This window comes from Triturus cristatus, chromosome 2_2, assembly GCF_964204655.1.
Source record: "Triturus cristatus chromosome 2_2, aTriCri1.1, whole genome shotgun sequence".
Lineage (NCBI taxonomy): Eukaryota > Metazoa > Chordata > Amphibia > Caudata > Salamandridae > Triturus > Triturus cristatus.
In genome coordinates, this window is record NC_140582.1 from 161,896,087 (window position 1) to 161,968,175 (window position 72,089).

A 72,089-nucleotide genomic window follows, 5' to 3' on the forward strand; every position below is an offset into this window, starting at 1 on the left:
TGAGGACATATTTTTTGAGTTTTCAAATAGCGACAAAGAACTTTTAAATTATTTGTCATTTTTATGTTTTTTTATCCAGTTGACCACTTCATTAAATGTTGAACCTAGGGGAGAGGATGTGGTGTTACTTGCAGAGCTGCAGACTTTGCATGCAACTGGGGAACCAGGTTGGAGTTTCTGCTTCAGCTCAACATTCTGTGATTCTGGTCAAATCACTTAATCTCCCCATGTCTAAAACCAAAGTGAATTTGATCTTGTGTGATGTAACCAATGCTCATGTAAAGCACTCCAATACCTGACAAGTCTGCACTATATAAAACTGCAAATACACAAAAAATACGTGTTTTGCACACTTTTGTCATTGGGCAACATGTGGGCTACATCTGGGTGATATTTGTGCTGCATTTGGGCTCTTTTGTCTCTGGTGGTCATCTTGGGAGATTTATTTGTTATGAAGTTTCCTAATTTCCTCATTTACTGCAGTCTCCTCAGTAGGAAATGCTTTCAGTTTTTTACTTTGATTCCATCAAGAAGGTATTCAGATATGTCACACATTTGCCATAAATTCTGAATGTTAGCACTCTAGTTGCTCAGGGGTGGGCAGAATTTGTGAAATCCACTTTCGCAAATTATCGCGAAAATGTTCAAAATTATCGCAAACACGCGGAAATATCGCGAAGATGCGGAAGTTTTTTTCCCGCATGTTCACGAGATTTTCTGCATGGTTGCTGCTCGCCAACTTACCCATGTGGTTGCTCGTGGGCGCGGCCATCTTGTTTTCAGTTGTCTCGCGGTGCATGATCGCAAGAAGAAAGACATGATCGCGCAATGCATGACGTCACTGCGGACGCGAACTGTCTCTGGTGGCCATCTTGGGTGATTTATTTGTTTTGAAGTTTCCTAATTTCCTCATTTACTGCAGTCTCCTCAGAAGGAAATACTTTGAGTTTTTTACTTTGGTTCCATCTAGAAGGCATTCAGATGTGACACACATTTGCCACAAATTCTGAATGTTAGCACTCTAGTTGCTCATTAGATCACTGTAGTAAAGCTACTGCTCACCAGGGAAGTCTGCTGCTGGTATTGAAAGTGCATGTTTCAGTCTGCATGTCAGAATTTTTTTATGAAATAGAAGAGGATTTGAGAAGTCACTCAAAATGTGCCCTAATTTTTCTTTCTGCAGCACTAATCATACTTTCTATGGCAAAAGTAACCCCCTAATTTGTTTCCTTTTTAAATTAAATGTTTTAAGAGTTACCGTTTTATTCCAATCAAGATGGCTTCAGGTGTGCAATACGTTTGTCATAAGTAGGACTGTTAGCGCTCTAGTTGTTCGTTAGAACACTCTGGGAAGCTGCAGTAGAACACAAAGGAATAAACTGACAGTCTCTGCCCTTGTTGGATGTACATGTTTTACTGAGAATGTCAGAATTCATTCTCACATGACTGAGAAGATAATGTGAATTTACAGAAAATATGCTCTCAGTTTAGCTTATAGATCACCTTCCAAACCTCTGTGGGAAAAGCATGAGAAAATAGTTTTCTCTCAAACATGATTCATGATATCACAGCAGAAGGCTTTTTCACGTGGTAAAATCACCTTAGAAGACACCAAAATTCTTAAAATGAGTATGGTACCATCAACAAATGATTTATAATGTAACTAAAGTCTTAAAACCTTCTATTAACTGCAATGATTTTTTAATGAGGTGCTATCATGTATATTGGTCCCAAGATGGCCGCCAACACTTCTTGGATGAAGTACTGACAGCCAATCAGATCTCACGATGAGATGTGTGGTTAGGCTCCGCCCAGATATATCTATCTTTTTAACTCTAATTTTCTCAGGAACTACTGAACGGATTTACACCATTTAAGCAAAAGGCACGAGTCTGAACTGAGGACTACCTCTTTGCCAAATTTGGTGTAATTCCATTCAGCAGTTCGGGCTGTAGCTGCGTCAACAGGTCCTATGGGAAAATGCATGAGGAAAACACATTTTGGGACCCCCCTTTTTTCTCGGCCCCCGCTTGACGAATCACTGTGAAATTTTGAGGATAGGAGCGGACTGGAGCTGGCCAAAAGTTTGGAAAATTTCGCGAAGATTCATCAATCGGGGCCAAAGATATTCCAAATAGAATGTTGCGGATTTCCTATGAAAAATAGGTCCTAACTATAACTACTTACTGTAAAATATAAAACGCACCACCATACAACCACAAATGGAGCTGTCGGGGCACAGAATTGCTCAAAGCCCGAGACGGCGACAGAAGGTTTGGGAGCAGGCACTGGGTGTCCGGAGGCCCACCGGAGGGCTTGTAAATAAATTACTTTAATTTCGGAATGAATCTTGCATACCCAATAGAGGGTTTAAATGAAATGTTTTTCGTTTGCTTCCAAGACACTACATGTCCCAGCATGCCAATAGAAACGGACTCACCTGGGAGGCCTCACCGCGGGGTTTGAAAATTAGAGCTCATGCAGTCATGGAGGAGACTTGAAAGCGGATGCAAGGTTCCTTTCGTAGCCTGTGAACAAGGGCTGATGCGGCCCGAAACGCGTCAGGCATTATGAAATATACCGGACAACATGCCAGCTTCACGCGCAATAAAACTCTGGATTGAGATATCTTCTGTAGTGATCGGCCTCGTTCCTTTTGGACAATTTTTGATGCATATATATATATATATATATATATATATATATATATATATATATTGCGCGCATTCTATCGCGTTGGATGCACGGATTCTCTTGCGGTGGGTGCGGCGATCCACGGCAACGTTTTTTGAAAAACAACAAGAAATCATTGGTTGTATAACAACTTTCTACACTGAAAGGTAGGGTGTATATTTTTGTTTTTTAAAGGTATGATTGTTATTGGTTAACAAAAACAGATTGTAAGGAACATTATATATGATAAGCTGATATGTTGAAAAGTCAAGCACACTTCCTGCCTTGTGTAGAAACATTGTGTGCTTAACTTGTGACCTGTGAGCTTAGTGCAGTGTTCCATGAGCTGTTTCTATGGTAACAGGCAGAAGGCAGATTGGGGGAAGGGTTGAAATGTATTTCAGTTGGAAAGGTTTGAAATGTTTAACCAATATAAAAGTGTGTTTGCTTTTGAGTTTATGTGCGAAGGATTGTGATTTGATGTTTACATGTATATGTGTGGAAAATGAAAGGGAAACTTTTTCATTCTTTGCATTTGCTGAGAGGTGCACAGTGCAGAGATTCTGTAAAAGAAAATATGGTGAGTGACTGATATACTTCTTAATCTACAAAACAACTTGAAAGATGAGTTATTTAATTGTGAGGGGATGTATGTAGACTATTTTGATTTTAATCAGACTAATGTATTTTTCCTGCTAAAGTGTAGGGAGTACTTTTTTTTCTCTACAATCTTATTGACAGTGTGTGTGCATGTGGAAACCATTTTGTGATAAGGATTTGTTTTTTTCATGTGTTTGTAGACAGATAACTATGCAGTTTTTATATTTTGGTAGAATTACAAACCAGTCATTGTTTATGAATTTGTGAAATGAGTTATGTTTCTGCAGTAAAATGTAGTACTCCTTGTAGATGAAGAAATGTGTGTTGGTATAGTGCAAGGGATAGTGGTGCTTGTCTAGAATCACGCTGTGAGTGTGTGTGCATTTGGGAACCACTGTGAGAGAAGGATTAGGTAACATCGTGTATTTTCTGACAGAGAGCTCTTTTAAAACCCGTCATGTTGTCAAGTTTTAGTAGCATTAGAAGCCAGTCTTTGCTTATGTGTTGATTAAATGAGTCAGGCATTGACACTAAAGTGCAGTCGTGAAATATGTAGATTGTGTGCAGTTCCCTTATCACTTCCAGTGTAGTGAATGAGTTTTGGTAAACTCCTAGGAATACTGGTGCTTGTCTAGAATCACACTGTGAGTCGTTGTACATTTGGGAACCACTGTGAGAGAAGTGTTTGGTAACTTTGTGCATTTGCTGGCAGATAACTGTTTTGAAACCAGTCATGTTGTCAAGTTTTAGTACCATTAGAATTCAGTGTTTGCTTATGTGTTGATTAAATTAGTCAGGCGTTGACATTAAAGAGCAGTCGTGAAATATGTAGATTGTGTGCAGTTCCTTATCACTTCCAGTGTAGTCAATGAGTTTTTGTAAACTCCTAGGAATACTGGTGCTTGTCTAGAATCACACTGTGAGTCTGTGTGCATTTGGGAACCACTGTGAGAGAAGTGTTTGGTAACATTGTGTATTTGCTGAGAGAAAACTGTTTTGAAACCTGTCATGTTCGTCAAGTTTTAGTACCATTAGAATCCAGTGTTTGCTTATGTGTTGATTAAATTAGTCAGGCGTTGACATTAAAGAGCAGTCGTGAAATATGTAGATTGTGTGCAGTTCCCTTACCTCTTCCACTGTAGTGAATGAGTTTTGGTAAACTCCTAGGGATAGTGGTGCTTGTCTAGAATCACACTATGAATCTGTGTGCATTTAGGAACCACTGTGAGAGAAGTGTTTGGTAACATCGTGTATTTGCTGAGAGAAAACTGTTTTGAAACCTGTCATGTTGTCAAGTTTTAGTACCATTAGAATCCAGTGTTTGCTTATATGTTGATTAAATTAGTCAGGCGTTGACATTAAAGTGCAGTCGTGAAATATGTAGATTGTGTGCAGTTCCCTTACCTTTTCCACTGTAGTGAAAGAGTTTTGGTAAACTCATAGGGATAGTGGTGCTTGTCTAGAATCACACTGTGAGTTAGTGTGTAATTGGGATCAGTGTGAGAGAATCATTTGGTAACAAAATGTATTTGTTGACAGATAACTGTTTTAAAATCTGTCATGTTGTGAAGTTTTAGTAGCATTAGAATCCAGTCTTTGCTTATATGTTGATTAAATGAGTCATGCCTTGACACTGATGTGCTGTACTTAAATATGTAGATTGTGTGCAGTCCCCTTACCCCTTCCACAGTAGTGAATGTGTATTGGTAAAGTCCTAGGATAGTGTTGATTGTCTAAAATCACACTGTGAGTCTGTGTGCATTTGGGTAAGGATTGTGAGAGAAGCCTTTGGTAACATCGTGTATTTACTGACAGATAACTGTTTTTTTTTTTTTAGTTTAAAAGAAAGTTTATTGGATATAAGTATAGATACAACAGTAATACAATTCCATATATAGTAATGATAAAAAATGGAAAATATGCTGTATACAATAAGGAAAAAAGAAATAGGAAAGAAAGAAAGAAAAGAGGGGAGGGAAGGAAAGCAAAAAAGATATACATATCCAATAGTAATACAAGTGAAAAATATTGATCAAAAATATAACATGTATATCATATGTATCTCATTACTACAAACGTAATTATACATTTGAGAATAAGCACAGAATATATTAATAGTCAATTAACCTTTATTTAGGGAGGCTTAGAAACTTCTTCTATGGCTTAATATGCGATGGTAAGGATTGAGCAGACACATCTAGAAAGTTAGTAACAGGAAGCCATAATAAGTCACGTTTAATGGCTAATGTAATCGGGTGAACATAATCCCTATCCAGTCTGTGGTTATAACAAACACCATACCACCAGGCCTGAAAAGAAACATTTGAAGCATTTTTCCACGATTTAGTGATTTGCTGAAAAGCAACAGCTATAAGCAAATCAAAGATGAGGGTATTAAGGGAGGTGGAAGAGGACCAAATTTCCGCAACACCACCTAGAAAAATATGAGAAAAAGAAAAAGGGATATGTGTGTGAAATATTTTGTTAATTTGCTGCCAAACTCTAGTCCAAAAATAGTGAATACTTGGACAAGTAAATAACATATGTTTAAGATCTGCAACAGGGGCTGGACATGACCAACAGGTAGAAGGAGAAAGAGGATTAATCTGATGTAATTTGGCTGGGGTAATTAAAAGCCTGTTATATATGAAAAATAGTGTTTGTGTAGTATTTGCCGCCCTAGAAGATTTCCTTAATTTAGTCCAAATTTTATCCCATCCTGAAATGGAAAAGGAAGTGTTTAAATCAGATTCCCAACTGGATTCAACTGCAGAGTTATCTCGAGTCTGACCAATGTGTCTCAATTTGTTATAAATTTGAGAAGCTGAAGTACTCAATTTTAAAAACGAAATAGGAACTGGAGAAGGGCTGATCTACGTGGAAGAAGTCTTGAGTTTATCATAAGAACTTTGAGCAGCTAGGGTCAATAATATATATTTAGAAAAATATGAAGAGGGAAGGGAATGACGAGTTTGCAATACAGAAAAGGGTAAGCAGGTATCACCAAGAAAAAGCTGATAAGTCCATTTAAGACCAAGATTGAACCAATCCTTCCAAAAAAGAGTCCGATTTTTAATCTTAATAAGAATGTTATACCAAATCGGAGATTGCAAGAAACGGTTTCGATCAGTTAAACCATCGAGCATAAGAGGATGAAGAATTTTACGAATATGTTTAAGAATGGGAAGAGAACATTTTTGGGGGGTATGAGATATGAGCAAAAATTCATCAAATGAGAGAGGAGAAATGAAGGAAGATTCAATGTCCACCCACAAAGGCAAAGAACACAGATCAGTCGCATTCTGAGATAATAAAGAAGAAGAAATCTTAAGAAAGAAGGAAGTATGGTATGATGCAAAATCAGGGAAGTTAACTCCACCTAAGTGTTTAGGTTGTTTAAGTTTGGAAAAAGACATCCTAGGTTTTTTGTTCTGCCACAGAAATTGTGATAAAATAGTATATATTTTTTTGTACCAGGATTTAGGAATGTTAACAGGAAGATTAGATAAGAAAAATAAAATTATAGGGACCAACATCATTTTTACAGAATCTAGTCGACCCCACCAAGATAAAAACAAGGGGTGCCAACGCGTTGTGGATGTGGTTAAAGTGGACTGGAGATTCTTAAGATTGAGTGATACAGTATCTTTAATAGAGGGAGTGAACCATAGACCTAAATATTTAATCTTAGTAGGGCTCCAATGAAAAGAGGAAGATACAAAATCAGCATGGAAACAATATTTATTTAATGGAAGAATTTCACATTTATCTACATTAACTTTGTATCCTGAAACTGAAGAAAAAGTAGAGACTTCTGCAAGAAAAGCCGGTAAAGAGGTCTGAGGATTAGATATAAATAAAAGAATATCATCAGCATATGCTGAGAGTTTTAAATGTTTATCGACATAGGGAAAGCCAGTAATATTTTTGTTCATCCGAATTTTAGATAAGAAGGGTTCTAAAGACAAAATAAATAAAAGGGGAGAAAGAGGACAGCCTTGCCTGACACCTCTGAGAAGCGGTAAAAAAGAAGAAACAAGACCATTAGCTAAAATAAATGATCTCGGAAAAGAGTAAAGCAACGAAATATAGGAAAGAAATTTAGGGCCAAAACGAAACCAAGTAAGAGTTGAAAAGATAAACTGCCAATTGACCCTGTCAAAGGCTTTCTCAGTATCTAAAGCCACAGCTGCTAACGAAGAATTATAAGAGTGAGATTTACTAAGTACATTAGAAAAGAGACGGGTGTTATCAGAGAGGTGGCGACCTTTAATGAAACCACATTGTTCTTTACCGATTAGGTGAGGTAGAATATTATCCAAACGAAGCGCAAGAATTTTCGCAAAAATGTTATAGTCCAAATTGATTAAAGAAATAGGTCTGTAGTTTTTACAAAGTGAATGATCTTTACCTTCTTTAGGAAGAAGACAAATCAGAGCCTTTTGAAAAGAACCTTCAGAACTCCGGGAAGCTATAAAAAACCAAAAAAAAATTAAGTAATTTAGGAATAAGTAAACTGGAGAAGTGAATGTAAAACTCTATAGTAAAGCCATCGGACACGGAGCCTTCCCCTTTTTAAGTGACTGGATAGCATTGAGAATGTCTTTAGTGTGTATGTTAGATTCTAGAGAGGAGAAATCTACATCTAAAGAAAGAGGCGGAGGTATAGAAGCTAAATATTGATCAATGTCCAAGAGGAGAGGTGAAGATTCAGGAGTATATAGCGACTTATAAAAATCGGAAAATTCCAAAAGAATGTCTTCGTCTTCATGGAGCACAGTATTAGATGAAGAAATTATAGATTCAATTTTAGTATGTTCTTTTTTGATTCTGAGATAATTAGCAAGAAGATTACCAGACTTGTTTTGAGCACTATAGAATTTAGCGCTAGATTTGAGTAAATATAGATTTGCAGACTCAGTGGAAAATTTATTAAAAGAAATTTTGGCGTTAATGAGTTCCTTTAAAGTAGACTGGTTTTTTGATAGGTAATTTCTTAATATGTAAGTTAAGTGCCTGAGATGAAAGAGAGGCTGCACGCCGCTTTTAGGCAACAAAGGATATGATGCCTAGAGGCAGCTTTAAAAGAATCCCATACCAAAGGAGGAGATACCTGAGGGGATTCATTTTCCGCAAAAAATAAGGAGGCAAACTTGAGAAAGGCTGGCGTGAACCTAGGGTCTAATAAAAGAAAGTTGTTGAATCTCCAGCGTCTAGTACCTTTAATGGGAGGAAGAAGATCCAAACTTAAGGAAACTGGGGCATGATCAGAAATTAGAATAGATCCTATATCTGAAAGAGAAACATGTTGAAGTAGAGCCCTGGAAATAAAGAGGTCATCTATTCGGGATTGTGATGAGTGAGCAGGTGAATAACCAGTATATTCTTGTAGTGTGGGGTGACAAATTCTCCAAGAGTCTACCAGAGCTCTTTGAGAAATAGTGGAAGTGAATTGAGAATGTATAGAAGAGTGGACAAACCTGGAGCTAGAATTCCTGTCAATAAAGGGGTCTACAACCATATTACAATCCCCACACACAACCCATCTACCATCGGAATCATTATCCTGTCTTATGAGCTGGACATCTAAGCGTTTATGACAGAGAATAGCACTACATTGCGTTTTCCTGAGCCAGGAGATGCAAAAACATGGCCTACCCAATTCCGTCGTAGTTTAGTTATTTCAGTATCCGATACATGAATTTCTTGTAAAAGAGCAATATCTCCCTTTAAATTTGAAATATGTGACAAAACTCGTTGACGTTTGATAGGAGAACCCAAACCTTTAACATTCCAAGATAGAATGTTTAACGACATTTAAATCTTATATAAACTTAATCAAAACAATTCATAAAAGAATATGCCATTTATAAAGGCAAAAACAATGCGAAAAATGCAGTAAAGTATGAAAAAAGATCATTATGATAAAGAGATAGCAGTGACAAATATAGAAAATCAAGAGACAGCATAAAAACTGAAGATAAGAAAAGAGATGAGATAAATTAGAAGTATAAAAGAAAAGCTGAAAATAGAGATGAAACAGAGGAATGAGGAGAAAAGGAAGGAAAGAGTGGAGATAACAGGAAATAGAAAGACAAATTAACATTAACAATTGGTAAAACAATACACTAGAAAGACATACCACAAAAGAACAGAAATGACAGGGTAGGTGGGGCCACATGGGGAGGGCCAAATGCCAGACGAGAGGGCGTAGGACGCGAAGCAAACAAAGAACATCATCCAGGCGAAGTGAAGAACACTGAGAATAAGGGAACGCAGAAACCACAACCTGATAAAACAGGAACAAATAAGAAAATAATTAAACTGAAAAATCATAATAACACCAAAACTTACGAATATGACCGAAACAAAAGAAATTCACATTTGCGGACAAATACATAAGAAACATTAAACTATGGAGACAAGAATAACTACAACATGTTATGGTTTAGAGATGTCCATAGAAACTCCTTTACAAGAGTCCAAAAATTGCTGAAGTACAGCAGGGTCTTCATAGTTGGTTGTTCTGTTGTTATAAGTCGTTTCGAAAACTTTATTCGACATTTAAGTCATAAAAGTGTCATACATCAACCATTTACATCGATACAGGTTAAACCAAAACATAGTTATCAACATAATTCTTATAAGTAAATGCCATGAATTGCGCTATTCACCATTTTTCATACACAATGTTGATGCCTATACATCCAAATAGATAGAGACATTTCATATTTACACAACAATGTTTAGTCCACCTCTAGAATAAACTATAAAAACGACTAGATATCCTAGACCAGCATTTTGTATATATGAATAAATATATAAATGAACAAGTAAGTAAGTAAATACGGGCGCCTATTCGTTGGGCACTTTAGTATTAATCTGTCTGGACCGTATTATCCAAGCCCACTTTATATATTTTGCCATTGCTATTGCAATTATCGGGCTCGGATCTGTACACATAATTCTTATGGCCTCCTCATTCCTTTGGAAGCCTATTAGTCGACAGACAGGTAGTACCCATTTTTTACGTGGGAGCACATAGAGGGGGCAAAAGAACACAAAATGACTCAAAGATTCGATCGTATCCAGACACTTGGGACAATTATCCTGAGACCCTTTAACCCATTTAGATGTAAAAGTGCGAATCGGGAGGGTACCTATTCTAAACTGGACGTAGAGTTTCGGTCAGTTGGGGCTTCAATCAAGCCCCAGAATGGTTCCTGTCTAGGGTAGGCCTTAATTTCTAGATATCTGGATGTTAAATGGGATGTACTCCCCTTAGCTATTGATTCTAAACCGATCAGTTCCCAATACTTAGCCTTAAGAGTTTCTTTTGAAGGGAACACCGCATTTTGGGGATCATCCCATAGGTTGTTCCATCCCAGTCTATAAAGTAATGATTTTATAGACCTCAGCCAGTCTATCTTATGAAAAAGATCTTTTTCCATAATTTCCTTTAGGCCCATAGCATAATGCTTAAGCTCCTCGGTTGACCAGACCCTGCGCCAATACAGCAGAGGCCGCAAATTGGCTGTGTCTTGTAAGGGTTTCAGACCAAGGTCCCAGAATAGAGGTAACAAGGGAGTACTTTGCGGCACACCAACAACTTTCCAAATAAACTCGCTCTCCATAACGTTCAGACGTTTTGGGTTATTGCCGTACCCCCATAGCTCAGAACCATATAGAGACGAGCTACGAATCTTCATCGAGTATATCTCGAGGAGTGGGCCAATTGGTTGTGTCTGCGAGGTTTTAAATCTTTTTAGAAGAAAACCTGTCTGTTGTTGGAACTTCAATATAGACAAGTCTAATTGACTTTTCCAACGCATATTCTTCTGTAGCGTGACTCCCAGATAAGTGAATGCGTCAACCTGCTCTAAAGGTATGCCATTCATAAGGATTACACCATTGAAGGGTTTATAAGACCTACACGGATTAGGACCGTTAAGGACCATAAACTTGGTCTTGACTACATTTATTTCCAGTCCGCGCAGCAAACAAAACTCTTCAAAGCGCCGGAGGGTAAGCTGCAGGCCACTCGGAGTTTTAGAAATCAGCAAGGTGTCGTCCGTGAACATGAGGACAGGAATGCGATTACCTGCCATGGCCGAGGCATCTGAGGGGACCCGGGAGAGGAACTCGGCCACCCCGTTCACGAAGAGTGAGAACAGGGTCGGTGCCAAAACACAACCCTGCCGAACTCCTCGCTCGACGGGGAAAGACTCCGTAACCTCACCCTGCCGTCCCCACCGTACCCGGGCAAAATTGTCCTCATACAAATGAACGACCAATGCCAACAACTCCGGTGCCATCCCCAGCCCCTCCAGTACTTGCCATAGTCTGCTGCGCGGGACTAGATCGAATGCCGCCCGCAGGTCAACAAACACTGCGTACAGAACCCCTTTTCCTATGACCACTGTCCTCCAATAGAGGACAATGAACCTGAAAACCTGGTCTATAGTGCTGGTTTTTGGACGGAACCCAGCCTGGAGAGGACTTAAAATGTTATTATCCTCCATCCAGGTCTGGATTCTGCCCAAGACCAGCCGGCCAAAAATGTTTTGCAAAGCATCAATCAAACTGATGGGCCTGTAATTGCTGGCCAACGATTTATCCCCTTTTTTGTATATCGGGACAATTTCAGCACCTTTCCAGGATTGGGGAATGGCCATTCCCTGAGCTATAGCATTGGCTAAGTAGGTGATATATAGGCGCCATCTTTGTCTATCGTGCAAAAATACATCGGCCGGGATACAATCCATGCCGGGTGCACGTCCCTGGGTTACCGTGTCAAGCGCCATGTCAACCTCCTCAACACCAAAAACAGGATTATTGTAAAACACCCTCTCCTGGTGAAGCATACTGACCTCCTCAGCGCCTTTTGTATATAGTGGTTCAAAAAATTCGACCCAGAAGCTCTGGGGTACATGATTGTGCGGGCTGTCAGTAATTTCACCCCTCTTCCACTTAAATATGTCCCAAAACTTTTTCTGGTTTTTGTCAATACATGCTGTCTTTAAGTCTTGCCACTCGCTCTCTTCCCATTCCTTTTTTGCTTTCCATTGGACCTTCCTATAGGTGTTGCGGGCTTTTTAAATCTTGCTTGGATCTTTTAATTTCAGAGCAAGTCCCAGATCACTACAAGCTAGTTTACAGGAGGCGTTATACCATTCCTCCTGTTTGCTTCTAGTGGCTTTTTTTCCTGAAAAAGATCTACAAAAGCAAGATTTAAGGTTGGTAAATAGTTTTTCATATATTTTCTCAATTACAGCTGGAGGTTGACTTTTAGTTCCTCCTGCCATTATTGATGTCAACGCATCTTCAACATTAGTCTTGATGCTGTCTAAGAGATCGGGGTGCTCTGCAACTTTATGCCACTTAAGGTGGCGTTCATCATTTGATAAAGCAGCAGCCTGACATGTCATTTCAGGAACTCGATCCATTCTATCTCCCAGACCCAAATCAAAAGTAGCAACTAGTGGGTTGTGGTCACTTTCGATCCGTGACATAACCACCATATCTACTAGAGTATACCACATCTTCAAGTGGACCAGAAGGTAATCTATATTACTTGCCCTGATTCCATTATCATAAGTTTTGCTACATGTCCTGTCGGATATGGTTCTGCCGTTTGCTGCCCTCAGTTGGTTACCCAGGCAGAACCCTTTCAAATACAGGGCCGCCTCTGTCCATTTGCTGACTGACTTAATCTCAAGCTGTGGGACGCCCCATCTAAGGTCTTCCTCCTCTGTTAAGAGCGTGTCATGAGGCCCCAGTGGCTCGAAAGTCGTATTAAAATCTCCCGCAACCAATGGGAGCACATCAATGGGGCTGGATTCAACAAGGGTATTTAATGCTAAAACCACCTCCGATCTCTTCCCTCCTGGTAAGCCCCTTGCATACACATTATATATAACAATTTTAAAATTTGGCAGGAAATTCAACCTGATTCCCAAAATTTCATTATTCTGAGTTGGGACAGGTTGAACGTTACACTCCAGACTTTGTTTAATCCAAATAACCAAACCTCTTGCTGGTCGGCCCTTAGCCCTTTTTTCCGCTGGGACAAAAAAATTCAAATAACCCAACATAAACACGGGCTCTAGTGACCATGTCTCCTGAAAAAGACAGATGTCATGCTTGTTAATAAAATCTGACCAGAGGGGAGAAGATAGTTTAGATCCCACGCCCGCCACATTCCAGGATAAAAACATGATATGGCCTGTAGTATTGATACCCCCTTCATCACTTCTTATATTTGACATAGGAGGAGCAACTGCAACATACCTAGAGAGATTACCCATGTTACTTAACATTTCTTTTTGTGGCACAACTTGTAGGCCTTGTTCCCCAGCCCCAGTAGTATTTATTAGAGCAGGAAGCTCAATTTCACCTCTGTTGCTACTTATTATACCCTCCATTGTCTCTCGAGCTACAGATGGCTTTTCATGATTGAAATACCCTCTTCCATCTTTCAGTCAATCACAGTCCGCTAACCCGGATAACACATCAAATCTATTAATGGACCTTATGTCCTCCAAAGAACATCCATTTGTCTGAGGTCCCCCATGTGTTACCCCTCCTAGGGGCTGAGATGGATGAGCGTAAAAATAAGACAGTGGCATTGTGCAAATTAAAGATGAAGAATCATCCTGGGCAGATATATTCCACACAACGCCTGTCCCTGAAATTAATGATGATGCAATCCCCCTTTATCATCTTAGGTCTCCTGCCCACCTAATTTACTCTTCTAGCGTACAAAATTTCAGCACACATATGGGCCGGCAATGGACGCTTAACATTGAGCCAAAATGTACATTTGTTCTTTAGGTCCCTATAGGATTCCCTTGCTCCATTAGCCAATGGTGGAACCCCTGTTAGGACCACCACATAGGGGGCTGCTTCGGGGGGTAGATGTATGTCAATTAAGCCTGATGAAGCCTGCGCTAGAGGCTGTACAGGTGTCGGTTGCTTAGCACTTCTAGCCCTACCTATCCCGGGACTATTTGATACAACACGTTGAGGAAGATGTTCAGCTCTTGGTTGATTGTCAGCGACAGAAGTGGCTTGGGGCACCTTCGAGATAAGGGGGTTATCTTTCACAATACCACTTATTGGATTATCAGTGGTAGATTTAATCTCAGAGCATTGGCCTACCCCATGAGGACATTCCTTTTGCAGACCCGCACCCTCTCTACCTCCCCGTGACTGAGCCGAGGCAAGTGAAAGTTCCATACATACAAGCCTACTTTCGATGGAACCTAGCCTTTCATAAATTGGATCACATAAATTCTTTACAATACTTTTCAATTTTTTCCAAAACATTACGTCTGTATCTTCCGTAGTTTGTATCCCCAGTGATAATGATGAGTTTGTCCTCGCCTCAGCAGTTGTGGGTTTTGGGCCTGGAACTATGTCCTTCCTTAAAACAGAAACAAGTCAGGTTTAGCATTTTTCCCAGCTGCAGACTGTTGGTTTCCCCTACGTTTTTTTTTCAAGGTTTGGGCTAGTTGTTGATGGACAGGAGCCGTTTTCCCTTTATTAGCAGAGCGGGTCTTTATACTTGGTAGAGGCTTAGGGATTGGGGCCATTTTGTCAATATTCAAGATATCTTCAATTTCACCCGTTTTTTTGGGGGAGCATGTCGTTGTTTCGCCAGAGCGCTCCATACAATGTCTGCAACAGTCCTATTCTACCCATTTTGAAGAAAGATACTGATACTAGGGTTTATCGTTTTATCATTGACTTAAGGGAGGTGAATAAGATAGTGATACATCAGTATCCAGTGGTTTCTGATATTACGACGTTGCTTACTCTGGTCCCGCCAACGGCGACCACATTCTCGGTTATCGATTTGAAAAATGCTTTCTTTTCGATTCCTATTCATCCTGATAGCCGGTACCTTTTCGGCTTCACTTTGAATAATCGGTCTTATAGATTTTGTAGAGTCCCTCAGGGTTATACAGAGAGTCCTAGCATTTACAGTCAAGCATTGAAAAGACAATTGGATTCCTCTGTTCTGCCTGATGGTGTAGCCCTTATACAATATGTCGACGACATCTTGTTGGCGGCCGACACTTCTGAGCTATGTGAGAAATGCACGTTATCCTTGCTTTCCTTTTTGGCATCTCACAATCACAAAGTGTCGAAGAAGAAATTGCAATTTTGTAGACGAAAGGTGACTTACTTGGGGCACCTTTTGTCTAAGGAGGGGCGTGCACTCACACCAGATCGTATTCAAGCAATTTTTGACACACCAGTACCTTCCACACAGAAGGACGTGCATGCATTTTTGGGTCTTGCTTCTTTTTGTAGGCAATGGATATTGGGGTTTTCATATATAGTTAAACCATTGTTAGCACTTTTGACAAAAGATACCCCAATTCCTCTTCCCTGGTCAAATGAGTGTGAAATTGCCTTTCAGCAATTGCGACAAGCCCTTTGTTCAGCACCAGTGTTAGGTACCCCTGATTATACGAAGCCCTTTACATTGTATGTACATGAGAGAGATGGATGTGCATTTTCAGTTTTAGTGCAGATGCACGGCGACAAGCAGCGCCCTTGTGCATATTTTTCGGCCGTACTTGATCCTGTTGCCCAAGCATTGCCTGGTTGTTTTCGCTAGGTTGCGGCGACAGCTGTGTCAATACGCCAAAGTGAGGGAATTGTGTTATCTCATACGCTGTTGGTATTAGTTCCCCATGCTGTTGATGCCCTGCTTAATCAAACAAAGACGCAGCATTTGACCAGTGCTCGTTTAACGGGACATGAATTGACGCTTTTGGCTCCTCATATTACGTTGAAGAGGTGTGCAACGTTAAATCCAGCCACATTGTTGCCGTTCCCGGAAACTCAGTCTGAAGCACAAAAAGCACATGACTGTATTCTTGTGACTGAGGAACAGACAAAGGGCCGTATTGATCTCCAGGATACGCCCTTTACAGATGTAGATGGAGAACTATGGGTGGACGGATCATGCCTGAAGCTAACAGATGGTACGACTTCAGCAGCGTATGCAATTACCACATTACAAACAATAGTGGAGACAGCACGCATCCCTCAGAAATCAGCTCAAGCAGCGGAACTGATAGCATTAACACGAGCATGTGAGCTTAGTACAGGATTGTGTGTGAATGTTTATACAGATAGCCGCTATGCCTTCGGAGTAGCGCACGATTTTGGCCTACTCTGGAAGGAGAGAGGGTTTCTAACGTCGCATGGAGCACAGATAATGTATGGAGAGTTAGTTCACAACTTTTTGACTGCATTAACATATCCAAAGAGGATTGCTATAGTTAAATGCAGTGCCCACAAAAAGGTGGTTGATAAAGTTGGGGAAGGGAATGCTTTGGCAGACCGGGTGGCACAAGAGACTGCGATGCAGCCTGACTCTACTGCAATGTATGTTGTGAAGTCACAGGCAGAAAGATGGCACGACGCTAGGAGAGAAGTGCTAGAGATACAGAGGACCGTTTCCGATAAGGAACGGGAGCAATGGTCCAATGATGGAGAATTGGATGATGAAGGGTATTGGAGAAATAAGCAGATGGATAAATGGAAGTTACCCACAGCTTTCGTACAACCTATGGTTCAGATGGCACATGGACTAGCACATGTCGGAGCTTCCGCAATTGTAAAATTACTCACACGAGTTTGGGAGCATCCGGAGATCGCTAGCACGGCAAAGAGGGTAGTGCAGACTTGCATGATTTGCTTGAAGTATAACCCAGGAAAGGGTACACGAACTCCAGCAGGAGGATTTGCAACACCTACTGCACCCTTTGAGGTTTTGCAGATGGATTACATTCAGCTTGAGCGCTGTAACAATCTGAAGTATGTTCTAGTAGTGGTTTGTGCCTTTAGTAAGTGGGTTGAGGCATACCCTACGAAAGACAATACTGCAATGACTACAGCCAAAATGTTATTGAAGGAGTTCTTCCCTCGATATGGTGTTTGTAGATTGTTGTGGAGTGATAACGGACCTCATTTTATAGCAGACGTTATCAAGTATGTCCTGAAAGTACTGGGAATCACCCAGAAATTTCATGCAGTGTTTCACCCTCAGTCTGCGGGATTGGTTGAGAAATATAACGGTACTTTGCAGCTTAAGATCGCTAAGATCCAAGCTTCAACTTCTTTGACTTGGCCAGACGCTTTACCGCTGGCATTATTGTCAATTAGATCGATACCGCATTCTCGGACTGGTCTCATGCCATATGAGATCGTGTTCAGACGCCCAATGAATTTTTGGGGTCCACCGAAGTCAGTGTATGATGTACCTTGTGTAATGATGAATGATTATCTGGCACAGTTAACTGATAATTTGGTTTTTATTCATCAACAGGTTCGAGAAGCGCTCCCTGATCGGTCCACAGGTGAAGGACATAATCTCCGGCCTGGAGACTATGTTATGCTCAAGGTGTTTGAAAGGACGAACAGTCTGGAGCCGAGATGGGTTGGTCCTGAGCAAATCTTGCTTGCAACGAGGACAGCTGTGCGAGTCTCCAATCAGAAGAACTGGATCCACTCCCTGCACTGTCGTAAAGTGCCACCTGGATTAGTGGAGCCTGCTGTATTGACCGACCATCGAGAAATCCTGACTGCAGAGAAAGGCCGTGCTGTGGAACCGAAAGATACTGAGGAGCTCTTCCCGGACCAAGCGATTCCTGGAGGAAGAAGATATCATCTCAGACCAAAGAAGTGATTTTTTTTTCGTATCAGGACACGTTGTCAGAACGGCCATTAGGTTAGTGAAACGGAGAGCCAATGAGGCAAGGGGGGGGGATCAGCCCTGCATTAGTGTAGTGACACCCGTCTTGGCCCGCTGGTGAAGAAATCAACGGCTGCCTAAGGGGAAGAGTTCTGACAACCTTTTAGTTTCAGGAAGGTATCGACTTTTACTACAAAATGGAGAAGAAGAAGATTTTTTGTGCAGCAAGTTTTATTATCATTGTAGCTATTGTTGGTATAACCACGTGGTTTGTTGAGGATGTGACTCCTGCCCGTGAGTTGCTTGTTTTGACTACTCCAGTGCCTGAGGAGCACTACTTTTACACCCTTCCGTATCAAGAATTGATGCATCGTCAGTCTTATTTGAATAATACTTTTATCCAGATGTTGCATCATACCCATGTTGCTACAAATGCTACGAACTGTTGGATATGTGGTATGATGGCAGCTCATCAGAAGAAAGGAGGAACGCCGTTCATACCTCTTCCTTTCTCTCATAATGGTTCTTGTAGAGCATGGTACACCTTGCTTTTTGCCACACGGAAACCTACAGTGGGACGACTACTTTTTAGACTTAATAAGGAATGTCATCAAGATAAAGAAGGCTATCCACAAGCTAATGGGACAATATGGGAGTGGGAAGAATATCGACCAGATAATGAATCAATCCCCTACATCTTCACGAACACCAGAGACATTGTTGGAAATGAGAAATTTGTAATTCAAGTGGCGCAAGCTCAAGCGGACCTGTGTGTCCAGAGTGTCGGTCATATTCCTGTTGGTGTTAGTGAATGTATTTTTGTTTTGAATATAGATGGATTAAATAATAGTACTTTCTTAGCTTCCCATAATACGTACTTGATGTGGGAATAAAGGTTATTACCGCTTACCCGCCGGCTGGTCCGGAGTATGTTATGTAGCGTTCCTATTACCCCCTGTATTCTTAGCACCTGCATCCTATCATAAAGACTTGAAGTTATTGAACAATGTAACTGTAAACAGGTATAAACGTACTCTATCTATTGATGATGTTGACCAAACCGACACAAGTTTACAGCAGTATGTTGATTTTAACTTAGGATTGTTTTTCTTTGTTGGAGCTGCCCTAAATAGTAGGAAGGTTCGACGATTAACAAGAGTTGTAGAGGCTGTAACGAATCAAGCTGCTGCTGCTCTTGGGCATCTTACGGAAGAATTGCAAATCACTAGGATTGTTGCGTTACAGAATCGTATGGTATTAGATGTTATGTTAGCAGACAGAGGTGGAGCATGTAGAGTTATCGGAAGTAGCTGTTGTGTATTTATTCCTGACCACACGCCATCAGTCTATAACGCTATTAATAAATTGCATAAAATCGCAGCTGAGATTCATACAGAAAATGGCACTTGGACCTTTTCTGGATGGTTTTGGGCATTGATCACTACATGGGGATGGAAAGTCTTAACTGGTCTCTGTATTATTGTAGCAGTTCTGTTTTCCTGCTGCATCTGTGTTCAGTGTGGTCCCTTAGTCTGTTCTTTATGTGTGTCATTTTGTATTCCTGATAAAAAAGCTATTACCAATGTCACCTATCAGAAAAACTTAAACAAGGAGGTGGAAGAGATGATGAAAATTGACATATATGATGATTATCCTAATAAGCCGAATGTCTTCAGTAAATCCTAAAAGGGTCGTCTGTTGAAAACTAAAACAGGGATATGATTAAGCATTCACTGAAGACATGAATTCTCTACAGTCAAAACGTGTTTCTTGTCTTATGTTGACCAATGTCCGGACTTTTTACACCTTTACTCCTGAGGCACAGTCGGGAGCATTACTGCTTTCTTGTATTTGTTGCTCTTTTTAAAACCCACTTTTAAAAAGCGTTACTGCTTTCTTGTATCTGTCGCTATTTTTAAACCCACTTGAGTGTCACATAATTGAATTGGTTTTAACTATCTTTCGCGCTGCGGAGTTTAGCGCAGACGCGTTTCACTCGCCTTCAAAACAGCTTACGCCACTACCTGGCAGTTACTGAGGCCACGCCCCCTCGAGGCCACGCCCCCCCCTCCCACGGTATAAGTAGGCGCTGTTTACTTGCGACCTGCTTACACCTTTACTCCTGAGGCACAGCCGGGAGCGTTACTGCTTTCTTGTATTTGTTGCTCTTTTTAAAACCCACTTTTAAAAAGCGTTACTGCTTGCGCGCCAAAGGAGCGCTTAAGGCAAGCCCGTCTGCGCCCGTCATCGCCAAGACATCGCCTCTCGCCAGTCCCCCTGTACAAAATCCCCAGCTTAAAATCTGCTATGATAGAGAACGTCTCCTCGCGCTGAACTCCAGCACTAGATGCGACAAGCTCGGAGGCTGCCTCGGACAAACAGCACTTCACTGTGAGTCCTGTAAATTTACTACATCTAAGCCTAGCCTATCTAGCTGCATAACGACGGCGCCTAACTTTTCTCCCCTTCTGGTCCTCCAACTGAATGTCAGATCCCTCGCTAAACATCATGCGGAAGTTCATACTCTTTTAACGGACGAAAACCCAGACATTCTGTTTTTATGCGAAACCTGGCTCCATGATGACCAGACTAGCATCCAGAACCTCACGATGCCCAATGGTTTCTCCATAAAATTGATAAACAGAGACTCTAGGGGCGGTGGGATAGCTGTTATATACCGAACTGTATATAATTGCTCCTTTACGAAAGAAGACATCTGGGGATGCGAATGCGCACGATTTAAGATCTCCATATGCCCTCAATTTGCCCTTTCTGGGCTATATATCTACCGGCCGCCTGGTCCCTCTGCTAGATTCATTGAGAAACTCCTAGAAATATCCCAAACTTTGGTAGTTTCCTCTCCCAACTTCACCATATTGGGTGATCTTAATCTCCATTTTGATTCCACTATTGACCCCTCCATTAAAAGCCTGTTGGCTGATCTTACGGCCCTTCAGCTAAACTCTCTTGTCCACTCCTCCACTCACATTGCTGGGCATACACTAGACCCTGTTTTCACCAACATTTTAGAAGCTATGGCCGCTCCCCCTGAGCCTATGGGTTGGACCGACCATTTCCTTATCAGATTTATCCTTACGGCGAAAAAACCGCCCACTAAATCTGCTGCTAATCCCTGCTACAAAAGGCCATGGCATAAATTCTCATCTGAGGACCTAATTAAAAATCTGGGAGAGTTTCACCCCCCTGACGAGAACAATGACATTAATACAGCCTATGCCGCTTTTCACGACTGGATCGTTACAGGGCTTGACGCCTTAATTCCGGCTACATGGACCAAAACCCTCAGCTCCCCTACAAATCCATGGTACAATGAGACGCTCAAAACCATGCGGAAGGAATGCAAAAAAGCTGAACGCGGATGGAGAAAAAATTATCTGGATAGCGATAAAGTTCTTTACCTATCAAAACTACGAATGTATCACAAAGCGATTCGCACCACCCGCGCCTCCTTTTATGAAAAGGAAATCAAATTAAGTTCTAATCCCACCAAAACGATCTTTAAACTCGTTCAAAACCTTCAAAATGCTTCCAACCCAGTCTCTTGTATTACTTCTTCGAAACAGTGCGAAGACCTTGCCACCTTTTTCATTGAAAAAGTGAGGAAGATCTACATCACTTTTCCACAAGATGAGCCTGTTTCTCTAAATACTCTCAACCCTGTGGCTGGTATGTCTAGACTGTCAAGAATACCTGACATATCCCTCGACGACCTTGCTAAACTGTGCAGACAGGTTAAGTCTGGCTCCCCCACAGATCCCATGAGACCAGCCAAATTCTTGAACTCACTTGATTTTTTTCTCCCCCCCCTTGCCAGCCTTCTCAATCTTTCTTTTTCCTCAGCTGCGGTTCCCACCTGTTGGAAACTAGCATGGGTCTCCCCTATTATTAAAAAGCCCACACTGGATCCCACAAAGCCAGAAAACTTCAGACCCATTTCGCTGCTCCCATGGGCGTCTAAACTGGCAGAAGCCCATGTGAATAAAGTACTATCCCATCACATGGTGAAAAATCACGTCCTGGACCCATCTCAAAATGGTTTCAGGCCAGGTCACAGCACCGAGTCGGCCCTGTTGACCACCACTGAACATCTTCTGGACGCCGGTCAAAGTGCCGCGCTGATCCTGCTGGATCTCAGCGCGGCCTTTGACACGGTCTCACACAATATCCTGCTGAAACGACTTGAGGCCATAGGGATTGATGAGCTCGCCCTCGAGTGGTTCCGGTCCTTCCTGAAGGACAGGTCCTTTCGAGTTTCAGCCCCACCTTATATCTCCCAACCCCATTCCATCGAACAGGGAGTCCCTCAGGGCTCTGCGTTAAGTCCATCCCTTTTTAACCTTTACGTCCAGCCTCTTGCAGTAGTGGCAAAAGAGTGGGACCTCACGCTGGTGTCGTACGCCGATGACACACAGCTGGTCATCACTCTCTCTGAAGGCCCTTCAACTTCAGCTGCTAAATTCAGGGATGGCTTAGCGGCAGTTGCGCAGTGGATGACGCGCAACTGCCTTCAACTGAACGCAGGGAAAACTGAGGTGCTTCTCCTCGGTAAGAACCCCGGCCACTGGAGCGATCATTGGTGGCCCTCTCTGCTTGGCCCCACTCCCGTGCCAAAAAATGTTGTGAAGAACCTAGGCGTCTGGCTGGACTCCTCACTCAACTTCCAGTCCCACACAAAGAAAGTGGCAGCTACTTGTGTGGGTCTACTGAGGAGTCTCAGTCCGATACTCGGTTTCTTCGAGTGCAGAACTCGTCAACTTATCATCCAATCCATTGATTGATTGATTGATTGATTGATTGATTGAGGTACTTATAGAGCGCAACTATCACCCTACGGGCATCTTGGCGCTTGCATTGGGAACCCGTCCTGGTTTTTCCCTGTAAGATAACCCGTACTGGGCATCCCCAAGGTGAAAGCCAGGCATCCCGCCGCGGGGGGCCGTTGTGGAGATTAAGCAGGCTTGTTGCCCAGAGCTGCATAGTGTGAACTCGTGCTTAGAGTGGGCACCGAAGCGAGAATTATCGAGTCCGTGGACAATTGGGTTCTGAACCGGCTGGACTATGCCAATGTTCTATTCTTAGGGGCGAATAAAACAGAACTAGCACGGTTGCAACGAGTTCAGAACTCGGCCGCTAGGGCTGTGGTTGGCCTTCCGCGCAGGTGCTCTGCCAGAGCCACCATCCGGAAATTACACTGGCTGCCAATTGAATCCCGAATTCAATTCAAAATCCTCACCACTGCATTTAAAATTCTTAATTCAGACGGCCCTGAACTCCAGCGCACCCTGCGATCGCTGGGACAGCACCTGGTGACGGTCCCGCGAACCAAGCTCTGCAGAATGGGCGGCCGCTCTTTCAAAGTTTTAGGGGCTAAACTTTGGAATTCCCTGCCTCTGCATATCTGCACTCTGACCAACCTAACTACCTTTCGAAAGGAACTAAAAACCCACCTTTTCTCTGTCATCTAACTCCTCTGTGGTTTCCCCCTCCCCTCAGGTACTGTTTAGGTCAGCGCCGGGACGCTCCGTTGCTGGGGCAGCTGTTTTGCGCTTTAACAAATTGCTAACATAACATAACATAACTCCATTTTGTATTGCCATGTCTCCACGTGCTTTGCACGAGAAGAGTCCTACCTCTTCGCTAGTTGCTCTTGTAATCTGCCTAGTAACAGTCTATAAATAGCTCCTTTGTTCATCTGGTGCATGCCCAGACTTGACCACATCTGTTATCAGTTAGTCCTTGTTTGACCATGTTTTCGCGGGCTCAGGAAATTGTTAACTCCGCCCATATATTGATCCTGTATCGAAAATGTCCATAAATGGTAATGAATTTTGCTCTATGTTGTATCCACCCACTTATGAGCCCCTCTGTTGTGTATAAAAGGGGACCGTGTACGCAAGTTCGTTGTGCTACTCTATGCAATACTGAAGAGTGTTGTGTAGGTCGTAGGACCACCCTTAAGGGTTAATAAACTCTGTCTTTGTATTTGCAGTTTCCGTGCCAACTTCCTTCTAGTTTTCGTACATAGGAGGGCGAACCCTTGTATTTGCGGGCCTAGCTGGGGCCTGTACTCATCAAAGTGGTCTTCCCTTTCTTTCTGCCAGGACTGCCGCCTAGCATACCTGCTGATCTCTCCGGCTCAAGGAGGCCGTATCTGCGTTTCTGCCGCTCCTGCCCGCACTTGAACACTCGGAACGGTCCGAGGGGACGGCAACACCCAGCACTCCCTGCGTGGCGCGCGGCCACCAACGTCACCAAGAAGTGCTAGTAGGCGCTCCAAAAGCGGCCGCGGGCTCCTGTCCGCGCCTGTCGAAGACCGGAGGAGACTGGGCTGGGCCCCCCCTCTGAGATCTGCACCAACAGAAGATATAGTGGATGGTTCTCCTATTTTATCCCCTAGACGTACGGGACATTAGCATCGATTCCTTGTTCACTAAATCCCTGCTACAGTAACCTGATAAAAAGATGAACAAGCGAGATGGGAAGGGAAAGGGTGTGCAGCCGGGTGGAAGTATTGTGGGAGCACTTTATACATTTTTAACTAGGGCTACTTCTGTACTCGAACACGAGATAGTAAGGACGGAACAACGCCAATCCCTGGAGCCTTTTTCCCACAAAAGATCCTCTCTGGGGGGCATGGCTCCCCTCACTAACCCAGATTGGGGACTGAGTACAGACCAAGTGATCGAAATAGTACCAGACAGAGTCCCCGAATTACCCACAGGACTGATACCTTGTGAGTCCTAGCCTGAGCCAGAGTCAGAGCCAATCTGCACCATACAAAGAGCTTCCATCAGGGCAACAGGACTGACTAAATCCTTGGGCTCGGAATTAACCCCAGAACCCACTGTGAAGAGAAAGAGGGGCAGGGCCCACAGAGACCTAAACCTGCAAAATCAGCAAGGCCGAACAGAAGAGGGGGGGGGAACACAATTGATACAGACGTAAGAGTCCCAAGTTACATGGAATCACTGAACTCCGCCACTCCCCATGCCCCTTGTCACAAACGAGGCTATGTGGCAGAGATTGGAATCCCTGGTTTCTACTATGTTAAATCCCAACACACTGAGATTGAGCCGGATCAAAGATAAAATAAATGGCCTCGAATCCCAGGCTAAGTCAAACTTCCGTGCACAGAGGCACTACTAGTTAGAACCAGGCCAATGCCACCGCCAAATGCAAAACCCCAGATCACCCAAGAGATAAGCAAATCAGCCCGATCGCAAAAACATCTAAACCCATAAGGATGAAGTCTGTACCCCAAAGTTTGGCACTCTCCACAGACACCATCTCAGCCATTAGCACGGATGAGAATAACATCATGACAGCCAATACATCCAGCGATTTTGCTCAAACCTCCATAAGCCAATCCTGCGCCAACAAATCTAATATAGCAGATAACGCAATTAATCCTCTAATGGACATTACTTACTAAGTGTCTACCGGGCAGAGCAGAATACCATCGGGGAAGGGTGGCCTAGGGGTTAACAGGAAGTACGAAAGACCAGACCGAGGATCATTAAAGCCTGGAACTCAGACTCTGCATCTACCTCCTGCGGCTGCTCCCCTGGTGGTGGTACTGGGAAATGTGCCACCACTGCGGGAGGGCCAGGCTGAATCTACAGTCCAAGTAATGACTAAAGCTATGTATGGGTGTAGTGAAGGTAGCGATTTAGATACATACATTGCTATGTTAGCATAAGCGCGTTAGCTTTTAGAAAGCCATCTTGCCACTTTTGCTGCTTTTGCACACGACACTGCAGAGACATGTTATTATTTGAGAACTGCTTGCTTGCCTTTTCTTCATATGAGAACTGTCTGTTGTTCACCTCCCTAGACGTGCACTGCGACCTTGGTCTGAACATTGTGTGCAAAACAATGTATGTTTTTGAGTTCAGGTTGATCGGCCCACTCTCTAGTCATAATATGCACACAGCTGCAAATACCTGAATGTCGAGAGCCTTTAACATTACAGTTTGCATGCGTTTGAAACACATTCTGCAGACGAACATTTCCAGGCGCAGAGCAAAGCTGATCCTGTGATGTGATCCACATAAAGCTGATCTTTACGGTATGGGGTTCCCCATTGAAGCCTAGAGACCTTCTACTAGTCTAATAATATTAGTTTACTAGCGAAAGGAAGGTGGCTGTATTCCACTGTCATTTATACTATGATTTCTCCTTTCATTTTCTATGGTATTGTAACAATGCGGATGGTTTTAATTATAATCATTTGTCTGCTTATGTTAGCCAAAGTACTGCATCTTAGGACACGTAGTTTATAAAATAAACCTTTTAAACTTTACCATGTCTCTGATTACTTTGTTGTGGATTGATATATGTATAATAGCGAACAGGTATTTCTGATTCTCAGCATTCCTGAGAATACTCTAAGTCGCTTGTTCTGGGTTGTCTATATATTGGGACCTCCGAGATAATACGGATAACGAAAGGAAACACATAGGGTGGCCGGATAGGGTTTCTGGGTACTGAGGTGAGTTTTTGGTACACCACAATTCACTGAGGTCCTGGTTTCCTCCGCATAGTTCTGTGCATGAGCAGAATCCCTGCAACATTGGGTGGACCAAAAGCTGAAGGGGGCGGGGGTTTGGGACGGGGATATACAAAACCAAATCATTATGGCTAGAAGAGTCACTTGGTTAGGGCCCACAAGGAAAGAAATGGGGGGGAGACTGTGTGGTTCTAAATTTTAAGAATGGTTATTGTAAAATTCCTCTTGGACATTCTGGGCACCAACTTAGACAGAAACCCCAGTAACATTTCTGTGCTACCACTGGGTCTTTTCCACAGACCACCTTTCCAACAACTAATAGGGAGCCGCCACCAATGTTTGGAGAGACAGACTTGGGTGGCCTCAAGAGGTTTATCCAGGGTTTCCAACTTAAGTTGTGAAAATAGATTTGCCCCTCTCTCTGATTTAGAAGCCTGCGACTGGCTACAGCCAGTACAATTATACTATTTAGAGAGTAGTGTAAGCCATCTCCCAACAGTCCCTGATACTGGTGATAGTTTTAAACCAGTTTTACTAAATCAGACAGAGAGTAGTGGGAGCTTGTCCTTCCCGGCTCTTGCCGCTGGTGATAGCCCACAGTCATTAATAAGACAACAGGGGACGCAAAAAACGGCTTTCAAAGCAGCTCTTTGTAACACAGCGGGAAATGTCTCTATACAGTGTGATAATATCTGTTTAAACATACGGCAAGAACATGAACGCCTAGTGTCAGTCTCCCCCCGGATGCTGTCTGGGGAGGCTGAAGCAAAGGGGATGGAATTGAGCAACTCACCTACTCCGCAGGGAATTAGCAACCAGGTGGGCATTGACTCCCCAGCCGTTGACCCAGTAAGCTTAATATTAGCTATTGCATAGTGGAACATTGCTGGCCTACAATCTAAGATTGCATCCTCAGATTGGCCATCATTTATTGGGGGGGGGGGGGCGATATTTGGGCCTTTCAGGAAACTTGGTCACAGAGTTCTGTTTTTCGCTCAGGTTACCTGAATTTTGCAAAACCTGCCATTGCTGGACATAAGGGGAGAGCCTCTGGGAAACTTACTATCTGGGCAAGGCAACACCCAGGGTACCGAACTGAAGAGATACCAACGGATAGCCCTGACATCTTGGCTATCATACTATGCTCACAACATGACCTAGACATAATAGTGATCAATGTCTATGCAAGAGGGATGGCGGGCGGTAATCTGAGGCTGTACTCCAGCTAAAAAGCCTGTGTCTGGAGCGGGGCATCAGCGCTGTAAATGCGAGGACACCATCGGATAGCGATGGCCAGCTCACTTATAACAATGGGCTAAGAAGCAGTCGAATAGACTACTTTCTCATTAATTTGGAGTCATGGTCCCGACTCATCGATATGTCAATCCAACAGAGAAATGAGAGTGATCACAACCCCTTACTACTAACCTTACAGTTAAAGGTTTTTGATATTCAGACAGAGCAGACCAAGATAGTGACTGCAGATGTCATTCTGTCTAATGACATGCGATGGGTAAAATGGGCAACATTAATGGAAAATGACAACACCCTAGAGCAGATGAGGATTGCAGTGGAAAACACTCTATCAGCCCTTTCAGCATGTGATACCCAGGAAGACAGTCATATTGTGTTTATAAAGGCACATGAAGAGCTTATGGCAAAGCTCAATTTTTTTCTTCGTAAAGACTAAAAACCCAGCAGCCGAGTAGTCCAAAAGTCAGCTAAATGGTACAATAAGGACTGTAGAGCTGCGTATAGGCATCTGTCACAGGCCATAAGGGGAAAGGAAATAGAGGAGGTCAAAATTGCACGGACAGCGTATAAAAAACCCCAATATGCAGCCAAAAAGGAGTTTGACGAACAAAGATGGAATGAACTTCTGCAAGCGAGTATTGGGAAAAACTTGCAGAAATTCTGGCAGACAGTAAAATGGGGCAGTGGTGAAATTAGGCAAACCCCGGTTAACAATGTACCACCAGATCAGTGGGTTTCCCATTTCCAGGCACGATTTGCCGCCCCGCCAGACAACCCCAATAATCATTTTGAAATAGTTCCTGACACCACGTTGACCTTTGGGATCGAGTAGTTCGAAATCGCCCTGGATGCAATCCCAATCGGAAGGGCTCTCGGTCTGGATTGTATCCCGGCCAATCTATTTAGACATGATAAAGCTAACTGACTCAAATACATTCATATTCTAGCAAACGCTATAGCCAGAGGGGCTCCTACTCCCGATTCTCGGGGCAGTGCCGAAATTATACCAATATATAAAAAAAGGGGACCGCACTTGTCCAAGCAATTACAGGCCAATAAGCTTAATAGACACGATGCAAAAGATCTTGGCCAGGCTCACGCCGAGCAGAATTACCATGTAGATAGGCGAACATGACATTTTATCAACATTACAAGCTGGTTTTCGCCCCCATGTTAGCACTATAGATCAAGTCTTTAGATTTATGATGATTTATTGGAGTACTGTAATTTTTAGTGGGGGGAACTATATACGCAGCCTTTGTAGATCTAAAATCTGCATTTGATTTAGTCCCCCGCAACAAATTATGGGAATCACTAAAGGAAGCAGGGATGCCTTCAGAACTTCTTCCTTTAATTGCCAAACTGCATGAGTCAAACTATGCTCAGTTCCGCTGGGGATCACAGGGAAAGGTTGCGGATCGGTTCCTGGTAAACAAAGGGGTACAACGGAGTGTCCTGGCCCCCACCCTCTTTTCATTGTTTATTAATAGGGTTGTTACTTACTTTTCTACATACCCAACAGATGCATCTTTACTTGCCGGCTCAAAGGTACCTTTATTAATGTTTGCAGATGATACCCTAATTCTATCCAAGACACAAATAGGTCTGCAATGAGCCGCTCGGAGGCTGGCAATCAACTTCACGTTACCTGGGCTGTGAAGTGCAAGGATTCCACGGAAACTTAAGACGCTGTGCTGAGTGGGGGTGCTTTTAACTTTTGAACTTCTTCTCCGGGACTGCGAGGACCAGGCTGCTTGGCGGCCGCACCAGCTGTCTCCTCTTCCCGGCCCCTCCCCCTGCAGGTACATAACGCCTCGCGCCCCCGCTTCGCGGGAGCCGCTCGGAGGCTGGCAATCAACTTCACGTTACCTGGGCTGTGAAGTGCAAGGATTCCATGGAAACTTAAGACGCTGTGCTGAGTGGGGGTGCTTTTAACTTTTGAACTTCTTCTCCGGGACTGCGAGGACCAGGCTGCTTGGCGGCCGCACCAGCTGTCTCCTCTTCCCGGCCCCTCCCCCTGCAGGTACATAACGCCTCGCGGCCCCCGCTTCGCGGGAGCCGCTCGGAGGCTGGCAATCAACTTCACGTTACCTGGGCTGTGAAGTGCAAGGATTCCACGGAAACTTAAGACGCTGTGCTGAGTGGGGGTGCTTTTAACTTTTGAACTTCTTCTCCGGGACTGCGAGGACCAGGCTGCTTGGCGGCCGCACCAGCTGTCTCCTCTTCCCGGCCCCTCCCCCTGCAGGTACATAACGCCTCGCGGCCCCCGCTTTGCGGGAGCCGCTCGGAGGCTGGCAATCAACTTCATGTTACCTGGGCTGTGAAGTGCAAGGATTCCACGGAAACTTAAGACGCTGTGCTGAGTGGGGGTGCTTTTAACTTTTGAACTTCTTCTCCGGGACTGCGAGGACCAGGCTGCTTGGCGGCCGCACCAGCTGTCTCCTCTTCCCGGCTCCTCCCCCTCAACGCTCTCCGTCCTTAAAGCTGTGAACCTGTTCCACGCGCAAGCGGGACGCGCGCGGGACATAGCCCGGGGCGAAGACCGGGCAAAGAGCGGGCCGTTTTAGGCCGTTAGAGGCCGGCAGAGACCGGACCGGGCCCCCTCTCTAACGTTGTCTTTGTCCCAAGGCTCATTTCTCTACTCCAACAGCCTGTGGCTTTTATTGTCCCGCCCGCTATGGCCACTAGAGTATCCAGGAGTAAGGCTGCCCAACAGTGCTCCAGCACACTGGAGAAAATTCTTTCTTAAGACTAGTGCCGCAGCTAGTAAAGGTCGCACAGCATCAGACACTCTCCTTGAGGTAAATTTCGAAAATGTGTCAGTCTCAATGGTCTCCTCGGACTCTTCATCTATTGATATCAGTACTCCAACACCATTTGACGCTACTCATCTATCTCTCATGGATAGTATCGATCAGACAATCGAGACAGTCCTCCAACAACTTAGGACCCCGTCAAATTCACTGAGGGATAGTGAGTCTCTGTGCCCCTCGGGGGTGGTGGAGACCACTCCGTATATTAATTGTGCGGAAATGTCTAAGGTGCAGGATGAAGGGCAGGTTGTAGCGCCAACAGATCCCGTAGGCAGGAGAGTCTGCCACCCTTCGAAAAGGAAAAGGTTAAGGAAACTAAGAGGGGCAAAAAGGGCCAAAGTGGATAAAATCAACCCAACATTAGTTGCTAGCTCTGGCATTCCGGCTTCTCCCGTGGTTAGCTCCCCGGGAATTGGCTCTGATCATTTAGACTCGCCATTAGCAAAAGTGGTACCTGGGTGTTCTGGCCCGTTTGTATTCGGTGGAAATCCTCTAAATGCATCCGAGGCTCTGATTGGCTCTTTTAGGGATATCCTTAGGAGCCTGTTGGAGCCACTGTCTGCAAAATTGGATTCCATAGCTGCTAGACTTAAGGCTATAGAAGATGCACAGAATAGGAATAGTCCTAGTAGGGGGTTGGGTCCAGGTGCACAGACGGCTCCCCGGGATTCTGCAGGGTTTAGACCGTCTACTGCTGGAACAAGTACACAGGTCCCGGTTGGGGCACAAGATAGTGTTACAGGTAGCCATGCTCCCCCATTGCCCCCTTTACAAATGCATAGGCCCCCTGTCCCGGCACCCAGAAGATCTAAACAACCAACACCACCTCTCCCAATGAGTGGGGGGCGAGCCAATAATGAATATACTGATCGCCCCATGAGTCCTAACAGTAGGCGTAGGGTGGTTAATTTGCCCCCTGAGGCTGAGCCTTACACAGCGATTATGGTGGGAGTCCCTGAGCTCATTAGTGGCATCAGAGAGCCACAGGACTCACTTCGTAATAAAGTAATTAGTTGGCTCAATATTAATAGGCCCCTCCCTTCTAACATCAAAGGTGATGTGCTGATGGTCAGAAGGATCCCATGGATTGGAACTACCCCCAAAAATAGGGCAGGGGACTGTATCATAATCAGTTTTAAAAGCCCACTAGTTGCCCCTTACATTTGCAACTGGCTGGTAAGGCCGGATAAATCCAACATAGACGTAGTGTCTCTCTCGCATTTCTATCCAAATGTTCCCAGTTTAGGAGTGGGGAGGGAACAGAGTTGGACTAGAGTGGGCTTTGCCGTAGACGGTTCACGGTACAGACCCAAGTATAATTCATTGCCTGTCCATGGTAATTTTGTCCTTCAGAATAGATTTTCCTGTCTGGACCTAGTAGATTGACCAATAAGGGGGGTCATTCCGCAACACCCGATAAATTCTGCCTATGGGTCTACATCTAGGGGGGAAGGTACATCCGTTCCCGTAAACAAAAAAAGGTCCCTGGCCCCTGCAAAAGACGGAGGGTCTACAATGGGAAGCACTCAAGTGTTAGATGAGGATCCACCAAATACATTAACTGTTGCTGCAACGCAATTGGTGGAGCTTGTTGAATTGCCCATTCGGTCGCCCATCACCACTGGCTTGGGAGACTTGGGTAATTCTGCATATGACATCCCGTCTGCACTAAGTGAAGTTGGTCCCCAAAAATGACATACTCCTCTTTCAAGAGACATGGGCTAGGGCACCACTGGCCAGGAGGGGATATGACATTTTTGAAATCCCGGCAAAGTCGAATGGGAGAGGGAGACCTTCGGGAGGTTTGGCAATCTGGGTGGCAAGTCATATTGGGTGTCAGGCGGTTGGTATGGATACACTTTCACCGGACATTCAGTGTGTGCTCCTCAGATGGCCTGACAAAAGTAAGTGGGCTATTGTTAATGTCTACTCTCGACCAGTCGCTTTGGGTAAAGAATCTCCCACCCTAGCTGATCTCTCATCTTTTCTAGGGCAATTGACAGGTAACCTGAAAATAGTGATGGGAGGAGATTTTAACTGTCACTTTGAACCCCTGGAGGGCCTAATGGAGGGTGCTTTTACTGCCGAGGATGACCACTGGGGAGTCCCTCCTTCTTCATCACCTCACCCCAAAGCTTGGTCCCCGTTGGCAATACAACTTACTTCTCTCACCCTGAATTTTGCTCTGAGGGCGTGCAATGGGCGCACCCCTTCTGACACTCCTTCGGTGTGCACCTTCAACAAAAAGGACCATGAGTCAAGGCTGGACTACATTTTTATAGATATTTCCCTGTGGCCCAAAGTTCTAGATTTTAGAGTGATCCCGAGGATAGACAGTGACCACAATGCCCTTTCCTTGGTGATCCAGCACCCAGCCCCTGCCTTAGGGACGCCAACTACCGATTTTGTAACCGACCAGGGAGACATATTACTCACCACAAGCAGGCGCCGAGTGAAATGGGGGAAGCTAGTTGAGAAAGAAGAAGCTTTAAAAAACCTCTATGGTATAGCACTCCCTAGGTTCCAGGAGGTGGATGCCCTCATCAACCAATCTAGACCCTCAGATTACAATGAGAGACTATCTGGTATTCACCAGGCTCTAGTAAGGGACCTTGCAGATGTCTTCAATCCGGCCCTGCCTATTAGAAGGAAAAAGATTCGTGCTCCGACTTGGTACACCTCCACTTGTAGGAAAACTAAGTCTGAGCTTCTCTCTGCAATTAAAGAGGGTAGTGATAAGGTGAAGATCGCTGCCCTTAGGAGGGGGTATAAGGTAGCACTGGCCAACGCAAGGGCAGAGTGGGATTGAAACCACTGGCATGACCTGTCTGGAGCCCTTAAATCTAAAGACTTTAGAAAATTTTGGGCTCTGGTAAACAATGGAACAGGGGATCTGTTGTCTGCAGTAGAACCCAATATTGCCCCCTCTGTTTGGGAGGCTCACTTTGGGTCACTATATCAAGAATCCACTCTCTGGCCGGAAGGGATGGTGGTAGAGTCCCCCTGCCTGCCAGAGGTGGCCTTGGAATTTTCTTTGGGGGAGGTGAAGCTGGCACTGGAGGGCTTAGCGCTGGGGAAGGCACCGGGGCTGGACAAGCTACCCGGTGATTTGTTCAGATATCATCCTGACATTTGGGCCCCGTACTTTCTTGTCCTTTTCAATGCCATTTTGGGAGGTATGGCGATCCCTTCCTCTTGGTTAGGGGCTGAAATAGTTCCGATCTATAAGAAAGGGTCCCCTTTGAGTCCTGCAAATTATAGGCCTATCAGCCTGATAGATGTTCCCCAAAAGCTTTTTGCGCGCCTTATTCTGAACCATCTATTAGACTGGGTGGAGGAAAATGACATCTTGAGTCCCCTTCAGGCTGGCTTCAGGAGAAACACATCGACCATGGACCAGATCTTCCGCCTAGTTCTCCTCTACTGGAAGACGGTGAGGATTGAGGGCGGGAGATTGTACATGGTCTTCGTGGATCTGAGGTCAGCCTTTGACCTAGTCCCGCGCAGGAAACTCTGGGAGGTATTGGAAAAGTTGGGAATTCCCCCCCAGCTACTTAACATCCTGGCCCGGCTGCATGAGAACAACTATGCGCAAGTTAGGTGTGGGAGGGACGGTAGACTTTCATCCAGGTTTCCTGTGCGCCGAGGTGTGAGGCAGGGTTGTGTCTTGGCACCGACCCTGTTTTGCTTATTCATCAACAATGTCATCTCACACCTGGAAAACGTCAAGGATAACGACGCCCCCTGTTTGGCAGGTAGGAGGGTACCGGCAATCATGTTCGCCGATGATACCCTCCTCCTTTCAAAATCCCCAATGGGGATCCAGAGGATCCTGGATGGTTTTGGTCTTTTCTGCAGTCAGCATGGATTGGAGGTGAATACAGAAAAGACCAAGTTTATGATCTTCAACCCACCAACTAAAACTAGGCCCAATCCTACCCTGGGGACCGCGAGCCTTGAGAGGGTGTCCACCTTCATATATCTGGGGGTTACACTGCAGGAAAACTTGGCATGGGATTGACAGATAGTACGATCCAAGGCCAAACTATCCCAACTCTCGGGTGCAATCCTGAAAGTGGCTAACACTTCTTCCTTCAAGCCCATAAGCCCGGCCCTTGAAACCTATAAGACCCAGGCCAAGGCTGCGGCCATGTATGGCAGTGAGCTATGGGGACATAAAACGGTGAAGGGCCTATCAATAGTGGAAAATAGCTTTCTAAGGCGCCTTCTAGCCCTTCCAAGTGCCACGCCACTCCAGCCTCTGAGAATGGACATGGGTCTCCCCCCTATTGCAGAGGAGCTTGTGTCAAAGCCAGTGAAGTTCTGGCACAGGCTCTGGTCTACGGACGAACTCCATCATTATAGGGAGGATCTCACCCATGTCATGAGCTTAAACTCTAGCGGCAAAATCCCCTGGCTCACCTTTGTGGAAAACGAACTGTCTGCCATTAATCTTCGTGTCCTGTGGGAGGACCCTGCACGAGGCTGCCGTGCAATCTCGCGCAAGGCTCTGGCTCAAATCTACAAAGCCAGGTCCCTTGCACATTTGACGGCTGCTCAAAATAGTGGCACCTTAACCTTGCAATTTTTAGAATCCAAAAATTCTTATGTTTTTGAACCTTTTATGGATTTTATCTTTCCCATCCTGGCAAGGAAACTGTATGTTCAATGGAGGTATAGCACACTACCTATCAATTCATACACCTCGAAGTGGACAAATGGGGGCGACAAAATATGTCCCTGCTGCAATAACCATGTGGAAGACGACCCCCATATCTTGTTTGTGTGCCCTGCATACCAAAGGCCCAGAAAATATTGGATAGCGCCACTCTGTAAGAACCTGGGGTTCAGAGAGTATGCACAAGCATACAGGATTTTGAAAACTAGTACCTTGGGTCACATTGTGTTTGCTGTTTCCAAATTTCTTATGGCCATATGGCTGATTAGAAGAAAAAAAATCGTCTGAAGCTCCTTGAACTTTTTAAAGAACTTTCCAAATGCGATTTTAACCCATTCCTCGCTGGGAGAGCCGTTTCTATTCAAATGTATTTTAATAATGTTTTAATGTCTGTAATGTTTTCATTTGCTTCTTTTATGGTCTATATGACCGAAATAAAGAATTTTTGGAATTGGAATTGGAATTGGAATAGATTTACAATCTTCTGCAACGACCACAAGTTAGTAGTCAATGTAGACAAAATGAAATTCATGGTCTTACACAGACATAAAACAGTGAAAGTGAGAGTAGTTATGGATAATGCCCTACTGGAAAAAACGGACACTTTCACATATCTGGGGGTTACCCTGGGAAAGAGGTTAAATTAGAAACCCCAGATAGACATATTGGCCCTTAGGCATGCCCAACCTGCAGATGTCCTACTAAAAGAGCATCGACTCTCAAAAACCAAGCCGGTAGGCCCCGCAATAACGATCTATAATGCGAAGACCAGGGCCTCAATATTATATGGTGCTGAGCTCTGGGGCTTCGAAAATGTAACACCCCCAGCCACAGCTCAGAATAAGTTTATGAGATCCCTAACAGGTCTTCCACAATCTACTCCTCTCATACCCCTTTTTTTTAGATTTGGGTTGTACTGCACTAGAGGAGATAGCTAGATGTAGGCCCATAGCGTATTGGAGAAGGCTCTGGACTATGCCGGAGCTATTACCCTATGCAAACGCATTAAAACATGTAAGAGAAATTGATTTGTCAGGCAAAATTAAATGGTTACAAAAGATAAAGGGTACGTTGGTCGATATGGGGCTTAGCCATCTGTGGGAGGATCCAGTAGGTGGCTTGTTCCCGTCAAAAAAAGATTACAAGGAAGCATACTGGAATATGGTTAACATCAAGTCGATGTCACACATACAAAACACCTCTCTTACTGGTATCTTTCTGGCGCACAAGTTTGAAACAAGGTTTGAAGTATATTGGAACTTTATTACTAGACCATGTGACAGGGAATTATACCATCAATTTAGAGTAGGCTCACTCCCCATAAAAACCTTTACGTTAAAATGGCAAAATGCAAACAATATCAAATGTTCCTCATGCCAAACGATGGATGAGTCTATAATGCATATATTGTTCGCATGCCCAGCATACAAATGCCCCAGAGACAAATGGTTAAAGCCAATTTGCTCCAATCTTGGCACAAGATCAAGCATAATTGCACTCCTCATTTTGAAAATAATGGGACATTTGGAGGAACAACATGAAGAAACTAGTGTCACGAATGTCAACCCTGTTTGTGATAATTTTAAGTGATTTTATTTACTGTTAATTGGGGAGGTTTGAAGCTGTATTAAACTCGAGTCTTATTGGCACTCTAGGTCGGTTCTTACCAGCTGTCGAGAATATGAAAAACAGTATATCCAAGGCTTCATAATCTATATTAGGGATTACAAGTACAATATCATGAAATCCAACCGCTTTTTAAATATGTTTAACATTTTAAGGTCTTTTAACCTAATCTTTTTACTATCTGTAATATTACATCATGCATTAGTGGAAATTATTGGTTTGTATTGCATCATTTTACATTGTCTTTAGTGATTGAAAATATCGAAATAAAGATACTTTGACTACAGGTGGGGTCCCACGCCTTGTATTATTTAGAAAAATAATGTCGTATAGAAAAATGCAGTTTTGCGTTACCTACCACCACCTAGTAGTGCACCCTTTATTAGCTTCCTCGTTCAAATGATTGAGCAGGATACCTTTCAAATTATATAAAGTGGATCGTGGGGGGGGCAGAGAAGTATGTGGCAAAGAGTCCCCTCTATCCTTCCTGCCTGATGATGCTGCAACTATGCAAGTAATGCATTAGTTAACGTTTTGATAAAGTATTATAAAGTATAATACATCGAAAGTATTGGAGCATTCCACCAGGAAACGAGCAGTATGTTTTTTTTACTACAGACCACTGGCTAGATCCGTTTCCTATTTCTTCTCTGGATCAAAACCTCCCTACGTCTTTTTCATATAACCTCTGAATTTCCCTTCAGAGGACTCATATTTCTCTTAGGGGCATATCAACAAGAGCTTTATCTCTGCTTTTTTGGCTTTAAAAGCCAAAAAAGCAGAGATAAAATTAGCGCCCTATCAACAACAGGGTGCTAACACGCAAATTTGCATGTTAGCACCCTTTTACTCTATGCTTCCCCTTGCATCTCTAATGAGATGCAAAGGGGGCGTTCCAGAGTAAAATAATAGGAGAAATGTCGCTAAGCGACATTTCTCCTATTATCAAGAATGTCGCTAGCCCTGTTAGAGACAAAAAAAGCAGCGCTAACCGCAGTTAACGCTGCTTTTTTACGTCTGCTAATTTTCAGACTTAGCCATGATATCCTATGGAAGGAGGATATCATGGCTAAGTTTGCCTGTCCCTATCAACAAGGTAACGTGTGATTATCGCTGGGTTTCCAGCGATAATCTCACGTTAGCCTGTTAGCGTGTAGATTTTTATCGCTATTGAGATAAGCGTTGCTAATAGCACGCTATCTCAGCGATAAAAATTCACGCTAGCCGGCGATAATTATCCTCACGCTAAGAGCGCTGAGCGATAATTATCGCCGGTTGTTGTTGATATGCCCCTTGGTGAGGACAGCCTGTTATCAGTTCTTTTGAAGCTCGAATTGGCTGTTCATCCTTGATTATGCTCTGGCAAGCACTGAACTCCTTTAAATTCAGTTTTTGCTAAACATATACAATTAGGTATTTCAGCAAATTCTTGTGCAAATGAATGGACTGAAATACTTACTCGCAATTTCAAATTGCTGCTCATTTTTAGGAATATATGACAGGTAGCAGTATTGGGTACTTTTGTTTCTTTGCTTCTAACACTTTTGTACTCTTGGCTGTTCACTTTCGCTTATTACATACTTAGAGCATGTTCAGGTTTTGATAGCAAAAAATAAATGCAGGGCGGTATGATGTATCAATGTGAAATATACAGGTTTAAATTCATTGTGCATTTTTTCCCCCTAACAAGTGGGTTTGTGCTGGGGCAGATGCATAATGACTTGCAGACCTATTGCTGCGGACTGGAGGCACAGCGGGGGGAGGGAAAGTGAAATATCAGAACATTTTTTCCTTTGACATTTTTTAGCCTGGTGTTACCGACTGCAAATTTCAGATCTTGTTTGGGCAGGTTTATGTACAGAAACGAGCGGTTTTGAGCTGCTCTTTTCCTGGCCTTCTGTAAATCGAGTCTTGGCTGCCATCCAAACTGCTTCTTGAACTAGTTGGGGAAGGCATCACAAGCAACCACCAGCTGAAAAAAAATGACAATGTACCATCTCAAGTGTTAGTTGCTACCCGAGGGTTTTGCATTGTCTCATTACATTGCTAATGTAATGCAACAATCTGAATCATCCAAGTCAGGTTTCGGTTCCCTGTTGAAATATGAATCCAGAGCAAGCCAATTAAAGAAACGCTGTGCTCTAGGTTCACACACCAAATCAATTCTTCCAGCTGAAGCATTGCAGCAGCTTGGTGAGGAATCGAACATTAATTTACAAATACTGATGCTTCCTTCGGATGATTTATCCAGATATTGTACACAGTGCAGCACTGCCATACAGAGCTCTCAAGGTTTATTAAATTCTAAGAAGAGAAGTTAGAATATTTGATGACATCTTAGAGACTAATGTCACTTGACCTTTGGTATTTATGGCATCATGAAATGTTGAAAATAAATTTAAGACTGCTCAAAGAGCCCCAAACCGCTCTGTAATATGCACATTGCCAGGCAAATATGATTTACCTTACTTCACAACAGGAGCGCAACACCCATTGGGCTCACCGGGCTTCAGCCCCCCACCCCCCCCCGTCGTATGTGACAGCCCGGCTGAGACAGCCTTGCGGGCTGGCGTCTGTCTAATTGCAGCCGCACCAGAGTACTTCACGGGTCTTTAAAAGACCATTTACTTGTTAATGAGGCTTTTGTTGTGTTTTCACCCCTTCTTACAGCCACTCTGCCTATGGCTGGAAGACTTAGCCCCCCCCGAAATCTTTTTCAGCCCCCCATGAAATTTGGCTCTAGTTGCCCGCCTGCTTCACAAGACGCACAATACAGACCTACAACATATAATATAACACCTGTGATGCCACACAAAATGGAACACACAAAAAGCACCAAAGACATATTCGCAAGGGCCTTAAGTCATGCTTGTAAAACGCAACGTGGTACATGCACGGCGCAAAACTCCAAGTAATATTTATGAAGCTACACAAAGCCACTTTGCGTGGCTTTGAATTGCTTCACCAATATGGAGGAATGCAACGCAGCGCATATCGCTGTGTTGCTTTTCCCTGTACAAGGAGGTGTTCCATGGGCATTGTCATGGATGTTCCCATGCATCTCTCATGGTTTTTGACGCATTACCAGTTTTGAAAGGACTTGTAAACCTATGAACGCGCCAAAATCTTACACCTCCCTGGGGGTTGCGGAACGACGAGAAATATGTCAATTTCTTTTTGTTTTTTCCTCTTTCTATGTGTGCTTCATTCTGCAGCACACATAGAAAAAGGAAAATGGTTCTATGGATTGTTTTTGCACAAAAACAATCCTGCTTACAACATTGGCACCCTTGCCCCATGGTGCAAGGATGCCTGCGTTGGTGCAAAGCTGCCAAAAAGGTGCCAGCATAGGGGGAAAGGACAGAAATGCACCATATTAACCCCTTGAGTGCCCCGCCCTTTCCACGCCCTGTGCCGGGCGTTTCATTAGCGGGCGGGGCTCATGACGAGATAGTCTCGTCATGGGCACAGCGCAACCGCGGCCCATGACGAGACCATCTCGGCATGGGCACTCAAGGGGTTAAATAAATATGGTGCTTTCCTGCCCTTTTCCTGTCTCGCTGGCCAGCACAGTAAGGTAACTTCATACCCTTCCCTGCGCCATCATTCCCGTAAATATGCCCGCACCTGTTCAAAGTGCAAGAAAGCAGAAGCAGCATTGTATGACATAACATGTGACTGGCCAAGACAGAATAATCACTGGAAAACAGTACATAGATATATACAGACTACATGCATGCCAAACTCAAACTGCAGCCAAAACAATCTTAAAGCAAAACTTTTATAGTTTGTATACTACACTCAAGTCAATTAATCTTTATTCGGGTATAAAAATATCCAGAAAAGAACATGACATTTAACAAAATCAAACCTTTCATTATCAAAACAAATTATACATAGATAAAATATTTAAAATATTTCATGTCATCAGAAATTGGCCACAGCAACAGCATTAGGACATAAAAAACGTTGGTCGCCTTGATAGCAAATACCTCTAAAGTAGCAGCAAAGATATGGTATTGTAAAGTGCGGGGTTTTAACCAATTTAAAACAGGGAGCACCAACCTGGACCAAGTCCTTGTAAACATCATGACACGTCTCAAAAACAATATACCAGGCCATACATAAGTTGGCAGTAGCAATAACATTAAAACATGAAAAACGTGGATTGCTTTGTTGACAAATACCCCTCAGGTGGCAGCAAAATATAATGTTATAAAGTGCAGGATTATAGCCAATTTAAAACAGGGTGTTACAACGTGAACCAAGTCTTTAAAAACATCATGACGCACCCTAAAAACAATATACCAGTCCATACATAATTTAGTTAAATCCTTGGCTAGGTCAATGGTAAAGCGAAAATAGACATGGAAACTTCGTAAAAACAACTATATTTGTGAGGCCCGACCATCCCTACCCTCTAAGACAAAGGTGTCTACATCTCATTTCTGGTCTTCCTTGATTTAGCGGCTAATCTTAAAAAATTCACGGTACAGAACAACGTGAAAGGGTCAGAAGAAAGTTTCAAGTACAAGAGTGCCCCCCTAACCTGGGTGAATTTATTCTTTCTTAAAATGGTTTTTAAAAATAATACCCTTGGGTACTCATAAAAGGGGCAAAAAAAGACAAAATGTAGGGTATTCTGCGGAGATGTATACAAAAAGAAAAACTGTGAGTCAAAGAAAGGTTTTGTGACCGTAACATAACCATTCAGTATGAACTGATTTAAAGTAAACTGCTGTCAACAAGGTGCCAAATGTGTCAATAGGTGTGTGTATGCATGAGAAAGATTCCCATCACCCACAACAAGTGGCTCGCTTCATCATTTGGGAACCTGGGAACTTCACCAAAGAACCATCCTCTACCAGATGGACGTAGATACTGGTTCAATGTGTGTCCCAAATGTATCTGTTGGTACATTTTCTGAATCGATGGAACCACAATAGTAATGATAAGGAGTGATGTATGCAGTGCACGTGGTAAGAAAGTGATGGTTAAAATTGGTTACCAAGGTACAAATGTGTATTTATTGAAGTGCTACCTTGATACCAAGATAAAATAAAACAGTGCTATAACAGTTTGAACAAATAACTGTGTTGGAAAAGACTGGTCTACATGTTTCAGCTCTTGGATAAATTATATCCCAGCTTTCGTCAGGACCAGAAAGCTACTGCAAGATTATGGTGTAATTAATACAAAAACTCGAAAAACATACAACCTGGACCTTGTTCTCGGTACAGGGGAAATACCTGTGAAGATAACAGCAGTAATCAATCAAGACAGTCAAATAAAGTGGTAAGGTGTTACTGTTTGGTCAAAAACCGCAAGGATTTTAAGTCTATCAGTTTTGCGAAGGTACCATTTAGTGTACTAAAACAACTATAAAGCCATCACCTCAAGTGAAATTTTTTTTTAAATTGTACCTCACCCGAATAGTTTTGGGTATGTGCCTCACCCCACCTGGCAACTGCTCAGGTTAGGATGCACCGCTCTGGGGAATAATATAAGTGTGAAACATTATATCACCTGACCATGGTTCTTGAAATGTTAAACACTTAAACTAATGCGCAAATTTAAAAACAAAGCGGATAAGTCACACGGGAGTCTGGTCATCGAGAAAGCTTGTTTACAATCGTGTCTCATTCTATAGAACAAAGTGCCCTAAAGGCAGATGCAGATTGCTCGAGCTGCATTTTATACTGGTCATCAATGTACTAGAATTATAGAAGCACATTTTCTAAGTTTGAATTATGTTGTTTGCAGGCGACTAATGTAGCTTTGTGTTCCGTAGGGGAATTGCCGCATAATGAGGGTTGAGGCTGTAACTTAGAAAGGCGTGTGTTGCGGTAACCAGACAACTTGTTGGTAAAAGTTGTTGGTTCGTTGTACCTTACCGCGCAAAGTCCCTCTAGTCAGAATAACTAACTAATGCAAACCCAAGGAAGTCGTGACCCCATATTGTAACTGCGAAGGTATAACAATAAGGCCAATTTGAGAAGCAGTATAATCGTGGGCACCTTACCTCTCCGTCGGTACCTCTCGCGGTTTCTGAGCGAGAAGGGGAGGTGTACATAGATGTTAGTGAATCCTATTTGAAGACCCGTGGGGCGTTTCGGCCGTCATGTGCGTGATCTGCGTCAAAACCTGGCGCAGGCTGATGACGCAATGGCGTTTTGACGTGCCGTGCATATTCCGGGAATTGTAGTCTTTATAAGTGTTTGTAGTCTTTTTGTCCTGAGCTTGGTACAAACGTGACAGTATGATCACGGATAATATCTTGCCCTGCCTATTGCATTAGGTTGTGGCAGTGGCGATGAGTTTATATCGTGAAGAAAATACAGATAGAAATTGCAATCTCTAGTTTGGTTGTCGTTATTGTTTGTATCGTTTTAGCCCAGTTTCAATAAAAGGCACTCCAAGTATGTTATGTTTATGGAGAGTCAGATAATAACATGCAAGATGCCTGATCATGATGCCATAGATGACTGTTCTATGAGAGACCTATATATAAAGGAAGAAAGTGTATGAGCATTGATCTTCAGTAAGTCTCTTAGAGCGATGTCCATGGTATCTGATCGTTCAATCCTAAACAGTCACTGTGCAATTTCTAAACCCATTTTTGCTCCTTGGTGAAAAGGAATTTATGGATATCTGTAATGTGAGATGGAATAAAGGGTTGTTCTAAAATGAGCCATCTCAAATCTTCTGGTTTGTGGTTGAGGGAAAGGAAATGACTGGTTAGTCTTGTGGCTTGTTTTTTGCGCCTGATGGTGCTTTTATGTTCACTGATACGGACCTTGATCTTACGTGTTTTCATTCCTATGTATCTGAGTGAACATGGACATGTGATCTGGTAAATTACCTTTTCTGAGTTACAGTTGGTATGTCGCCGTAGAATCCATGGTTTTGCTAGCCCTAAATCAACAGATTTGGTTGGCTGTGTCTGTGGGCAAGCTGAACACGAGCCACATGGGTAGTGGCCCTGTACTGGTGGTAAATCCCATAGTGTTAATGTTTTTTCTTTTTCTTTCGCCCTCGGTCTGGTATGCACAAGGTTGTCGCGCAAGCTTGTTCCTCTTTTGAAGGAGAACAAAGGTAGTGGGATATTTTCATTCCCCACATTCAGAATGCGCCAATGTTTCCGTACTGATTTTTGGACACTATTAGATAGTGTGCTAAAGGTGGTGACAAAAGTCATTCTTGTCAGTGGTGCCTTAGCCACCGGGGGTTCTAAAAGGGCGTCCCTGTTGTTGTTAGAAGCCCGTTTACAGGCTTGTCTCACCAAATGTGCTGGATATTTCCTGACTTTAAGTTGCTTGGAGAGTGCCTCAGCATGGAGTTGAAAGCTATCCATAGTGGAACAGTTCCTGCGGATGCGTAGGAACTGTCCTACTGGAAGATTGTGTCGGAGAGACTTGGGATGATGACTATGAAAACTAAGAAGGGAGTTCTTAGTCTGAGGCTTCTTATACAGTTCACTTCCCAACACTCCTGATGTAGGATAGATCATAATATCCAAGAAGGGAAGTCTGGCTTTGTCATGTGTGACTGTAAATTTTAGAAAGTTGTTTTGATCATTTAGCCAAGAGTGAAAATCCAGCAGAGTGGCAATTGGACCGTGCCAGACCACGAGGATATCATCTATATATCTCTTCCAGCACGCAATTTGTGCACGAAAGGGATTCTGGTCAGTTAACACACAATTTTGTTCAAAAAGATGAACATAAAGATTGGCCAGACTGGGAGCGAAAATACTCCCCATAGATGTTCCGGAGACTTGAAGGAACAGAGTCTCTTCAAATTGGAAGAAGTTCTCCATCATCGCCAGTCTGGCACATTCCATAATAAAGTGTGTTGGTGTTGTAGTATCTCGGTCTCTATTATCTAGAAGACCCCTGATCGCTTCAAGTGTCTCCTCTTGTGGAATGCAAGTATAGAGTGATTCCACATCAAAGCTGACCAGCAGGTCAGTCTCAGTGTTGAAAGCAATCTCTGGCAAAAGACGCAAGACATCCTTGGTGTCTTGGAGAAAGGTGGACATTTCTCTAACCATTGGCCGTAGGAAGAAGTCAACAAAAGTAGACAATGGTTCTAAAAGAGACCCAATCCCTGATATAATAGGGCGACCAGGTGGCGGTCTTGTTGGCTTATGTATTTTTGGGAGTATGTAGAAATACGGCATAACTGGAAATTTGGTAATGAGGAATTCTGATTCCTGCGAATGAATCCAACCTGATTCCTTCGCTTCATTGACAAGATCGTGGATTTCAATGGACAATCTTGTGGTGGGATCTTCTGAGAGAGGTCGGTATGACTTAATGTCACTCAGTTGTCTGAGGCATTCTTGCCGGTAAGCGAAAGTGTCCATAATGACAATGGCGCCGCCTTTATCGGCGGGCTTGATGGTAATTTGCTCTTCGTTCTGGAGTTCTTTCAAAGCCTGTTTTTCGATTCCCGGTAGGTTCTGGTATGCTCTATCGCTCTTAGAGTCAAGTAAATTGATGTCATGTATTACAGCTTTTTCAAAGACTTTTACCTGGTCTGGTGTAAGATGAGCAGGTGGATTAAAAGTCGAGGGAGGCTTCAAGCCAGTGTTTGAGCGATGCATGTCATCAGATTCATTGGTAGCCACAAGGTCCTTATCTTTAAAGAAAAAGTGTAGGCGTATTTTCCTAAAAAACTTCATGTCTCAACTGAAAGGGGTCACCTACATTTGTTCGTACAAATCCTAATCCTTTGTTCAAGACATTCAGTTCTACTGTGGTAAGTGTTCTCTGACTCAAATTGACTACTAGGTCGTCGTGTCCGTGTTCTGTGCTACCGGTGGTGCCCCCCTCTTGTTGCGAGTGTTCTGTGGGGTTTGGTCTGATTACCAATGTACCTGTGGTGTTGTCATATCTCTTCTTCTGCCTCTGCTGCATCCCCGGCCCTGTCCTAAAAAAGGTTGCTGACCGAAGGATGGGGATGGTTGGTACGGGAAGGGAGGCATAGGTTGTGCAAAAGGTGAAGGCTGATAACCCCATGGAGATGGGGGCCACCAAGAACTCTGTTGTTCATAGTAATTTTGTGTGCCTCGTCTGCGATTAGGGCGAGAGCGAGGATTGTAAGTTCTATTCGGTGGTGTTGATGTGTTGGAGCTGTCTGAATCAGTGGAGTGAATATCTGATCCTGACGAAGAGTAATTAGAACCGTATCTTTTGCCTTTCTTATTAAATTCTGGAGGTGTATAACTCTCGCTTGTGTAGGGATATACTTTTTCAAATGAGAAACGTGCTAGGTCCTTCTTGAATTTCTCAATTTTGGTCAAGAGGATAGTATCTTTATGTTCCTTATTGGACTTGTTGGTTTTTTCCAAATTCCTCTTGTATAAGGCACTCATAATGGATGCCTTAATTTGACCTTCCAAAGTCTGTATCTCTACAAGTATCACATCCGCTGCTTTCTTGGCAGTACTAATGATTAGGATTAGCCAATCGCGGGTGCACCTCCACGCGATCATTGACCAATCTTTGAGGAACATCTTGTCTGTGAGGAAAAGGCGAGGGGCGTTGGTTACTATCAAGCCCATCGGAGCACTGTTGTTCCTCAGATATTCCGTCGTTATAGCTCCATGTATAAAAGTACGGGAGTGAGCCTTTTTCTAATTGAGTAGGACTTGCCAGTCGTCTTGTGTGCTACTGGTGACTGTTGGTAAACTCTCTAGAATACTAGGATTGGTGCTCAGGATAGATTGTAGCATGTCTTCATCGAAAGACAGCCCCGTGAATTCCGCCATGGTTTATGAAAATTGCGCGTGTCCCCTAAGAGTAATAAAGGGTATAGGCGTCTAGTAGGACGAAACCCTTGAGAAGAAAAAAGACCCACAGCCAAGGCTGCTCAAACAAGTATTCTGCGGAGATCCCAGATCGCAGCCGCAAGGACCTTTTGTTTCAACATCTCTTGTGAACCCTGCGGGAACAGATAAAATATGATGTAAAAGAGATCCAATCTGAATCTAGTCATTAAAAATCTATCATTTTTGTTATAGATGTACGCCAGGTAGGGTTCTAAGCCTGATGATGACTTTGTTAATATGTGGGCTCTCACTGAAACTTTCAATATTTCGCTGTCTTCCCTTGCACAAACTAAGCGCCGAAGGCATTCGGACTTTATGACCCCCTTAACTTACTACACTCATCGCAATCAATGTGTAACAATACATTGGTTGAGCCCTTAAACACCAAGGCTCAAATTAACTAAAAACCAAGGTTGCTGTGCTTTGTGAAAGGCACAGAGCCGAACAGTGCCATATCTACTGTTATTGTTAACTCCAGTAACTATAACTTGCACCCTCACCATGCACAGTGATGTCATCAATTATGCCATTTCAGTTCTCATTAGTGATATTTTTAAAGATTTCATAGAAGACATCATGAGTGTTGTAATATGTGAGGTTATATGCAGTGCATTGTGAGGGTGCAAGATATAGTTACATGAGTTAGCTATAACTGGAGAATTTCAGTGGTTTTATTTTTAGTTTAAAATGCTGCAATTTAACCGAGAATTTCACTTAGCTATATCACTTCATCTTTTGGATATTCCAGAGAATTTCTTGTTTTTTTTTAAAGAAAATTAAGATTTTATTACCATGCGCAACCATACCAATACCCTGCCAAGCCCCATGCTCAACCCCGGGGTGCAGCCAGTTCCCCCACAGGTTGCAGTCTCCCAATCAGAGCATGGCGTGAGCATCAGCAGGGGTGGTCAGAAATAACGGACCTCTCAGCCAATCAGAATGCTTTATTCTTTTCATTTGTTAGCAAGCTGGATGTCCACATGATACTTGTGAGTCTAACTGAGTAGCCAGCTATAAAATGTTAATCTTAATTTCTCCAAAACTGAACAGATTTACACAAAACCACATATAGCTCACTCTCTGAGTAAAGATCTAGGTTTCAGCCAAATGTTGTGTAATTCTTTTCAGCCATTTTGGGTGTAGTGCTGCTCAAAAAATGTCTACGGAAACTGCATGTGGAAATTGTATTTTATGACTCCGATCTCCTTTTATCAGCCCCTGCTTGACAGGTCGCTACACAGCTTTCCAGGAAAGTGGCTGAGTGTCAAACAACGCCAAAGGTATTAGCAAAACATAAAAGTTGTTCTTATGAAAAGTCTCTCCTAACTATGGCTAAACAGTGGCAATCTCCATTGGGTAATGCATATATGTATGTATCACCTACTGTAGAAACCCACAGCTTTTGTGACATCTGTGACAAAAGTCGCCAATATAACGTGAGGGACAGAGTCTACATTTCATTTTGATTTCTTTAACATTTTCCTCAATCACTAGATTAATTGAATATGATGCGGAGGGCTGGAAAGGTGATACATTTGCATTAACAATAAAATATAGTAAAACATACATATAAAATATGGACACTTTTAGTGCATGTATAAAGGCCTTTCTCTAATGGTCATATTTCAGCCCAGTTGTAAGATCATGAGTCACCTGTAATAAGAACATGAAGTAGCTGCTACACTGTAATTATTTCTAATAGTTGTACTGTGGCATTTCAGTGACTGCAGCCATCAGAGGGTGTCAAAGGCAGATCTCTTAGAAGATGTAAAACCTCTGTTTAAAGAATGAGAAACAGCACTAGCTTTGGAAAGACATTAGCGGAAAGGAGTCATTTATGACAGCATGTTTATTTTCTGCAGGTTATAGTTAATTTCATGAAAGCTTAAGCGTCTGCATGTCATAATGTATTCTGAACTACAACAATTGTAGAAGGGACTTACATTGAACAATACAATACTGGCTTCATATTAACGTGTTAAATTTTGCACCTTAGATTTTGCATTTATTGTACATTCATGCACCCATACTCTAACACTTGATAACACCTATGTCGCCCGACCACGGAAAGATTACCTGTATGTTTCTTTTGTTGATATACCAATAACAAAAGAAACAAGCATATGCAATGCAATCAACCGGTCTCGCCCTTGGGATCTTATATGTATTTAGCTATGCAGCACATTAGCCTGGGGGCTGAAACATCTACTGCTCTCTAATATAGAGGGAAAGTGAGCACCAAACTGCGTGACACTTCAGGTATGGGAACATGTGGAGAGAAATATTGCATTTCAGTGGGAAAAGGTATATTCCAAAGCTCTGTTTTTAATATATAATCAGGGCCTTCTGTGGTCATATCACTGAAAATACAAGATTTGAAAAAAATATTATTGTCTATGGGTGCTTGTGGAAGACAACTTCCATGGACTGGAATCTAGAGAATGCTAAAGTGATTCTGGTATTTTACTGACCTCTGCTGGTCGTTTTCTATCAAGAAAGTTATATAGAGGCAGTTGGAGAAAAATGTAAAAAATAAAGTCCCTCAGCAGAAAGCGATTCTGGTATTTTACTGACCTCTACTGGTCATTTTCTATCAAGACCATTATATAGAGGCAGTTGAACAGAAAAAAAGTCTCTAAGCGGAAGCAGACAAGTCCAAGGGATGATCTCCAGAGCCAGCAAAGTACATACACATATAAGTATACACTACAGTATATACAAGAGGTCTTGAATGCTCGACCTAAAAAAATATATATAGGTACCCACAGTCTTTCATGCAAGACAGTAAGTAATCAAGGGCCTCATTTACAAGACCCCTGCGCCACCGAAATGTCACTTTTATTGACGGTCCAGTGGTGCACATTGCTGGGCCATATCTACAAGGCAAAGTAAAGCCACCCTGGCCTTGTAGCTATGGACTGTTGCAATGTAGCGCAAGTTGCTGCGTTGCCTCACCCTGCGATACGGAGGAGTGCCATGGGCGTTACAGTGGGTGTTCCCATGTTATACCCATGGCATTTGCCACATTCCCAGATTTATGTGATTTTGTAAACCTGGGAATGCGCAAAAGCCTATGCCTACTCAGGGGTGGCGTAGGGGAGGTGCAATGAGGAGAAATAACATTATTTTTCCTAGGTATTTTTCTCTTTCTATGTGTGCTGCATTCTGGAGCACACATAGAAGAAATCTCTTCTAGTGATTGTTTTTCTGCAGGAAGGTGCCCCTTCCTGCACAAAAACAATCACCCCTTAAACACAGAAACCCTTGACCTGTGGTGCAAGGGTGCATGCATTGGCTCATGGCAGCCTCTTTTGCATGAGCGCAGGGGAAAAGGACAGGAATGTGACATATTCAATAGATACTGTGCATTCGTGCACCTTTTCTTTTGATGTAGGGCAGCGCTGCAAGAAGGCATGAGGCACTGCCCTCCATCAAAAGATTGTAAATTAGGCCCCCAAGTCTTTAAGCCTTATGGGGGAAAGGGAGTTGGTGTCTGTTGGACCCAGCAGTTTTTGGCTGGCTGGGACACATCGAAGCCAGAATAAATCTACTGTCCTAAATAGGATGAGTACAATACACTTGTCCAATAACCTGTGCTCTCCCTTGGGTAGCTTGGCATTCAGCAGGCAGGCTTCTCTTTAGGGTCAAAGTGCAAAGTATTGGAACACCACCACCCTCGCAACACAATGAGTACACTACAAAAAGATTATTTATGAAACACTGATCTTTGTATTACACACACATTGAAATCAAAATTACAAACACAATTTTTGAAATCTTCCATAAGCAGCACAATGACTGAAACAGTTATGAACTAGTCGCAGGTATTCACTTGCTCCATTATCCCCTCAGCCTCATTAGCAACATTAACGCATGTGTGTATTTCCCCAAGATGTATACGATCCAATCAATCCCTCCCACATCAAAGGCGACAGAAACATATATGTAGGCTGTTCAGAGGTATTCCATTTTCCCACTAACACATTTGCATAAAACACGACAGTCCCAATATCACATACCCCATAAAGTTGTAATGGTCAAGAAACCACAGGTTTTTACTATGCCACGTGACCCAGCCCCTCTGCCACTCAAACTACACCAGCCTATGATACACATGGCACCCACTGGCAACACTTTGATTGGAATGCCAGGACCACTAAAGTGGAAGGAAACAGTTTCTTGGTTTTGTCCTTCCAGATTAGGCCTTCTGGCACCCAGCGGCACCTTCACAAGTGAGGGATCACTATCACTCCCTAGATCACTATCTTCTCGTAGGCAAAAGACTGTGACGCCAGAAGCTGGAACGCTTTCAAATTGGAGAAATGTTTCCAATCAGGTAGAGGTGTAAGTTGCAGTTGCTCCGGGCAGCCAGCCTTGTTTGCATAAAGGCATAACAAGATCCCTCGTTTCCAGTCACAATAGTCTTAACAACAGAGTACCTTGTGGCGTGGGTCTGGGGAGAGGGATCCAGCGAACTCGGATGGAGTCCACAATGTTATGGACTGTCATCCTCCGGATGTAGGTTTGAGACAGTCTAGGCTTCCGACTAGGGTTCCACGGAATCAGCAACCGTTGCCCCAGCACACCTCAGACACCAAAAGCAATGGAGAGCAAGCTAGCACAGGTTTCTGGTTGCATGCAAAGGTCCCTCAAACTCTGCAAACTTCCCCATCACTCCTTGAACTCCTCATGTTCCTGAAACCCAGGTGGGTTGCTGATCTTTACAAGCACACTCGTCTGCACAGTGTAAGTACAGCATACATCAGGACAGTCCTTGTTCCAACTGACAATCCCTTCCACCACTTTCCATCATGCCCTGCGCAGTCCTTATGATATCGTGGAAATGGGGAGATCTTTTCTGTCCCTGGGATCTCGCGGACAGGAGGCCAGCCAACCAGCCCTTGAGCAGTGCTTGGGTCTGTGGATAATACATTTGCAGTCCCTCCTGCCCCAACGGTTCCTCTTATCGATCTCCCAGTGTCGAACCAGCGTAGTATGGTTCCAATCCCTAAAGCATCTCTAACTCCTGAGGGCAGAGCCACAGTAGTTGTGCTCACAATGTCCTTTGAAGATGAGATCAGTTTGGCCACCTATGAAATGCACAGGCCCTCTCCAAATGTTGTCCTGCTTGCTATTCTACCCAGGGAGGCTTGATCATATCTTTAGTGGGGCAAAGACCCTGCTACTTGGAATGCAGGTGCCAAATCTACCCCCTTGTATCCATCCCAGCAAGGCCCCTCAGAGCCAGAGGTCTGCAGGTTTCCTTCAGCCACAGCACCACGATCACAGAAATGCCCATTTTTCCGAAGTGGCATTCCCCATTAGTAATGTTGCATCTACTCACATGAAGGGGAGAATTTGCCATTACTAACTTATCAATATCAAACACTATACTACTACTCTTCTACACTTAGCAAATACTGTTCAGCAACCTTTCCACTGATCTCCCATGTTAATCAATATGCAAAGCAGGCCCCACCGTACAGATCAGGCTATCCGGTGCCATTCACTACCAGTGCATTTAACACCCCCTCGCCCATGCCCTTCCTCTTTCTGACATGGCACCCTTCCCATAGGGAGTACTCCAGTGTAGCGAGAGACATGCAAAACCTTGACAAGTAGCTTTTTGAATGCCAAGCCAAGTAATAGTAACCTGTATGCGCAAGCCCCGCACGTTTGAAGAGCTACTTCTGTAGGTTTCATAACCAGTTCTGCAGGCCCACGGAGGAGCATTTGAGTAACATGCCCTAGGTATATTTCATTACCCTAGACAAGTGACTTACAGATAACTCAAATCAACCAATCATATATACACCAATAACCAATATGTTTATGACAAGTACAGAGCTTTTGCACTGAATGGCAGAGTTAAAAGCGCTCGAGGTCCTAAGACTAGCACATAGATCAGCAGAAAAACATGAGGGAAAAAAGCAAAAAGTCTGGGAAAAGCACCCTAGGAAGTGTCATTTCCAACAGTGCGACATTGTATTCTATAGATAACATTCTTGTATATGTTAATGAATTTTGAAAGTAAAGCCAGTATTCAACCCTTAAAAACAAACTCGGCCTTCAACCTCATTTCTGAATATTGTGATGGGCTTTTCTAACTTGAAATGTACTAATTACAAAAGGAAAATAGTACTTTATCCCTTGTATAATATAGCTTATCCATAGTTAATTTGATACAGGCCCAGACTTTTCACCCAAACGTACCTGAGGTTGTGGACACTGTCTTTTACTTTAAAAGGCATTTTTTTCAATGAGGCAGGAAAATAAATTCTTTGCTGCGACTCCATTTGTCTAACTTGGATATACTTTTCCAACTTTTCTGGAATTATTTCTTTCCAAACCCCAGGTCTTTTACAATCCACCTTTTAAGATCTAAGAAAATGCACTTACTTTGAGCTTCGCTTTGTAAAGTATTAATTTCTATTATTATCTTATAATCATCTTCCATGCTGTTATCATTTCTATCAAAGACTCCTTCACAAATTCAAAATTTACCTAGGCAATAAAAGATCAACTTTCGAAGCAAATTAATGCCCACAGCACCACACTTTCAGCCACTATTGTTCTCAGTAAGTCTGAATTTAGTGGGGTAAAATAGATTCTCCAGAAAATCTTCTTCTCTATTTACCTCCATTTAAAATCTCCATTTAAATTTAGACTTAAATCTAAGTTTGCTACTTTTTGGTATTCACAAACGTAAGTTACTACTAGTAACTTTACTACTAGTAATTTCACAAGTAGTAACTTTACCGCTAGTATGTTTACTAGTCGTAATGTTACTAGTAGTAGCTTACCTTTGTGAATACTAAAAAGTAGTAAACTTAAACTCAAGTAGTAAACTTAGACTTAAATCTATGTTCACTACTTCTTGGTAGTCACAAAGGTAAATTACTACCAGTAACGTCACTAGGAATAATTTTACTACTAGTAACTTTACTATTAGTAACTTTACAACTAGTAAGATTACCAGTAGCAAACTTGCATGAAGTAACTTACCTTTGTGAATCCCCAAAAAGTAGTAAACTTAGACTTAAGTCTAAGTTTTCTCTTGTAAAGCAGTCCCTGAGAGAAAGGAGTTATAACACTGCTCCCATATAAAATGCAACAATATAAGAATGGACATTTGCAATGCTAAAAGTCAGAGGGCCCGATTCTGAAAGGTAAAGTGAGACGAAAGTCTAACTTTACGACTTTTGGTATTCACAAAGGGCATTTAATATTCGTAAATTCCCTTTGTGAATACCAAAAGTTGAACTTTATGACTTTCAGTATTTGGAAAGGGCATTGACGAGTAGTAAATGCCCTTTGTGAATACAGAATGTCATAAAGTTAGACTTTTGTCCCACTTTACCTTTGTGAATCGGGCCCAGAACTCACTCTCTTCGCAAGAGTAGGGGTGCACATGACAATGACCCTGATACTTGTAAAAGCATAGCACATGTGCTATTTTGCACAACTTACATATCAGAAAGTGCATTCCAATTGAGCATGGAAGTTTTTACTCTAAAGATGATGTAAAACAACCCCTCTCCATCTACTCCTACCTGAGGGGGGGAGCATGCAGCAAAATCTGTAAAAGGGTGTGTGTGCAGGACAGATATGACATGCAATAACATTTGAGGTACATCAGACAGAAGCATAATTGGAGACATTGAGCATGTCCTATAAAGTGTACATATGTATGCATTGAACGACTTAGACACTCTGCTATGTTTATAAATGAAAGCAAAGGACATTATTCAGCACTTTTTATGAAAATAAAAAACATTTTCTAATTATTGTTTTCTATCCCATTGTCGTTTGATCTACTAAGAGGTGTTCCTTCTGTAGTTTGCTGAGTTCCTCTACACTCTCTCTGCCCACTGTAGCTTCTCTTACTCTTTGTAATGCCTGAATCAGTTGCCCCAGACACACTACTAAAACTTGAAATATCTTCGCTCTTCACTTGTGCTGCATTAAACCTGTCGGCAGCAATGGCTGTTCTTATTTCTTCAAGTCTATTAGCCATTTTTTGTAATGTTTCTTGCTACAATCGCCACTGTGGCATATTTGACGTGCATCAGCAGTGACAACCATGTGCATTAGCATATGGTTGTCATTGAACACAGTCGCAGCCGGCATAGCTCGTGGGTGGGGGGGGTCGCACGGGGAGGGGGAATCACGCAGGGAGGGGGTGGGTTTCATTTAATAATTTAAAAAAAATCAAACTTACCTTTCCACAAGTCGGGTCCAGCTTCTTCTCAGCTCCTGCTCCTGCTCTTACCATTTTATGTTTCTGCTTCTCAAATGGGAGAAAGCAGTGGGGCGACGCTCCACCTCCCTAGTGGAGGAGCCGCCCCAGATTGAACATGTGGGCCGTTTTCAGTGTGCTTTTGCCTATGTCTGATCGCATCTGAGCAAGCAGCAATGACTTTGATAAGGTCCTTCACTGGTTTAGTTAAGTAACATGCACCTAATTGAATGATATAATGTCGCTCAGAACATAGATTTATCACATGACCCGGAACTGTAATGCAATAGGAGTTAAAATGTGTAGGTTAGATATTATTCATCAGAGACCTGGTCTAGAGGGCCCGGCCTACATAATGATGGATAATGATCATACATAATACATACTTAATGATGGATCTATTTCCCTGACTCCATATATTTGCGGTGTTGTGAAAGATGTTGTTGACTGCTTACCTGGGCCAGTAGATCATGAATAGGGCTCCCGGTTTTATGGTATGTTTTTTTTTTGCCATTTCCGTCTGTATTTGTCCATATTTATTTTTTGGCCATTTTATCTGTATTTATCCACATTTATTTTTGCCACAAGCAAAAGTCGACACTGCATCTATGTATTTTTCCACATTTATTTAAATTGACAATGCACACATGCACTCGGTTGTTATTGGTCAACACTATACATTCATCTGACAACTTTGCCATTTGCAGAATGTCCCAAATACACTTAAAAGTTATGAGGCAATGGATCTAAACAACCCTCAAGATGTCAGAACCACCTCTGAACATGCGAACATGCTGCAGAGAGGACAGATGTTTATAAGCACTTATACTGTTAATACGTGTATATTTCATTTCAAATAAATAGATTGTCTTTCTTTCTTTCATGAAGCGCACCAATATCACAGAGGAAGAGGACATGGAGTCCTCAGTTAATGTTGCTAATTTTTACTGCTTATGTTGTTCAACGATCAGCTTACAAATTGACTTAGAGCTTAAAGACCTGGGCCACTGTGACACTAGAAAATCTGTTATCGTGTAGCGCCTCTGCAAAGACGTACCTGAACAGTATTAGATGTCACCTAGGTGTGACTTGGAAATAACGTAATTTTCGGAGTAGTACAACTGTCACTTTTTTATTGTGATCCAAAGTATCCATTCAAAGTACTGATTGTAATAAAGAATAAAAGGTGTGCACCTTTTATTCCATCATCGGGCCTGGTTTTTCAACAGATCAATCACCTCTGTGTCTATTCCTCCGTCAATTCAAGCAGTGGATGCTGACACCGTGGGCGGATGTGGAGCAAGGGACACCACATTTCACAGGGGGTTCTGTGTACAGAGCCATAACAAATCTTACAAAGGATGCTATAGAGGCTATAAAATGCAGTGGCCTAGCTAGCTAGGGCTTTTCACGCCCGGGGCAATCCCTCAGTTTGCCTCCCAGTTCCGGTAAGAGCGAGGTGGGGGGGTTTTGCTGGTGAAAGAACACGAAGAGCGGGGTAGGTGCGAGCGACACACGACAATGAGTGGGGGGCATTTAGCGACGCCGACGAGTGAGAATAAAGAACTGTTGCAATGCACATGCTTGTTTTTGTTGTGAGCCCTGCAGGAAGCTCTGCTTTTCATTCATGCAGGGGCAGGGCTCATTTCACACCTCAGGAGAGTTCAAACATCGGCCTAACCACTGTCATCATCCAGATGCAGCGATTAGGCTAAGAGGAAGAGGCGTCAGTAAAGGAAAGATGATACTGGCCAGAAACGCTGCCCTGACAGTCTGCCGCAGCGGAAAGTGATGAGCTCCGGCCCTGCGTGGCGAGGCAACTCTCTGTTGGATCATGGCAGCTAGTATTCTCCCGTTTTTATATATAAATACAAACAAAGGAAAACTTGTTTTCCGTCTGTATTTATATGTAAAAATCCGTTTAAACGGAAAACCGGGAGCCCTAATCATGAAGTTAGTGTGTGAGCTCTCAGCAATGGTTTTTAAAGTGGATTCTTCTATTGTTGCAGTATGTTCTGAATCACTTGATACTGAAGTCTTCGTGTTCAAAGATGGTTCTCTGTAAGCCTGGACTTAGCTTCACTAGGTAGGTGTCTGTGTTAGGACAGCGGGCCCGATTCACAGAAGTAACCTGAGACTTTTGGTCTAAGTTTAGACCAAAAGTGTAACTTAGACCAAAAGTCTAACTTTAGTAGTAGTAAAGTTAGACTTTTGGTCTAAGTTAGTCTTTGGTTTAAATTTGAACCAAAAGTCTAACTTTACTACTCGTAAATGCCCTTTGTGAATACCGAAAGATGTCAAATTAGATTCCCGTCTCAGAATACTTCTGTGATTCGGGCCCAGCATGTGTGATGTCAGTTCATTACAGTCCCATAAATATGATGTGTTCATTTTAAAGTTAATGATTCTCTTTTTTTTTTTATCCTCATCTCACCAAAAAGCGACTGCAGTATCTTGTAAAGCCGTCCTTACGACCTGTGCACCCCACGGCCACTGCTTTTGCGTTGGTCTGTTAGCCAATGCAGACCCGTACCTTTGTTGGTACCTTGGTGTAATCATTGGACCGTGTAGCATAGGTTCAGTCCCAAGTCTCTGCACCATAAGTTAAAGTCAGACCAAATATCAAGGCAATTTTCCTTTACTGCTCCCTGATCTAGATGGGCTGTTTTAGTAAATGCTTTAACCCAATCTTCCAACCTAGGGGGGTAGGGGGTCTCTCCATTTGATACATATTTCTCTCTGGGCTATCAGGAAGAGATAGAGCAATAGGCCTCTGTGTGAGTGCTTCAGCAACCTATTGCTCCTGCCATCTTAGCCAAATAACACAAGTATCACATTCAAGGTAATTGCCCTTCCAATAATCCCACTGATAGCATTCTCGATTCCAGTATCCTCCCAAATTTGGACATTCAAAAAACATGTGAAGGTCATTTGCTTCTATGTAGTCACATTTTGGACACTTGGGAGGGGGAGATGGAGCAAACTTTGCTATCTTTCCTGGGGTCCAATCAAAGGGTTGATAGTGAAAAAATGATTACTTTTCAGGTTGGCCGGTTTTATAAATTTATATAGGAGCTTCAGGGAGTATTCCCACACTACTGTGATGTCACACTCGAGGGAGGCTCCATTCCACACCACGTGCAGCGGCAGACACTCATTATCATCAGCCTCCAAGAGCTTCTCATACCATTTAGAGATTTCTTTGCTCTTTAAATTTATATCTTGGTGGGATTGTTCTAACTCCCAATCTCCCAGGGTTTCTTTCTTTACAGATGTAAACCAAGAAGTTAATTGTATGTATTTGAACTTAGAGAAGCCTCTTCCGATCTTTGCTCTTAGAGCTTCCCAGGGGTTCCTTCCGATGTTATCAAATCTGACCAGTTTTGTAATGCCCGCCTTTCTAATTGGAGTACTTAGACTATCCTTAAGGCATAACGGGTTCCCAGCGGATTCCCAAATTGGAGCAAAGTCAGAATAATACCCTAGTCCCCATCTACTCCCGACTTTATACCACAGGCGAAGGGCAGACCATGGTACCTTTAAGCGGACTTTTTTTTATATATCTTGGGGCACCGAATTTGTATAGAAAACCTTCCCCACCATCCTGCCTAGACATTTCGCCCACGAGGCTCCCCAAGTGCTTTCCAAGCAGCATCCGGATGTTCTTAAATTGAAAAAAACACACAATACAAAGTTAATGATTCTCATATAAATCCACAAGCTCAATTTTTTAAAAGATAACAAATAAAAAACAAATATATTACGAGGTCAACATATAAAGGATGGTCTTTATTTTCCGATAAGGTTGATGTTAAATTTATGATTTAGAATTTGTCGTAAGTCTCATCCTACAAGGACTATGTTAAACATGATGCATCCTCTCTTAAGTATATAACGTGTCATTGAATGTTTCACATTTTGTTTTGCTTCATACCTCTATGTAAAGTCATATTTAGTAATCAAAACTGACTTGTTTATAATGCTTCACAATTGAAATACACTGTTATTGTTTAAACACACCTGATATTCCTAGTGTTGGAGTTGATGTGTCCATTGCAGATACTCCAGTCAACGCCTATGGCTGGAAAGCTGATTCTATCAATTTCCCCATTAGTGATGGTGGTGGTCTGGCGTTGGGTCTCCTGCCTGTTGCTCCAACGTCATGCTTCCGGGCACCTGTTCTCTCTTCAGTCAAGGACTTTAGGGTATACCAACATTCGCAGATTTATTTCATGCTCCAGTAGTTAACCACTACAACATTTGTGGCGCGTAGAATATGCCTCCATCTCAGATGTTTTGTAGCCTCTGGGGTGGTGAGTTATACTTTTGCAGAAAAACTTTAATTTTCAGCCTCACATCTTTCTACCAGGACCTCCAGTTTAAGGCCACTGAATTTCCAATTTCTCTTTCTTCCTACAACTTCATGTGGCTCTTGTCTTTACATTATTTTCTGTTTGAACTGTAAAATTGTGAAGTGTGCTCCTCTCTGAGGCTTTGCTTCAACCTTTCTGACTCATTACTAGTGAGTGATTTAAATGACCTCATGAGGAATTGTTTTTAAACAAGAATCAATTTCCAAATAACATATAATAATTTTAGGACACAGACTATGCATGTAAGCACAGGCTTTTCAAATTATACTACGGAAAAAGATTCTTCAGCCTATCAGAAAGAACATGATAAGAGCCAGACATGTAGTTAGTGGCCCAGGAAGTGATGAATGCATTCAATATTTCCTGTGCCTTGGAGAACTTGAAGTCAAATCTCCAATAATGCACCATTCTAGAAATACATCATGCATTTGAGTTATGGTTTTATTTATTCTCCAATAATGATTGTTTCGGGAAATTATGTGTGGTTGCTGTGCATGCATTATCTATGCGTGCGCTGAAGCCAACCCCATTGATGAGGCGCAATGCGGTTTATAGTTTTCAATGTTCAAGGAGCTGATGTTTCATTTTTCAAATAAATTGTTTTTCTACAATGTTTAATTGAAATGTTCAATATAAATCAATGTACATATTCCTAAATGTGTTCTAAAATTCTTGATAAGCAGAGAAAGTGAAAAGCCTACTTCATCACTCTTTCAAACCAACTTGTCTAGCAAGGGAGAAAAAAAGGAAGTTTTCAAAGATTTCTCATACCAAGGTTGAAATTGGGTGCTTGAAAAGCATTCGGGCATGAAATGTCGGTCTCTAGTTGGTAATGGTTTGCACTGTTGTCCAAGTAGGGACCCTTCTTCCTAGTCAGGGTAAAGGTGACACACTTCTATAATAACCCCGGCTCATCCCCTTGGTAGCTTGGCACGAGCAGACAGGCTTATCTCAGAGGCAGTGTGTAAAGCATTTGTGCACACATACAGTAATACAGTGAAAACACTACAAATGGCCACCACACCGATTAAGAAAAATAAGTAATCTTTATCAAAACCAAACAAGAAAAAAACGACAAAAATCCACAATACAGTACTTAAAATGTAATCCTTAGAAGTCAAAAACAGTTCTGTCCATAGCAAACTATAGATGCGACACTTTCAACACAAAGTAACTTGGATGCATTACAATCATAAGCAAAAATTGCCACAGAGAAGGTGATGCGTCTGTTCCATACGCCCAGGGAAGGTGATACATCAGTTCCTTACTTCAGGGGAGGTGATGTGTTGGTTCCTTAGTGCCACGCAGGGGAGGTGATGCATCGGTACCTTACTGAAGGGAAGGTTATCCTTTGGTTTCTTACTGGGCGGATAAGTGATGCGTCTGTTTTGTACTGCTGCCCTAGCATTATTGTCGTCTTGGTGCCTCAATGCGATGCATGGGGATTGGTGATGCGTCGGTTCTCAATGCAACGGGGCTGCGTTGATCTCGCCAGCCTTGGTCCCATGATACATTGGTTCTTTATGCCACACAACAGGTCCTGCGACAGAATCAGTGTGGTGGTGTCAGACTTCAGAGATCGGTGTGCAGGATTCAGTGTGCAGCAATGTCTCCAGCTGCGAGCAAGGTCTGCGCCAGTTTTTTCAGTGGCACTTCGGTGATGCATCAGGAAACGGGTGCGGATGCATCGGGCTTCTCTTTGTTGTATGTGTCTTTTCTAAGGAACAACCTCCAGTGGCTCAGCACAGTAACGGGCACCTCTTGGCAGGTCAGAACTCTGAGCAAGGAAGTTCAGGAGAGCTGGTGGTGAGGCCTTTGTGTCCCTGAGACTTCAGAACAGGAGGAAAGCTCTACTTCAAGCCCTTGGAGATCTTCTTGCAGCAGGATACACGGCACACCACAAACCCTTTATCCTCTCTATGGTAGAAAAAGCCACTGCAGGCGAACCCCAGACAGCACACAGCAAAGCGGCAGTACTTCTCGTTCAGCTTTCCCAGCTCTTTTTTCTTGGCAGAGATTCCTCTTAAATCCAGAAGTATTCGAAAGTTCTGGGGTCTGGGCCCCAATATTTATACAGCATTTCTCTTTCTTTTCCTGTGGCAGAGAGGCTCTGTGCCTAATCAAAACCAGTTCTGCCCTGTTTGGTCCACCTTCCCAGCAGGAGGTGGAGACAGCACTGTGTAAGGCAGACCGGGCCCATTCAGGTGCAAGGACACCTCCTTCCCCACTCTAAATGTAGCACAGGTCTATTCAGCCCAGCCATGGCTCATCTAGGAAAGGCAGGACAGAACTCAACCACCTTTCCAGTGGATATCTACAGTGAATGCACATCCCCAGCCCCTGTCACTCCAAAGTCAGACAGTCAATCCACAACCAGCAGAGGAACACAGGATGACTAAACAAGAAACAACACTTTCTGAAAGTGGTATTTTCAAACACACAACATAAAAATCATCTTTACTAAAAGATGCATTTTTATATTCTGAGTACAGGCATACTAAACTCTACCTTTCCATCTTGCCCCTATGGGAAGTTATACTTATAAGATGTATTAAATAAACTCCCATTCTATTCTAAGGGACAGATAGCCTTTTAATAGTGAAAACTAAATACACTGTATTTCACTATCAGGACATGTCACACACATCAGTACATGTCCTACCTTTCACATACACTGCACCCTGCCCACAAGGGTACCTTCAGCCTACCTTAGGTGTGACTCAGATGTTATAAAAGGGAAGGTTAGGGCCTGGCAATTGGGTGTACTTACCAGGTTGACAAAGCAGTAGAGACTGTGCGCAGACACTGCAGTGGCAGGTCTGAGACCTCTTTGAAAGGCTGCTTGTTAGGGTGGCACAATCAGTGCTGCAGGCCCACCAGCAGCATTTGACTCACTGGCCCTCGGCACACAGAGTACACTGACTTAGTAGTAAGTCAAATAAGCCAATCATGGAAACACCAATCCATATTAACAATATACACAGAGAGCATATTTACTTTAGCACTGATCAGCAGTGGTGAAGTGCCCAGAGTCCTAAAACTAACAAAAACAGGGTCACAAACAGGAGGCCAAAAAGCAAAATGTCTTTGGATAGACCCGCTGGAAAAGACAGGTCTAACAGGGCTTATTCACCAACAAATTTAGAAAACGGGACGGAGATGCCTCACTTCCTAAGAGTAAGCCAGGTTTCCAGAATCACCCTCGGGAAGATCAAGTGGCTTTCAATGCAGGCACCAATTCTCCTTGTACTGAATTCTGAAGAGCTGAGAACTCTGCAAAGGGGAATTGGATTTGCTATGCAAATGTGTGTTTTTCTTTTTCTTTAACTGGGATTGTTTTTTTTCATTGTGGAGAAACCCCTTCTCTTAATATGCCACAAAATCAGTGGGTGGTCCATTCCCATTGCTACCCTGCAAAGAGATTTATGCATTTTGAGGGTGAAAATGAGAATCAGATAAGCTTGTAAATGCCCACAAAGTTCCATGTTTGACAGCATTTGGAAACTTCTAAAGCAAACCATGTCTTGGAATTGCCCTTTTTACACCCCTTGAGAGAGATTTATGAGGAACGGAGAACTTCACAATTGAGATATCAGCACATGTAAATTGACTTACTCTTGCTAGGAATTCCTTTGTGAATTCCTGGCAGGAATGAAAAAAGTAAATTTGCTTATACAGAGTCTTCCCCCTTGTGCAAAGGGCTCTTTGAGAGGATAAAGGCACATTCCTGTTTGAGAGAATCTTCCCATATGTGATTTGTCTATTGCCAGGCATATGAAATTTCTTTAGTTGCTAATGAATTATGTAGGGTTTGTGGCCATTTCTGAGTAGGCCAAACTGCAAAAATCCACAAACATGTAAGTTTGTGGGCATTCACCAAAGACTTGCAGGTAGCTTCACATCCTGGAAATGCATTCTTTAAATGCTTCCCAATAGTCTTCATTATTCTGATTCTCCCTTCCTCATCACAGTTCTTATCAATATGCACAGAAGGCTCTGCCTACCCCAGCAGGCACCCCTTTACGTATTTTGGGGCATAAGTAAAAGAAAGTGGCAAAGCGCGGATTAGTTCTAAAATTGCTAACGTCGTGCTCTGATAATTTAGAAAGGCAGGGATGCACCGTATTTACAATAATATGGTGCACCTCAGATTTTTTCCCTACGCTGGCACTAAGTTCACCTGCCTAGCAACAATGCAGGCACCTTTGCACCATAGTGCAAGGGTGCCTGTGATAAGGGAATGACTGTTTATGTGCAATAAGGGACACCTTCCTGCACATAAACAATCATTCATGGCAATTGCACAATGCAGCACATATAGAAACAGCAAAATGAGGAGAAATAAGGCATTTCTCCTTGTTTTGCCATGTTAAGATCCGGTTTTCCCTTGTCTTAATTTTGGAGCTGCCTCCTATTCACGCCACCTTTTTAAATAGGGGACAGAGTTAAAATCAACGGATGTTGTGATGGAACTCCCAGCACAACACCCATTGCATGCCCCTTTCATGCTAAGTTTAGCGTGACAGGGGGCTTAATTAACAAGGCGACGTTAAATATTGGAAATAAGGCAAAGGGTTTATCACCACCAGAATGTCACTAAAAGTGATGTTCCTTTGGCTATAGGGGCTTGTAAATATGCTCCTTTATTCTTTACATTACGTTGTTCTGACTCCACCTCCTCATCAAAACATAATGCTTTAAAAACCCTTCATTTAAATTTGAATATTTATGAAGGGGAGACAGGGAGGCGGGAATGTAAGTATTGGAACGAGGAAGGGTGAATCAAAATATTGAGGATTACTGGTATATAATGCATGCATTACCTCCTCTTTCCCTTCCTCAGCTCATTCTTTACTATAATGAGGATATACCCAAGTGGCATCAGAAATATTCTCATAGAAACACATCGAATGCTGCTACAAACCTCCTATTGTAACAGCTCTAAAAACTAGCCTTATCTATCAAAAACGTTATGGCACAGTCTCCTAAGAGAACACTTAACCCACATGTAGTTCATTCTCCACAGCTGCATCCAATTTGTAATGTGAAATAAGTGAGGTAGGAGCAGCCCATGTAGCTGTCCTACAAATGGCAGCAGTAGACATACCTGTCATCCCTCTAGTTGAGGGGGCATGAATTGATCGTTAGGAAAAGGTCTACCTGCCTTCTTGTAAGGTAATAGTCTTTATCTTATAACTAAAAGTTGTTTTTCAAGATTTACAGTCTCTTTTGGCTTATCAAAAATTAGTAAGAAGCTGTCACATCATCCATATTCCTTAGATAGCTGCAAATTATTATATTAGCAGACACCACATCCAAAAGGTGCAAAATTGACTCTAAATCCCTAGAAGGTAGGAGACTGTACTGGCAATTTTATCTTCCGGTTCTCCATGAAATGCTGAATTAATCTTGGGAGCACAATTCTTTTCTACACTCCAACAAGTAGTGTTGTCAAATAATTTGAATATGGAAGATACCAAGAAAGGAACCTCACTCTCCTATTCTTCTTGCTGTTATAATCACCCTCAGAGAGAAAGCCTTAAGCGCTGCGAATGTTTCTGAAATTTCATCCAAACCGTAAATGAGTGGTTCTATAAGGAATTAAAATGAAAGGTGTATCTCATGAAATCCCTAATCATCGGGCTTAAGAACTCAGTCCCCTAGATCAAGGAAAAAATATCAGTCTTCACGGAAGGCAAATAATCACCAGGGAAAACTTTGATATCTGCACACTGCAACTTTAAGGTATAAAGATGGATAAACCTCCATCAAAGTCCTCCTGTATAAAATGTTAAATAGCCGTGGGAGTACAGATTATGGCTTAGAGAGAAAGGACTAGCGGCAGAATACATTACTGGTTTACTCCTGTTTGACAGAGATGTTCTTATTGGCAAATAAAGAAGAACCACAATCACTACCTTCTCCCTCTGAATCTATCCTATTATTCAAAGAATTTGTGGAATTAAGAGAAAAGTAAACACCCAGATCTTCTGCCAAACACTAAGAAGGGCATCTGTTCCTATGACCAGGGAATCCTAAAACCTTGAAAAAAATCAGAGTAATGCAGCATTGTGATGACTGTCTAATACATCTATATTCTGGGATACAAATCAACAAGAACTCTGTTGAATACCTGGGGTTCTGAGAGATAACCCCTGAGAGGGAGCAAACACCATCTCAGCTCATCTGATCAGAAATTGCCAACCTCAAAGATGAATTCTTTTGATTGATTGAAGACCCACCTCCTCTCTGACCATGGCAGAATCTGAACTTTTAGAAGATTTATGACCATAAATCTGTCCTGAGTTGGTGAACATGTCCTGAATGGTTGAATATGACCTTCATTGGTGATTGTATCACAGTAGTGTCTTTCATATTATTATTGCTTAACCCTAAAGCTTCCTGGGAAAAACTTGAAAGGCTAATTGTCTCTTTTTCTGTGAAGATCTTAGACCCTGAGCTGACTAGCCATCCAATGTTGCCAATAGCTCAGATCTTCTGTAAAAATCATTCAGATTGGTGAAGAAAATGGAATCCCTGCTCCCAGTCTGAATGGAAATTACAAAAATTGCAGTTGTTTCAACATTTCATGAATCACTGGAACACGAGTATCATACTTTTCCAATGATGGAGACAAATATTGCAGAATGGCATTCTCAATTAACTGCAGGGGCTGAGATTCTGCATAGCCACGAAGGCCATCGCCATACATAGCAGTTGAAACACATTTAGCTTTGTAAATTTGATTTTACTAATAGTTTTTCTTACTTGGGCGTCCTCTTTGATCAAAAGGGGACATGGTCCCAGGCAGTCCTAGCAAGAAAACTGATGTTTCCAAAGATATGGCCGCACTAGCTAATTTTGCTAAAAAAATCTGCGAAGACGACCGGTTGGATAAATTTAGGACTCCTAACTTCTGTGAATACAGAAGTGAGTAAGTGTCTTCTGTGAATACCAAAATGAGTAAGTTCCTTCTGTGAATACGAAAATGGTAGTAAATTTAGGATTTTGTCTTAAGTTAGTTCTGTGAATCGGGCCCTTAGTACCCAACCAGGATAAAGCTTTGTCTCTCAAAGCATCCCAGGATTCTCTTGCCTGAGGCGATAGTCTCAGAATGTTGACCAAGACTATCGTTTATGGGGTAACTGCCAGCAGCAAGTCTAGCGTAATCATTTCTGATTGTAGCCTGGTTGAGGGTGGGGTAGGTAAGGCTGGTTAAACCTTGTGTCTGATATTGTGGGTGCCCTCAAGTTTTTTACTCCGTCATAATTAACATGCTTTGTATTCGAGTTTGGTGGCCCAATGCTATCTTCTCGGAGTCAGGTGGAAGCATAGACCCCAATATTATATTGGGATCATTACAACGAACCCCTGCTGGATATTGATCTGCCTGCAGGAGTGTTTGCTCACTACCTCAGCGCTTTGCTAAGTTGACCTGAGAGGGACGCTGTTGATTTGCTAAGTAATTAATTAAAGTCTCTTCAATTGAGGCCACCGTCGTTGATAAGTTGTTTGAAGCGTCCCTTATAAAATTATGAAGATTTTAGCCGTTAATTTGCTAAGATCACTTGACTGCTTATTAATTGTACTGTTAATGATGTACTGTCCCTTCCTACCTGCCTGAGTTTTACTATGTTTACTCGCATTTTAAAGTTTTTTTAAGGGTTCCAACCTAATTACTTAATGATTTTTTTCATGAATTTTTGGTACTTTGGATTTCTGGATTGCTTCGAAGGAGGCTGAGGATCACAATCCTGATTGCTAATACATATCTGATTTGAGACGTTGTGTATGCAACCGTTCAATGGTGACTGGGGGTCTGATGTTCCTGGGAGGCAAATGCAACCGGGGGTTCGATACTCAAGACTGCCCCTCCCTCTTTTTCCTTGGTTTAATGACTCCTCCAATGAGTTTATCTGTTTTTCGATGGCCCCCAGGGGGTGGCTCAGCCCAGTCTATGACGGGCTAAGACGGACCCGTCTTTGCCCTGTCTTGGCCCGGGCTGAGCCCGGGCACGCCCGCTCGCATTCCACGCTGGGGGACGCCCCAGATGAATATATGGCATTACCATGCCTCTGGCGCGGCGTTGCAGCGTAGCCCCTCCTCACAGGGCTGACATGGGACCGTATCGAAAGGGCTGCTGTGCAGGGATCAGGACCCTTGGCAAAGTGCAGCTTGCTCGTTATCCCAATTTTTAGTCATTAAGCTTTATTCTTCTGACAAGTCCTAAATGTTTAAAATGTATAATTCTTAAGAAAACATGATTGATTATTAAAATGATCATCTAGATGCATCAAAGTTTAACTATGAGACATTAGGCCATATTAATGGCAAAGTAACAAAACACAGTGAAACATGTCACCTTGTTGTGCTGCGTTACAGGGAAATGTCAGGAATGTGCTGTATTTAAAAGAATATGACGCATTCCTGTACTTGTCCGTGCCCTGGCACAGTTTTGGCTGCCTAGTGCCAACATAGACACCTTGGTGTCTGTGTTGACTTGTAAGGGGGATTGTTTTTGTGCAGGAAAGAAAACCTTCCTGCACAAAAGCAATCATTAGAGGCATATGCCTTTTTATATGTGTGCTGTAGAATGGAGCACACACAGTAAGAGGAAGAATGAAGAGAAATAAAGATATTTCTCCTCGTTATATCTTACCTGGGGGGCGTATATTTTTAGTGTATTTCCAGTTCTGGTAAATCTGGAAAAGCGTAAAAAACCATGGTAGTTGCATGGCAACACCCACGCAATGCTCATTGAACACCTCTCTGGCCTAGAGTAAGGCAACGCAGTGATTTGTGCTGAGTTGCTTTACTCGAGATTGATGAAGCCACTGAGGGCCATGCAAGGTGGCCTTGCATGGCTTCATAAATCTATATTTTTGTGTTGGGGTGCTCTTGCACCACATTGTGTGATGCAAAAGCGATGCAACAGGGCTCGTATTAAATATAGCATAACAACTACTGATTGATCCTAGATGATGTAAAAAGGCTAACCAAACTGGATGTTGTCTAATTTAGGCCTCAAGTAAAATCAGGATTAGAAAAGAGGCTTACGTGGAAATTATAAAGTGCAAAGGGGCATAAACCGCATTGTGCTTTGAATTCACAGATTATCACAGGGGCAGTTAGGGAGGTTCGCAGATCAAGTTCAATGTACCTATAAGGAAACTTCTGTTTTGTGAATGGTCAAAAAATAGTTTTTTAAGAGTATGCAGCAGTCCCTGGGTATTCAAAACGCAGCACATATTTCTTTAAGAACAACAATATTGGTGCAGAGGAATGTCAATTTATTAATGTGAGTAACAAGGTCATGGCATTACAAGAATGAGATCTAGTAAGACACAATTAACACATATAATAATAAATATCATACTTTTAAAACATGAAATAACTATTTATATATGTATTATTACTTAAATAACTTTCTACCCTATATTTCTACAAAGTGCACAACACATATCTAAAATTAAATCTTTAAATAGTATCATTTTCACATTACGTAATTCAATATTTATTAAATTATCAATAATAGTTAACTATTACTTAAATAATTATATTTAATTACCTTCCCATCGTTCAACCATACAAAACAACCCACACCTAAAATATAAAATAAAAAGTTTATTTGAATAGTTGTCCCACTTAATTATCAATTCAACCAATATTATTAATAATTAACTTAAAAACATTAATTATGTTTAATTCACTTCCTTTAAGCCTACAAATGCCAGAAATCACTCCTAATATAGAAAATAGAGAATACATGATTTACATATTATACATATCATTTCAATAATTATTATGAATTAACATTATACATTAATTATTACATGTATTTCATTCACACAATTTACCATTAGAAAAACAATGCAACAATACACATAAAAGAAATTTGTATACCACAATTTACATGATTACTTGTCAATTCAATTATTAATATTAATTAACAATTAATGAATTATAATTAATTTACTTCTCACCATATCCCCCTCCAAACACGCAACCTGCACCTCAAAGTTAATGAAAAAAATAAACGTAGTTATACAATTAACAAGTAATGATCAATTAAATAACAAAAATTAGTTAAGAATTAATTAATAATTAATTTGAATTGATTTACTTCCTACCCTATACCCTTACAAACCCCACAAAGCCCTATGTTACTAAAAATGATAAAAATTTCAAATTAAGGGCCTCATGTAGGTAGCCTAATACCGGTCGGTAACGGCCGATTTTCGGTAAATATACCGTTACCGACCGGTATTTAGGCTTTTGCTATGTAGGGGGATAATTTCTGTATTCGGTAATTTACCGAATCGGTAAAATTACCGATTCGGTAATTTTACCGATTCGGTAAATACCGAATACAGAAATGAGATGTAGGGGGACTGTGTGGTGGGTGTGGGGATTCGTTATTTACCACCAACTAATAGTTGGTGGTAAATGACGATTAGGTGTGAAAATGCATTTTTGTGCCCTGTGAAGTGTGCAATGTGGCAGACATACATGCCCCTAGGGCATGTATGTGCGCCACATGTGCACACATGGACGAATCAGGGGTGCAACAGGGTGTTAATGTGACACCCTGCCACCCATGATGATGCCTCCCCCCATTACCGAATCGGTATTTACCGATTCGGTAATGAGGCATACCTTCCCATTGATTCAATCAATGGGAAGGTATGCCTCATTACCGAATCGGTAAATACCGATTCGGTAATTACCGACTTACTCCGATTCGGTAACATTTACCGAATTATTACCTACATACACTTTACCGATTCTCAAATACCGAATCGGTAAAATTTGGTATTTAAGAATCTGTAAAGAGTATGCCACCTACATATGGCCCTAAATGTCAAAACTACTTACAATTTAAAATCTATATTAAAAACCATTAACAACAATTAAACATACACTTAATTAAAAATTAAAATATATACTAAAATACATTAAACTAGTTTTTAAATGATATTCTTAACAACAATATTTTTGTAAACTATATTAATGATATCAATATTTTCTAAATCAATATTACTGGGTGTGAATTATTGCATTGTTCAGCATTCTGTCCATCATTTCTTTTTGTTGTTGTTGCTTTTGTTGTCCTGAGGGTATGCTGAGACGCAGTTCCAATGTTCACTGTGCTACTGGATTCAAGCTTACCTTGCTGATGTGGGGTGATACCTGAACACCAGTCCCAGGATGCTTGTTTCCAGTCCAGTGTGGACCTAGCATGGCAGTTCAGGCTGGAGTGTTCCCATGAGGAGCAGGTCAATACCTGGGCGTAGTTTGCGTAGTTACGCTTTACGCAGCTACGCGAAGATGTCCTTGCACTACGCGAGCTACGCGAGCTACGCGTAGCTTCGCGAGTGTGCGTAGTTGCTTGGGGCACCCGTTCGCGATGCCTTTTTCTTGTTCGGGAGCACGGTGAGCGTGTTCGGGGAACTGTTTGCATGCTCGGGGGAAAATATCTCTCGATCTTACCCATGCGGTCGCCAATGGGCGCGGCCATCTTGTTTTTCAATTGTCCCGCCCGCTCGCGATGCCTTATTTCCTGTTCCATGTCGCGTATAGCGTGTTCGCGATGCGCATGTCGTGTTCGGGAGCGCATTTTACTTGTTTGCGACGATTATTGCATGTTCGCGAGAAATATCGCGCAAACTTACCCACGCGGTCGCGAATGGGCGCGGCCATCTTGTTTTTCACTCTATGCTATGGTTCTGGGCCTACTTTTCTATCCTCCCTTAATCTTTGTAATCCTTAGTATTTAAAACCTTTATTCTGACCTTTTTTTAGTTATCATCTATCTCTCTCTTTCCCTAAGTTTATAATTTGCATTTTATTTCTACTTTTACTTTTATTACTTCTTTCTTACTTCTTCCCCCTAGCTTTTTTCCCCTTCTAACTTTTCTTTTCCGACTCCCACCCACCCCAGAACCATGGCCAAGGGCACATCATCTAGCGCAAAGGGCAAGGGGCCTGCGGCCAAGAGCCGCCTGCCTTGCGGCAGAATGCGTCCTGCAGGGGTGCAGGCCAGGCATATTTTTGGGGAGGCGGAGGTGGCCGCCCTTGTTCAGTGCCACCTCCCCTTGACCTTGGCAGCAGGCGGCAGGCCCGGCTCCGGGTACGCTACCGAGGAGCGTCACCGTCGGTGGGCGAAGGTGCGCCAGGCAGTGTTCCGGTGCTCAGGGGTCCGGCGCACCCATAATCAGCTGGCCCACCGGTCGTCTGACATCCTGGTCCGGGAGCAGGACCTGTTGGACCTGCTAGGTGTCGAGGTCGTTGGGCTTGGTGAGTAACTTATTGTGTATAAATTAAATTTTTGACGAATAACAAGATTACTGCTGCGTGCTACGCGTTGCTGGTAAATTACGTTCCAAAAATCTAAATCTTCTGTGATTGTAGGACCCAGGTGCTCGGTGCACTAGCTTGTGCTGATTAATGTAAGAGTTTATTTTAGAGAACGGAAGTTAGGTAATGCGATTTGCTAGAGAGACTCTAGTCCTTCCATTGTCCTCCTGTGAAATAGTGGTGGATGGATATTGGATACTAGGTTTAGTTAGTATTAGTTAATAATTGTTTTGCATGGTCTGCGTGACGCCTCCTCTGTCACTGAGTGCTGCTTACCCCAGTCCTCCGTAGAACCTTTTGTAGTTTGTTTAGTGAGTGGCAGGCTTAGCATTGTCCGTCAGTAGCAGAACTAGATCAGAATCATGCAACCAACCCACAATTTGTTGTATGTATGCACA